Here is a 72,089-nt window from a genome sequence, read left to right on the forward strand (position 1 = left end):
GGGGCCAGTACCCTGAGCTAGGCTGGTGAAATTAGCCAGGATTAGTCAAAGGGACCTGGGGGTCCTCGTACATGAAACACAAAAAGTTAGCATGCAGGTACAACAAGTAATGGGGAGAAGGCAGGGACCGGGTACTGAATTTGGATGATCAGCCATGATCGCATTAAATGGCGGAGCAGGCTCGAGGGGCCGAATGGCCGACTCCTGCTCCTATCTTCTATGTTTCTATGTAATTAGGAAGGCAAATGGAATGTTGGCCTTTATTGCAAGGGGGATGGAGTATAAAAGTAGGGAAGTCTTGCTACAACTGTACAGGGCGCTGGTGAGACCACACCTGGAGTACTGCGTACAGTTTTGGTCTCCTTATTTAAGGGGGGATATACTTGCATTGGAGGCAGTTCAGAGAAGGTTCACGAGGTTGATTCCTGTGATAAAGGGGTTGTCTTATGAGGAAAGGTTGAGCAGGTTGGGCCTTTACTCATTGGAGTTTAGAAGAATGAGAGGGGATCTTATTGAAACATATAAGATTCTGAGGGGGATTGACAGGGTAGATGCTGAGAGGATGTTTCCCCTCGTGGGGGAATCTAGAACTAGGGGGCATAGTTTCAGAATAAGGGGTCGCCCATTTAAGACGGAGATGAGGAGGAATTTCTTCTCTCAGAGGGTCGTGAATCTTTGGAATTCTGTATCCCAGAGAGCTGTGGAGGCGGAGCCACTGAATATATTCAAGGTGGAGACAGACAGATATTTGAGCTACGGGGGAGTCGAGGGGTACGGGGAGAGCGGGAAAGTGGAGTTGAGGCCAAGATCAGATCAGCCAGGATCTCATTGAATGGCGGAGCAGGCTCGAGGGGCCGAATGGCCGACTCCTGCTCCCATTTCTTATGTTCTTATGAGGCTCCTCTGTGGTACCTTCTCCCCATACCCCGGTATTAAAGAGGGTCATTGAGTGAGGCAGCAGAGAATGTCCAGGATCTGTGGAATTGTATCTCAAGGGGAAAATCATTGGCACAAAACAAACCCGCCCCGATTCCCTGTTGCCCTCTTCGCTCTGCTAACTGTGAAGATAAGAGTATTTTTTGCAGCAAAATCAACCAAAAAGTGGCAAATGGGGAACAGACAGGCGTCAATAGGCGTACTGAGCTGCTGAGGGGAGACTGGAGAAGCTGGGATTGTCCTCCTGAGGGCAGAGAAGGTTAAGGTTGCGATTCAATGCTTCTATCGAGTCACTCACGTAAACACTGCTGACGAGCACGTGGGAACATTTTTTTGTCGGAGATTTGGCATGGTGTTGGCTGCTTTACTTCTGTCGCAGCACATAAAGGGTTAAAAACGAGCTCCGCTGACAGAGCAGAAACATGTCCTACTTTATTCCGATATACGTGTCTCAGTCACGTGTTCGCGGGCGAGAGGCGGAGAGTCAACGCACTCAATTCAGAGAGAGACACCCGCAGGGATTCCTTCCAATGTTCTGTTTGATTACCAGCTATTTTTACAATTGAACAGGCACTTATTTTAAATTGGTCCTTGTTATTTTTTGAAGCTCAAAGTATTTTTGGGCCTGGCTAATTCTCACCAGAGAATCAATCTGAAACCATCCGAGAGACCTGACACCAGGCTTAGTGAGCTCGCATCGACAGTCTGCCACCTTCCTTGTAAGAATTGAGTGGCGGTTTGTCATACTGAATAGAATCTTACAGCAGAGGAGGCCGCTCGGCCCATCGTGCCCATGCTGGCTCTTTGAAAGAGCCGTCCAATTAGTTCCATAGAAACATAGGGGGAGAAATTGGGTGAGTAGCGCCACTTGTTAGCGCCTAAAGAGGCAGGCAGTGGCTGTAGCGCCACTGGCTGCGCCTCCCGCGATATTGAGTTGGGGCGATAATGGTGGCGTTAGCCTTTTGCGCTGCGCCGCCACCGATGACGTCATCGATGTGCGCAGCGCCCCAGTCGCGCCCAGGAAGGCCTGCAGTACCGCAGCGTGCCGTGCCGCAGCGTGTGGCGCTGCGGCACGTTGCGCTGCGATATTCAGTTTCAGCGCCCTAAGAGGGACGCGGAGCGCCTCGAGCCTCGCCCCGTGTCCCTCGAGGGGCAATGGAACTGAATATCTGACGATCGCTGAAGCCTCGAACGCTGCGCTAAATCCTGCGCTCAGGCGACTTTTGCGCCACTTTGGTGCCCCAACCCAATTTCTAGGCCATAGAAACATAGAAGATAGGAGCAGGAGTAGGCCATTTGGCCCCTGGAGCCTGCTCCGCCATTCGATGAGATCATGGCTGATCATCCAAATTCAGTACCCTGTCCCTGCTTTCTCCCGATATCCCTTGATCCCTTTAGCCTTAAGAAATATATCCAACTCCTTCTTGAATATATTTAATGAATTGGCCTCAACTGCCTTCTGTGGTAGAGAATTCCACAGGTTCACCACTCTCTGGGTGAAGAAATTCCTCCTCATCTCTGTCCTAAATGGCTTACCCCTTATCCTTAGACTGTGACCCCTGGTTCTGGATTCCCCCGCCATCGGGAACATCCTTCCTGCATCTAGTCTGTCCAGTCCTGCCAGAATTTTATACTCCCCTGCTTTTTCCCCACAGCCCTGCAGATTTTTCCCCTTCAAGTATTTATCCAATTCCCTTTTGAAAGTCACTATTGAACCTGCTTCCACCGCCCTTTCAGGCAGCGCATTCCAGATCACAACAACTCGCTGAGTAACTTCTTCTCCCCTCACCCTCCTCTGATTCTTTTTTCCAATTACATTAGATCTGTGTCCTCTGGTTATCGTCCCTCATGCCACTGGAAACAGTTTCTCCTTATTTACTCGATCAAAACCCTTCATGATTTTGAACACCTCTAGTAAATCTCCTCTTAACCTTCTCTGCTCCAAGGAGAACAACCCCAGCTTCTCCAGTCTCTCCACAGAACTGAAGTCCCTCATCCCTGGAACCATTCCGGTCAATCTCCTCTGCACCCTCTCCAAGGCCCTGACATCCTTCCTAAAGTGCGGTGCCCAGAATTAGACACAATGGCCCAGAAATTCGGGTCTCCACGGGTGAGTACACACGGGGTACTCACCTGTAGGCCCAAGGGAAGTGCCGGTTTCCTGCATGCACTGGGCATGCGCGGGAAACCGGCACTTCCGTTCCCCTGAACGAAGGGGTTCAGAGGTGGAACGCGTGCGCGGGAGAGGAAGCGCGGGCGCATCGAACTTACGTTTTTTTCCCCAGGTTTTCCCGGGAGGGTAAGTCTCCAGAAGTTAGACATGTATGAAGCAGTCGCAAGGCCTGCTTATAACAAGGTAAGTGGTGAATTAATTAAAATTAAAACATTTTTTCCACAGGTTTATTATTTTTAAATACTTTAAGGAAAGGTAAGTTTCTTTACTGCCTTCGATCTAGTTTCTTTTCTTTCCAGTTTTGAAGAAGGGTTCGACCCGAAACGTCAACTCAAATTTCTCTCCACGGATGTTGCCTGACCTGCTGAGTTTTTCCAGCATTTTCTGTTGTTATTTAAGTTTATTTTTAGCCTCGTTAGAAAATGTAAGTAATTTTTTCAAAAATTTAAATTATTGTTTAAAATAGTTATTTCATGTAATTTATAGTTTATTTAAAAAATGTGATTTAAAAAAAAATGTATTTGAAGATTTAGTGATGTTTTGGGGCTTATAGTGTTTATAGGTTTGACAGGTCAAATCTATGAATAGAGATTCCCTGCTACCATTGGCTCTCCATGGCCCACGTGATCCCAGGGAACGCTTCGGACTAACTGCGCCCCTGGGATACGCAAGCACTGCGCGCCGGCAGCTGGAGGAGGCCCAGGATCGGAATCCCACACGGGCCCACAGCTCAACGGCCGGCGCGCTAGGTAATTGCAGGTCGGGGGCTTACACCCGCGGGAAGCCCCCGACCCAAATTTCTGGGCCAATACTCCAGTGGAGGTCTAACCAGTGATGTACGGCTGCATATAGTGACAGCAGAATGGAGATGATTGGGTAAATTCCTCCATCAACCATGCCTGGAGCAGCACCGCTGGAAAAGGCTGGGGCTGATTTTACGCAGGTGTTGTGTCTGCTGCGGTTCATAAGGATTATTAAATAGATTCCGTAAATGCAGTTTGTTTGCTGTAGAATCCCCTTGTTTGGCCGTAAGTCCCGCCCGACTCCAGCTCATTGGCTGGCACAGTGGTGCCAATAGACACTCCGGTGATTTACAAAGGTTTACCACAGCTTCCTTGCTTTTACCAAGAAACAAATTCCGTCGTTCACTGACCGCCCAAGACCAGCAGGATTCCGTTTGGGCTTGAAAATGGATTTCAACAATAACTTGCATTTATATAGTGCCTTCAGTGTAGTAACACATCCCAAGGCGCTTCACAGGAGCGATTATTCAAACAAAATTTGACACCGAGCCACATGAGGTAGGTTTTAAGGCAGGCCTTAAAGGAGGAAAGAGAGGTAACGAGGGGGAGAGGGTTAGGGAGGGAATTCCAGAGCGTAAGGCCCAGGCAGCTGAAGGCACGGCCACCAATCGTGGAGCGAAGAAAATCGGGGATGTTCAAGAGGCCAGAATTGGAAAAACGCAGAGAGTGTTGTGGGGTAGGAGGAGATTACAGAGATAGGGAGGGGCGAGGCCACAATGGGATTAGAGCACCAGGGTTGTATAACACTCCCTGCCCCGCGTGACGCCCCCTGTGCACCGCGTAAAGCACTCTGCGCACCGCGTAACATGCTCCGCACCCTGTAGCACGCTCTGCACCATGTTACATGCTCCGCACCCTGTAGCACACTCCGCACCGTGTTACACGCTCCGCACCGTGTTACGCGCTCCGCACTGTGTAACACGCGCCGCACCGTGTTACATGCTCCGCACCCTGTAACACGCTCCGCACCCTGTAACACGCTCCGCACCCTGTAACACGTTCCGCACCGTGTAACATGCTCCGCACCCTGCAACACGCTCCGCACCCTGTAGCACGCTCCGCACCCTGTAGCACGCTCCGCACCGTGTAACACGCTCCGCACCATGTTACACGCTCTGCACCCTGTACCGCACCCTGTAACACGCTCCGCACCCTGTAACGCGCTCCGCACTCTGTAACACGCTCCGCACCCTGTAACACGCTCTGCACGCTGTAACATGCTCTGCACCACGTAACACGTTCCGCACCCTGTAACACGCTCTGCACTCTGTAACACGCTCCGCACCGTGTAACACGCTCCGCACCCTGTAACACGCTCCGCACCGTGTAACACGCTCCGCACCGTGTAACACGCTCCGCACTCTAACACGCTCCACACCCTGTAACACGCTCCGCACCCTGTAACACGCGCCGCACCCTGTAACACGCTCTGCACTCTGTAACACGCTCCGCACCGTGTAACACGCTCCGCACCCTGTAACACGCTCCGCACCCTGTAACACGCTCCGCACCCTGTAACACGCTCCGCAACGTGTAACACGCTCCGCACCCTGTAACACGCTCCGCACAGTGTAACATGCGCCTCACGCTGTAACACGCTCCGCACCCTGTAACACGCTCCGCACCCTGTAACACGCTCCGCACACTGTAACACGCTCCGCACCCTGTACCACGCTCCGCACCCTGTACCACGCTCCGCACCGTGTAACACGCTCCGCACCCTGTAACACGCGCTGCACCCTGTAACACGCTCCGCACTCTGTAACACGCTCCGCACCCTGTAACACGCTCTGCACCCTGTAACACGCTCCGCACCCTGTAACACGCTCCGCACTCTGTAACACGCTCCGCACTCTATAACACGCTCTGCACTCTAACATGCTCTGCACTCTGTAACACGCTCTGCACTCTATAACACGCTCTGCACTCTAACATGCTCTGCACTCTGTAACATGCTCTGCACTCTATAACACGCTCTGCACTGTAACATGCTCTGCACTCTATAACATGCTCTGCACTCTATAACACGCTCTGCACTGTATAGCACTCTCTGCACTGTATAGCACACTCCGCACTCTACAACACACTCTGCACTGTGTAACACTCTCTGCACTCTGTAACACTCTCTGCACTCTATAACACTCTGCACTGTATAGCACACTCTGCACTGTATAGCACGCTGCACTCTATAACACTCTCTGCACTCTATAACAGTCGGCACTGTGTAACACTCTCTGCACTGTGTAACACTCTCTGCACTCTATAACACTCTGCACTGTATAGCACTCTCTGCACTGTATAGCACTCTCTGCACTGTATAACACTCTCTGCACTATATAGCACTCTGCACTCTATAACACTCTCTGCACTGCATAACACTCTCTGCAGCTTATTCTATAATCCTGCTCTATCTGTTTTGAGCGTTGCCTATCATTGAGCCGATTTGATGATAATAAGTTTATTTTTTAGGCTGCATTATAATGCTGGCAGAAATTCATGAATTTGAAGAATATTTCCTCTGGAGTGGAGTTTCCAGCTGTGAGGTGTGTCTCTGAGAATCTGTCGCGTTCTCTCTCCTTGCTGCTGAACAAAAGATGATGCTTCGTACTGCGAGTTCCTGACTGAGCGGACAGTGTGACATACCTGAACAGCGCTCGCACCACCCTCCGCCTCATCCTCCGAGCTCCTTTTGAACAGTGTGTAGAAGATATAGACGAGTAAGGAATAGAAAGCAAACATCGAGGAACCGCCAGCCCTGTGCTGTTCGACGATTCTTTCTCGATCTCTCCCTCTTATTCCCACTTAATTGCTTATCCTTCCTCTTCCAGCTGCTCCCTCTCTATCTCTCCCTTCTCTATCTATCTATCTATCTATCTCCCTCTTCGTCTCTCTATCTCTCCACTCTTTCACTCTCTCTATCTATCTTTCCCTCAGCCTCTTTTGGTTTCAGTCTCCATCATTCTCAGTTGATTTCTCTCTCTTTCACTCTCTCGCTCTCCTGGTCCCTCTCCCCTTTTCTCTCTCTCTCTCCTGGTCCAATCACCTGTCAAAGTGAGAATCCCCCTCCCCCACCTCTGGTCACGTTCCAAGGTAATGCTGCAGTCTCTCTCTCTCTCTCTCTCTATCTCAGGCATGCTCAGTCGGACCTCCTTTGACTGCAGTATGGGAGCTGCCTGTATAACCACAGTTGGGTCTAACACTGTGCTACCAAGCGGATAATCGATGAATGTCAGCACGTTCTCCCATCCCCCTCAGCACCTGCCCCTCCATCCGTACAGCCAGAGAGTAGCTCCTCCACACAGCCTCGAATGGGACACACTCACCACTCGGGGGAATCGCAGGAGGAACACTCAGAATGTGGAGCACCTCCACCCCCATCCTGCCCTTATCTCACCCACCTCTCCCAATCCCACCTCTCTCCAGCTTCCCCCACCCTCCGCCATCCCACCCCCTCGCCTCTCTCCCACTGCCCACCGATCCTGACCCCTCCCACCCCTCTCTCTTCCACATCCCCCTCCCCACCCCACCCCTTTCCCCATCCCATCACTTCTCCCTACTCGCCCCTCTTTTCCCCATCTGATACCCCACACCCAGTCTCTCCCATCTCCCCCACTCCCTATATCCCAATCTCTCTCCCCCCTCTCTGAGTGAGCGCCCCACTGTCGGAGGGGCAGTACTGAGGGAGCGCTGCACTGTCGGAGGGGCAGTACTGAGGGAGCACTGCACTGTCAGAGCGGCAGTACTGAGGGAGCACTGCACTGTTGGAGGGGCAGTACTGAGGGAGCGCTGCACTGTCGGAGGGGCAGTACTGAGGGAGCACTGCACTGTCGGAGGGAGCACTGCATTGTGGGAGGGTCAGTACTGAGGGAACGCTGCATTGTCGGAGGGGCAGTACTGAGGGAGCGCTGCACTGTCGGAGGGGCAGTACTGAGGGAGCGCTGCACTGTCGGAGGGGCAGTACTGAGGGAGCACTGCACTGTCGGAGGGAGCACTGCATTGTGGGAGGGTCAGTACTGAGGGAACGCTGCATTGTCGGAGGGGCAATACTGAGGGAACGCTGCACTGTCGGAGGGTCAGTACTGAGGGAGCGCTGCACTGTCGGAGGGGCAGTACTGAGGGAGCACTACTGTTGGAGGGGCAGTACTGAGGGAGCGCTGCACTGTCGGAGGGGCAGTACTGAGGGAGCGCTGCACTGTCGGAGGGGCAGTACTGAGGGAGCGCTGCACTGTCGGAGGGGCAGTACTGAGGGAGCACTGCACTGTCGGAGGGAGCACTGCATTGTGGGAGGGTCAGTACTGAGGGAACGCTGCATTGTCGGAGGGGCAATACTGAGGGAACGCTGCACTGTCGGAGGGTCAGTACTGAGGGAGCGCTGCACTGTCGGAGGGGCAGTACTGAGGGAGCACTGTACTGTTGGAGGGGCAGTACTGAGGGAGCACTGCACTGTCGGAGGGGCAGTACTGAGGGAGCGCTGCACTGTCGGAGGGGCAGTACTGAAGGAGCGCTGCACTGTCGGAGGGGCAGTACTGAGGGAGCACTGCACTGTCGGAGGGAGCACTGCATTGTGGGAGGGTCAGTACTGAGGGAACGCTGCATTGTCGGAGGGGCAATACTGAGGGAACGCTGCACTGTCGGAGGGGCAATACTGAAGGAGAGCTGCACTGTCAAAGGGGCAGTACTGAGGCAGTGCTGCACTGTCGGAGGGGCAGTACTGAGGGAGCGCCGCACTGTCGGAGGGGCAGTACTGAGGGAGCACTGCACTGTCGGAGGGGCAGTACTGAGGGAGCGCTGCACTGTCGGAGGGGCAGCACTGAGGGAGCACTGCACTGTTGGAGGGGCAGTACTGGGGGAGCACTGCACTGTCGGAGGGGCAGTACTGAGGCAGCACTGCACTGTTGGAGGGACCGTACTGAGGGAGCGCTGCACTGTCGGAGGGGCAGTACTGAGGGAGAGCTGCACTGTTGGAGGGGCAGTACTGAGGGAGAGCTGCACTGTCGGAGGGTCAGTACTGAGTGAGCGCTGCACTGTCGGAGGGGCAGTACTGAGGGAGTGCGGCATTGTCGGAGGGGCCGACTTTCGGAAGAGACGTTAAACCGAGGTCCTGTCTGCACTCTCAGGTGAATGTAAAAGATCCCATGGCACTATTTCGAAAAAGAGCAGGCGCGTTCTCCCCGGTGTCCTGGTGAATATTTATCCATCAACCAACATCACTAAAGCAGATTATCTGGTCATATCCCTCTGCTGCTTGTGGGAGCTTGCTGTGCGCAATTTGGCTGCCGCGTTTCCTACATTACAACAGTGATTAAACTTCAAGAGTATTTCATTGGCTGTAAAGCACTTTGGGACGTCCTGAGGTGCTGAAAGATGCTATAGAAACACAAGTCTTTCTTTACTCAGTCGCGGTGTGTGGTAGAGTGGCCTGACTCCCGGGACTGTGAGTGCGAATGTCCCTGATCCAAACTGTTAAGTCTGTGTGTTCTGGTTGTATTTAAGATTAATTACTGACACAGACTACAAGAATAACGTTTCAACAGGTCTTTACTAGTTGGAGGTCAGGACTATACTAACAGCAATATCACTACACAGTACTTATATACCGGTGGTCACCACCGGTATTACGTATACAGCAGCCAGAGAAAGTAGTACATCTCTTAAGGTGGAACAGGCTTAAGTTCTCTTAAGGTGGAACAGGTTACATACACCACATTCCTCCCTTTTTAGCTTAACAGTCATATCCCCATTTAACATAACATAATAACATATATACATATATAACTTCAGGTATAAACAGTTCAAAGGTTCAGTCTCTCAGGAGGCCTTCTGATTCGGGTTGGATAACGCCTTTCAGTGGTCTCTGATTCTTGTTGCTGAGGTGACTCCTCTAGTTGGTTTCCTATGTATTGGACGTCATCATCAGGTACATTTCCTGCCGAGGTAGATGCTTCAGGTTCATTAACGTCTTCCACAGTTGTCTCTGTCGCAACCATGGGTTCGACCCTTGCTCTCGATTCTACCAGTTGATCCGCATGACGCCTTATCACATTGTTACCAATATCTACTGTGTACATCAGAGGTCCTTGTCTGGCCCGAATTGTTCCGGACTGCCATTTTTCGTTTCCATAGTCCCTTGCCAACACTGGTTGTCCTACGTCGAAACTTCGAGTGGTCTTGTTATTAATATGCCGGAACTGTTTGTTTTCCACTTCCCTCCGCACATTTGGTTTTAACAAGTCCAACCTGGACCGCAACCTCCTGTTATAAAACATCATGGCAGGACTTTGGTTAGTCACTGCATGAGCGGCGTTTCGATATGCCATTAGGAAATTGTCCACCTTGTGTTGTAGCGGAATCTGATCATCGTTCATGGCCTTTATTGCCTTTTTGAATGTTTGGACAAATCTCTCGGCCAACCCGTTTGTCGCCGGACGATATGGGGCAGAGGTATAATGTTTCACCCCATTCTTCTTTAAGAATTTTTGGAATTCTTCCGACACGAACTGTGGTCCGTTGTCCGAACATATCTGTTCTGGCAATCCGTTCCTTGTGAATATTGTTCTTAACACCGCAATTGTCTTTTCTGAAGTAGTGGTATTCATCTTGATCACTTCTGGCCATTTGGAATGTGCGTCCACCGCAATTAGGAACATGGAGTCCATGAATGGACCAGCAAAGTCAATATGTACGCGTTGCCATGGGGCTGAAGGCCATTCCCATGGGTGTAGCGGTGCGATCGGAGGTGCATTTTGCACTTTTTGGCACCCAGCGCAGCTTTTCGTCAACTCCTCTATCTGTTGGTCAATACCCGGCCACCATACATAAGCCCTAGCAAGACTTTTCATCTTAACTCCCCCCAGATGACCTTCATGCAGTTCCTTTAGAACTCTTTCCCTTAACTTGGGAGGAATAATCACTCTTGTCCCGTACATCAAAGTACCATGGCAGACGGACAGCTGGTCTCGCCTTGCCGAGAATGCCGGTAACAGAGGATCACCATGTGTTGGCCATCCCTTCACTGTCACCTCGTAGACTCGGGACAGTGTCGGGTCGTTCCTGGTTTCTCTTTCAATACTTGCATTGGTGACTGGTAAACACTCGATGATGGTCGAATGAAATAACTCAACAGGGTCAACTTTCGTCGTCTCTTCTTCTTCAGGTAGTGGCAGGCGCGACAGCCCATCAGCATTGCCATGCTGCTTTGTACCTTTGAATTCTATTTGATATTGATGTGCCCCTAGGAAAAGGGACCATCTCTGGAGTTTCTGTGCTGTCATCACCGAAACACCCTTCTTAGGGTTAAAAATGGATACCAACGGCTGATGGTCTGTCAGAAGTGTGAATTTTTGGCCCTGCAGGTAATGATTAAACTTCTTCACTCCCCATACAAGGCTGAGAGCCTCCCTATCGATCTGCGCATAGTTGCGCTCAGCGGAGGTCAATGATCTGGATGCAAACGCGACTGGCCTTTCCGTGCCATTTGGCAACTTGTGTGAGAGTACTGCCCCAATACCATATGGAGAAGCATCACAAGCCAACCGAATAGGCAGTGTCGGGTTGAAGTGAGCCAACACTTCCTCTGAGGTGATCAATTCTTTGCTTTTGCGAAATGCCTTCTTACAGTTTTCGCTCCATTCCCATGGTACCCCCTTCTGTAAAAGAGCGTTCAGCGGGTGCAGTACCGTGGATAGATTCGGTAGAAACTTATGGTAATAGTTAATCAATCCTAGAAACGACCTCAACTGAGAGACATTATCCAGAGCGGGAGCCTTTATAACTGCCTCTATCTTGTCAGGAGACTTATGAAGCTCCTCTCGGTCAATGACATGACCACAGTACGAGATCCGCTTCTGAAAGAACTCACATTTCTGCCGATTAACTCGAAGTCCATACTCTTTCAGTCTGTTGAGCACCAGTTCCAAGTTTGCGAGGTGTTCTTCATCACCATCTCCTGTAATCAGAATATCGTCCAGGTAACATTGTGTGCCTGGAATTCCCTGTAATACCTGCTCCATGGCCCTCTGCCAAATTGCTGGAGCCGATGCCACTCCAAAAACCAGCCTATTATACCGGTACAAACCTCTATGCGTGTTGATCGTGAGGTACTGGCGTGACTCTTCTTCAACCTCCATCTGCAAGTACGCCTGCGCCAGGTCTATCTTGGTGAAGTGTTTCCCGCCAGACAACTGTAAAGTCTGTGGGTTGTTTAGTTAATTAATACACAGACTACCAGAGTAACTTAAAACAGGACTTTACTATTCGAAGGTCAGGGCGAATCTGCCAAATTAAATCCTGACACAGCACTTATATACCGGTGTGGTCACCGTCGGTATTACAGTATACAGAAGCCAACAAAGTAGTGCCACACCTAAAATAGTTCTCTTAAAGGTGAACGGTTACATACAATGGTTTTCTTAAAGGTAGACGGATACATACACTACAATCCTCCCTTTTTAGCTTACAACATACTTAGTCCCCCATTAAACATAACATATATTCAACTTCATGTAAAACAATTCACAGGTATAATCTATGCGGGAACAGTTTACAGATTCAGTCTCTGCGGGAACAGTTCACAGATTCAGTCTCTGGTCTTGACTCGGTCCGAACAACATCTCTGTGGTGTAGCCGGTTCACATTGCTAGCGTGACTCATCCAATAGTCTTTCCCTTGACTTAACAGCTTGAACTTCCGTCCTGCTGAACCAGCAGTGCTGACTTTTACAAACAGCTGGACTGCCTTGGTAATTTTTCCTACTTGCCAACTGATTTGGCTCCCTTCGTAGGGTCCACGTACATGATCTCGTAGAAGTGATAATGATTTAGATGGTTATCACCTTCTGCTTCGTCTTTTTCTTTTCTGCTTCTTGGAGACTCTCGGGGCTCCCTTATCAGCTGCCAGCTGTAGCGCCACCATCTCCCTATGTTCCTTAGACTTTAAGTGCTTCATCCTGATTTCTGCACTTTGGGAGTTTTCATCACAAGCTGGGCAGACCAAGTCCTCGTAATATTCCGTATCACTCAACAGGTCATGGTAATATTCGGTGTCGTCCTGAACTAGTCTAGCGAGAGGGCCTGCTACTTCTTCCTTACCCAACTGGACGTTAGCCGACTGTTGTTCCCTCCCTAGACATCTTTCCTGAAGAGACTTCTTCATGCGTTCATATTCATCCCGCTCTTCCTGGGTTTCCTGCAAATCCTTCACTAATGACCTCATTTGTGATTTCAACACTTCCCCTTCCATCGGGGATTGATTGATCGGGCTATTCAATCCTTCTACTGGAGCAGCTGTTTCAACATTCTGTTGTTCACATAGATGTGATTCAGCGTACTTTTGGCATCCCAGTAAAATCTGTGTTGCAACCTCAGCTATTTCCATAACTTTTGAGAGCTCCGAACTCCTTCCCTTTGAAGATTGAAGCTCGTGTTCAGATTGTTCCCATTGCAGAGTCTTGTCCCTCAGCATATGAAGGAGTTGGCTGACCGTTAACTCTTCCACGGGAACACTGTGGATCAGAGTCTTCTCCATTTCATCCACCTTTTCCTCCAATGCTTTCACCTTCTTTTCCTCTTGTACTTTGGCTTTCTGCGCTCGGAGAAGTTGCGCCTTGATGCTCTCTAGCTCATGTTCAGGGGCCATTCTTACAGTCTCTGTGTTTCTTACAGTTTCCTTTTCTTCCACTGAAAGGATTCCCAGTTGAATCTGTTCTTCAAGTTGTTGAACCTCGGTCATTGCCGCCTCATATTTGTCTTGGGTTTCCTTCAATATTTTTATGAGTTCTTGGACATCTTGTCTTTCATGTTCTGCCATGTCTTTCACCTCTAATTTCTCATCTATGGATGGAACTTCTACCGATGAGTCTGTCTTGGCCTTGAGCTCATCAAGAATTTCCTGCAGCCTTTGGACTTCTTGCTCATGTTCAACCTTTAGTTGCTCATATGCTTCTACTGAAACTAGCTTTTCGGAGGTTGCCAAGTTAATCCCCTCCAGGATTGTAGCCTGGGCCTGTTCATACTGTTCCTTCAACTTCTCAAACTCTGCTTGTAAGGAGTCGTAGAGAAGAACGGGAATAAAATCCTGGCTTCCTGAAGATTCCTCTTCATTTGCTCCTTCCTGCAAATATTCTAACTCCTGAACAGCATAAGGGAGATGTGATCGGTAATTGGTCACAATGGCTCTATGGTCGCTCTCTGCTTGAGCTAGCTGCTCCTGTTGTCTTTCCAGATTCTCCCATTCGGTGTCATAGAACTTTTTCATTGTTTTCATCTCTTGTTCGAGACGGTAACTCACTTGTTCTACTTGCTGTCATAATTTGAAATAAAGTTGAGTCCGAGCTCGGTGTTCGTCAGTCATGGATATGTCCGTAAACTGAACAGACTCAGAATTCTCTGTCAAACTATGTTGTCGTTGTTCAGTGGAGTTCTGTTCTGAAACTTTGTTCTTCTCTGGAGCATAAGCCTTTATGCATGCCTTCGTTCTTCCAACCTTAGTCGGCAAGTCCATTTTAGCCTTGTCTTTCATATTTGGGTTGGTCTTATCGTCATCCGTTTCAGAATCTGAGCTGATTGTCTGCACCGAGTCCTCACTCGTTATGGCTTTTAGATAGTGCCATTCCATGTCTGTTTTCTTGATCCACTCCCATCCCAGAAGTGGTGGTCCTCCCTCAGGTAGTACGTATAAGTTCATTCTTGGGTGTTCTTTACCCCCATCTCTCACCTTGACTCTTATCTTCCCCATGGGGTATACTTTATGCCCCGTGTATGTCTGCAATACGAACTTGGTATCTCTTAAGGGTATATGTGAGAATAGCCGGTGGTAATCCCTTTGATTTATGACTGATAGAGCTGATCCAGTGTCCAACTCCATTTTCACTTGGACTCCAGCTATTTTTAGCATGACCCAGATAGTTTGTAGGTCAGCTTCCTTACTCACATTGTGAATTCTCAGACTGCCCAGCTCCTGGCCGTTTGGGTCTGAGTCCGAATTCTGTTCGTCTGAACTCTTCTCAGCCACCTTGTGTACCTTGTTGTACTTTTCCTGTGATGGCTTCCTTTGGTTGTTGGTCTTCTTCCCTGACCGGCATACCTTAGCTATGTGACCCAGTGTGATAAAAATGATAACATCCGGGAAGTTATGTCATCACTTCCTGTGAACTATGAACTATGAACTATGAACTGTGTACATACCTCACTTCCTGTCATATGTCACTTCCTGTTGGACTGGTATAAATACTGGTCTGTTCAGTATTGTAAGAGGCTTCTACCAGAGGCATGGTAAAGACCTCTCTTGTGTATATAGTGTGTTTATAAGTTACTTAAAGCTTACTTTAAAGTTACTTGATGGTAAGTCTCCTTTTTCTTACATCAATTTAAATAACTTAGTATTTACACTGACAAATACTAGACCTTCAGACAAACTCGGAAGTTAAGGATCCAGGGAACCACCCATCATGGAGAAAATCCTTAGACCTATTCGTCTGGACTTGGACCCGAATACACCAGCAGCTGGCAGGGTATGGAAGCATTGGTATCGTACTTTTGAGAATTTTCTGGATGAATGTAAAGCGGATGCTCCTGCTAAATTGAAGATACTTGTCAATTATGTGACCCCAAAAGTGTTCGAATATGTTGATGACTGGGATAGTTACGAAGAGGTGATTCGGGCACTTAAGAAACTGTATGCGAAGACCCCAAATGAGGTCTATGCTAGACATCTACTGACCACAGCCCGACAAGGGCCAGGGGAATCAATTGACGAATTCCTGCAAGAACTTCGCAGGCTCAGCGTAGATTGTAACTTTCAGGCAGCCTCAGCTGAGCTGTACCGCCAAGAAATGATTCGTGATGCTTTCATCTGCGGGATTGCCTCTCCATTTATACGCCAGCGTCTACTAGAAAGTAAAACACTTGAGCTACAAAAAGCTTTTGACCTAGCTTGTTCACTGGATTTGGCAAAGAGAAATGCAGACCTCTATCAGCTGCCCAGATCTCGATCTGCTGCTGTAGCTGCAACCAGACAATTCAAGCGGTCTCAGGTGAACCCTATCATGGGGGAATCTAATTCTGATAATTCTGATGAAGAAGAGGAGGACGACCCCACTTTAGCAGCCTCTTGGCAATCTAGGAAGGAATGCTTCTTTTGTGGAGATGCTTTTCACCCTAGGAAAACCTGCCCTGCTCGCAATGCAATCTGCAGTTATTGCGGGAAAAAAGGACACTTTGCTAAAGTTTGCCTATCAAGGGCCTCTACGAGGGCCAATCCAGCTAAGGCCTACCGAACTGCCCCAATTAGGGCCTATCAAGATGCTCCAGCTAGGACCTATCAAGCTTCCTCTCGAGCTCTCTCCCGAAGAAGCACACCGAGAGTTTTAGCCACTCTCTGTGCAACGACACCAATTACAGCTGCTTGCCCACAGAACCTGTCTCAGGCAGCCACAAAAATTTCAATTAAAGGGCACACCTTAGATGCCTTAATTGACTCAGGAAGTACTGATAGTTTCATTAAGGAACAGATTGTTGCGAAATTGAAACTACATGTCTTCCCATCGGACCAGGCAATTGCGATGGCCCAGTCATCACTTAATACCAGAATCTCCGGCTTTTGTGTTGTTGATATGACACTTCATGGTCGTATGTATCCCTCCACCCGACTTTCGGTGCTCAAAGACTTATGTAGTGATCTCCTCTTAGGGCTGGACTTCCAAAAACAGCATAAGAAACTCACCATTGAGTTTGGTGGATCCAAACCCGGACTTACTATTTCTAATATACCATCTAAATTACCATTTTGTGCATTATCAGCAGCTTCACTTGATGAACCCTCATTATTTGCCAGTATTCCGCCTCAATGCCAACCGATAATAACGAAATCGCGGCGCTTTAATCAGGAAGACCAATCTTTTATTGCGGCTGAAATCTCTCGACTTCTAGCAGAGGATATCATTGAACCATGTTCGTCGCCCTGGCGGGCTCAAGTCGTCATTGTCAAGAACCCTCTAAAACCTCACAAACAGCGACTATGCATCGATTATTCGCAAACCATCAATCAATATACCGATTTGGACGCCTACCCATTGCCACGCATTGATGATATGGTTAATAAACTGGCCGAATACAAAGTGTTCTCAACTTACGATTTAAAAAGTGCCTATCATCAGTTACCCTTGAAGGTCTCAGATAAGCAGTACACAGCCTTTGAGGCTAATGGACGGCTGTACCAATTTCGTCGCCTCCCATTCGGGGTTACTAATGGAGTGGCTGTCTTTCAACGGGCAATGGATGGCCTGGTTAAGCAGGAAAACCTAAGGGACACTTTTCCCTATCTTGATAACATTACCATTGCAGGTCACGATCAACAGGAACACGACTCCAACCTCCAAAAATTTCGGGATGCCCTCCATCGCCGTAATTTGACCCTGAATGAATCCAAATCTGTTGAGTCGCAACCGACCATCAACATCCTTGGCTACTGCGTAGGCAATGGTATCATTAAGTCAGACCCAGAAAGACTTCGCCCGCTCCAAGAGCTCCCGTCACCTAAGAATCCGGCTTCTTTACGTCGGGCTCTCGGTCTGTTTGCATACTATGCTAAATGGATTCCTCATTTTTCAGACAAAATCCAACCCTTGCTGCATGCTAGATCATTTCCACTGGGAACAGCGGCTGTTGCAGCCTTTAACCTTCTCAAAAAACAGTTGGAGAAAGCGGCTCTTCACTCCATTGATGAGAATCTCCCTTTCGTGGTTGAATGTGATGCCTCGGAGGTGGCGATCTCGGCTACTCTGAATCAGGAAGGTCGTCCTGTAGCATTTATGTCCAGGACCTTACAAGGTGCCGAGCTACATTATCCTCCGGTTGAGAAAGAAGCCACAGCCATCATAGAGGCAGTACGGAAGTGGAACCATTTTCTAGCTCGCCAGCACTTTACATTGATCACGGACCAACGATCAGTCGCCTTCATGCTCGATAATCGAAAACGAACCAAAATTAAGAATAATAAAATACAACTTTGGAGGATGGAACTGGCCTCTTTTGGTTATACCATTCTCTATCGGCCTGGCAAGGAGAATGTGGCCCCGGACACCCTCACACGGGCATTCTGCTCCACTATGTCATCCTCCACTCTCATGGATGTCCACAATGGTTTGTGTCATCCTGGCGTTACGCGCATGCTACATTTCGTACGATCACGGAATCTCCCTTTTTCCATTGGAGATGTAAAGAAAATATGCTCAGAATGCCGGCTTTGTGCGGAATTAAAACCTCAGTTCTTCCGCCCCTCAGATGGTATACTCATACATGCAACCCAACCGATGCAACGACTTAGCATCGATTTTAAGGGCCCAGTGCCCTCTTCAACTCGGAACACATATTTGCTCACCATGATCGACGAATATTCACGTTTTCCGTTTGCCTTCCCCTGCTCCAATATGCTGGCGTCCACAGTAATCTGCTGCCTTGAGCAGGTATTTTCTCTCTGTGGCATGCCGGCTTATATTCACTCAGATCGGGGTCCATCCTTTATGTCAAGGGAACTCAAGGACTACCTCTCAGAACGGGGAATTGCTACAAGCAAAACAACACCATACCATCCCATCGGAAATGGGCTGGTAGAGAGGTATAACGGTATCATCTGGAATTCCGTACGTCTCGCTTTAAGATCTCGGGGCCTACCAGACCAGCAATGGGAAACAGTGCTTCCGGATGCATTGCACTCTATACGGTCCCTGCTTTCTACAGCCACAAATACTACACCTCATGAGCGGTTCTTTGGATTCCAGCGTCGCTCATCTCATGGGACATCACTCCCGTCATGGCTAACTACTCCTGGACCTGTATTACTCCGAAGATACGTTCGGACGTCTAAAAATGACCCTCTTGTAGACGAGGTCGAACTAACCGATGCCAACCCCACCTATGCAAACATACGATATTCCGACGGCCGAGAATCTACCGTATCATTACGGGATCTGGCTCCCTGCCCACCAGGACCTAGTGGGACATCGGGTGATGGCATTTCACCAGGAAACTCTTGGGACCTATCGGGTACCCCTCTCCAGGATCCTGATCGGACACCAACTAGCTTGGTGCCGGTAGAACCCCGTGCTCAAGGTTGCGACCCTCCCAGTACCGCGCATGAAAGTACTGATCCGCCACAGACCAGCTCTGCACCTCCCTCTGAACAGAGGCAGTCCGACTTTGAACCTATTGGGGCTCGTACTCGAAGCCATGATCTCCCCGACCCTTCACAGGGCAATCCAGGCCACACAGACTCTGACCAATGGCCAACCGCATGTAAGCGGACCAGCGACCCTCTACGACGGGAATCCAAACGGGTGCGACTCTTCCTTGTTCGGCGGCTGCGGACCAAAAGGTAGACCACAGCCTCCTAATCCTGCAGGAGGGAAGAATGTGATAAAAATGATAACATCCGGGAAGTTATGTCATCACTTCCTGTGAACTATGAACTATGAACTGTGTACATACCTCACTTCCTGTCATATGTCACTTCCTGTTGGACTGGTATAAATACTGGTCTGTTCAGTATTGTAAGAGGCTTCTACCAGAGGCATGGTAAAGACCTCTCTTGTGTATATAGTGTGTTTATAAGTTACTTAAAGCTTACTTTAAAGTTACTTGATGGTAAGTCTCCTTTTTCTTACATCACCCAGTTTGCCACATTTCCTACATTCCTGGTTCTTAAACCAGCATTGGTTCTGGTCGTGTGTTGTCTTCCCACAGTGATAGCATTTTGTTGTACTCGAGGTAATTTGATCCACACTGAGTGCCGCTGCCTTTAGCTGCATTGCCGCAGTTCCCTTCACTGCGGCTTCGTGCGATGCTGCAATAAGGACAGCCCTGTCAAGTGTAAGGTCGTTCTCTTCGAGTAGTCGCTTTTGCGTTCCTTCCTTTGACAACCCGCACATGAACTTGTCTCGCAATGCCTCTGTCAGATTCCCTCCAAACTGGTAGTGTTTCGCTAGTCTATGCAGTTCAACCAAGTATTCTGCGTTGCTTTCGTCTTTCCTTTGCGTTCTCGCATAGAAGTTGAATCGTTCCGCCAACATCAACGGTGTGGGGTTCAAGTGATCCTTCAGAACAGTCACAATATCATCGAAAGTCTGATCCGCCGGTTTAGCTGGTGCTAGTAGATGCTTCAAGAGCCCGTATGTCTTCGCGCCCATCGAGTTTAGCAAGGTTATAGCTTTGTCATCTTCTTCTATTTTATTGGCCTCACAATAGATCTCAATGCGTTCCACATACGTGGCCCAGTCTTCTACCTCGGAATTAAAATCGTTGATGTTACCACGCTTAGGCATCTTCCTCTCTTCCTGATAACACCACGAATTATTTCTTTAAATTTTCTTTTATTTTTTTTTCCAAGATGGCGGTTCCCGCGAAAATGGCGGTTTCCTGCGCTTATCTTCTCTCCCCGCCCACTTCAATGGCGGTTTCCCGCTTCTGTCTTCTTCCCCGCCTAATGGCGGCTTCCCGCGTTTCTTCTCTAGCGGGAGGGGTACACTTTCCCCACGGGCGACGGCCGCTGGCTTTCAGGTTCACAGCCTGCGCGTCGGCTTCAGGGCTTTCCCTTTTCTCGGCAGGGCAACCGGCGCTGGGTACACCCCGTTGACGGCGAACAGTTTCAGCCGCTGGGCTGGCTCTCGCTCGGTTCCCCTTGCTCGGGCTCTGTCTCTCTCCCGCTCGCTCGGCTCTACCGGCGCTGGGTACACCCCGTTGACGGAGAACAGTTTCAGCCGCTGGACTGGCTCTCGCTCAGTTCCCCCTTGGTCGGCTCTGCCTCTCCCGCTCACTCGGCTCCCAATCGCGCCTCCCAGCCCTCTCGCAGTCCGGTGCTTCCCTCCCCGGCTGCGGCTGAGTTTATCTCTTCCCGCGCCTACGCTCCCGGTCGCAGCGCTTCGTGGCTTTGGTCGCTGCCCAGCCTTTTTCGCCGGTCGCGGTCTAGCTGTCTCACGACGCCGTTGTGTCCCCCAGCCTGTCTGTACCGCGGCTTCCTTGCTCCACGCTGCCCCAGTCTCAGCGCCTCTGGACCCGACTTCTGTCCGGCTCCTTTCCCCCTCGACCGTGGTCGAGTGCACCGCCCTTATCCTCCGGTTATTCTTTTTACTTTCCCTTACTCACAGTCACCGTGGCCGCCTTGCTTCTCGTGCTGAACGGCTCACTCCTCACCGTGGCAGAAGGGACAGTCAGTGCCTGTTGCTGATGGAAGTCTTTGTCTCTAACTTCTTCTTCCTTTCTAGTTCTGCAGCCTCGAGTTTTCTCCCAGCAGAACGACGAGGGCGGTTGCCTCTTCTCGACGCTCGTTAACTGCTTCGGAAGTATTGTTGCCGCAGGGTACGATCGGACTCGTCGCCACTGTAAAGTCTGTGGGTTGTTTAGTTAATTAATACACAGACTACCAGAGTAACTTAAAACAGGACTTTACTATTCGAAGGTCAGGGCGAATCTGCCAAATAAATCCTGACACAGCACTTATATACCGGTGTGGTCACCGTCGGTATTACAGTATACAGAAGCCAACAAAGTAGTGCCACACCTAAAATAGTTCTCTTAAAGGTGAACGGTTACATACAATGGTTTTCTTAAAGGTAGACGGATACATACACTACAACAACGAAGCAAAAATATCCTCAATCCGCGGAAGCGGATACTGCACCGTGTGAAGCACCGGATTAACGGTGATCTTGAAGTCTCCACAGATGCGAACCTTCCCTGGTTCTCCTGGCTTGTTGCTCGAAGGACGTTTCATAACGGAAACAATGGGTGTAGCCCACTCACTCCAATCTACCTTAGACAGTACACCTGAACGTTCTAGCGCTTCCAGTTCCGCTTCTACAGCAGGTCGTATTGCATAGGGTACTGGTCTGGCTTTGAAAAATTTTGGGTGTGCATGTTCATCAATCTTGATGTTTGCCGTAATTCCTCTCAGTGTTCCCAGTCCCTGCTGGAACACCTCTTTAGCATCATCCAATATTCTGGACAATTGTTTAGGTTTGACATCTGTTTCCCCGGAATCTACCGTTAGTGCCTTTAAGGAGTGCCAGTCCATATTCATTTTCCTAATCCACTCCCGTCCCAGTAGTGGTGGACCTCCTTCAGGTAGCACATATAAGTCCATTGATATACCTATCAATTCATCCAATGTAAAGCGACGAGTTAAGAAAGTAACTATAGGTTTTTATTGGCTAAATAACAGAGCCCACCCTCGTGGGTGATCGGATACAACAAGGAGGAATGCCAGCCAGTCGACTACCTTTATACCTGGGCAGGTAGGTGGAGTCATGGGCGGAGTCAGCAGTGGTCAGCCCAGGTATAGCAGCGTGACAAGAGGCGACCTCGTATAGTGATACAACAGTGTGAACAGTGATAACCATAGAGTAACGATATAACAGTGATAACTATAGTGTAACGATAGTGAACGATAAAAGTGGTTTACCACATTCACCCCTTGTTTAGATTTGAGTCCGGCGGGGTGAAGTGTACTACCAGTTCTGGTATGTCAGTCTGTCCGGAGGCCTCGTAAGCCTTTCTGATCGTCGCAGCGGCGGTGTTGCATTATCCGGTGTTAATGCTGGTGTCTGCGTGGTCGGCGAAGGCTCATGGGGTTCCGGCATGCCGTCTACCTGGGCTGGAATTGGGGGGGTGGTGGGGGGGGGTGAAGGTGGTGTCTCCGGAGTGCCCGAGGGTGCGAGGTCTCATAAGGAGACTGTGTCCTCCCGCCCATCTGGGTATGCCACATAGGCGTACTGGGGGTTGGCGTGCAGGAGGTCCACCCTCTCGACCAGGGGGTCCGTTTTATGGGCCCTCACGTGCTTTCGCAGCAAGACGGGCCCCGGAGAGGTCAGCCAGGTTGGTAGCGTGGTTCCCGTAGTCGACTTCCTGGGGAAAGCAAACATTCGTTCATGGGGGGTGGCGTTGATGGCAGTGCAAAGTAGTGACCGGGTGGAATGCAGTGCTGCCGGGAGGACTTCCTGCCAGCGGGAGGTTGGGAGGCCCTTAGACTTTAAGGCTAAGAGGACGGCCTTCCATACCGTCGCGTTCTCTCTTTCCACCTGGCCGTTCCCTCGGGGGTTGTAGCTGGTGGTCCTGCTTGCAGCAATACCTCTCGGTAGTAGGAACTGACGGAGTTCCTCGCTCATGAAGGAGGAGCCCCGGTCACTATGTATATAGTTTGGGAACCCGAACAAGGCGAAGAGGTCATTCAGGCATTTAATGACCGTGGTACTGGTCATGTCTGGGCAGGGGAAGGCAAAGGGGAAACGGGAGTACTCATCAACAATGTTGAGGAAGTACACATTACGGTCAGAGGACGGGAGGGGCCCCTTAAAGTCGATGCTCAGGCGCTCGAAGGGGCGGGTGGCCTTGATCAGGCTTGCTCTGTCCGGCCTAAAGAAGTGCGGTTTGCACTCGGCACAGGTCTGGCAGTTCCTGGTCATGGTCCTGACCTCCTCGATGGAGTAGGGCAGGTTGCGGGCCTTAATGAAGTGGTAAAGTCTGGTGACCCCGGGGTGGCAGAGGTCGTTGTGGAGGGTCTGAAGTCTATCACTTTGCGCGCTGGCGCATGTAATTCGTGACAGAGCATCGGGGGGTTCGTTCAGCTTACCTGGCTGGTACAAGATATCATAATCATAGGTGGAGAGCTCGATTCTCCACCTCAAGATCTTGTCATTCTTGATTTTGCCCCTCAGCTTGTTATTAAACATAAAAGCGACCGAACGTTGGTCGGTAAGGAGGGTAAATCGTTTGCCTGCCAGGTAGTGCCTCCAGCATCGTACCGCCTCCACAATCGCCTGGGCCTCCTTCTCGACCGACGAGTGTCGGATCTCAGGGCCCTGTAGGGTCCTTGAGAAGAAGGCCACCGGTCTCCCCTCCTGGTTAAGGGTGGCGGCTAGGGTGAAGTCGGATGCATCGCTCTCGACTTGGAAGGGGATGGACTCATCCACTGCGTGCATTGTGGCCTTGGCAATGTCTCCCTTAATGAGGGAGAAGGCTGCGCACGCTTCCTCCGTAAGGGGGAAGGATGTGGACTTCATGAGGGGTCTGGCTTTGTCCGCATAATTGGGCACCCATTGGGCATAGTAGGCGAAGAGCCCCAGGGTTCTCTTCAGTGCCTTTGGACAGTGGGGGAGGGGTAGCTCCATGAGGGGGCGCATTCTTTCGGGGTCGGGGCCGATGACTCCGTTCTCTACTACACAGCCGAGGATGGCAAGGCGCGAGGTGTTAAACACACATTTATCCTTATTGTAGGTGAGGTTCAGCCGTTGGGCCGTATGGAGGAATCTCTCCAGATTAACATCATGGTCCTGCCGGTGTCGAAGTTTCGACTGTTCAATAAGACTCTGTGAAACAAAGTGATCGTCAAAGGCAGACTTTATTTAATCTACTTGCTAGCAAGGGGAGCTTCACATAGACAAAGGCTATCGTGACTTCTCCGAATACATGGACAAAAACACCTCTTTTTATACACAAAGATCAAAACCTTTTATCACATGGTATAGTATTGAGAGACACAATTAATAACATTAAAAAGAGATGAGTAAGGAATGTTTAAGGTCAACAAGAAGATGGCTAAAGGGTCAGCAGAGCCTTGGTGTCTTAAGATAAGGTTAGCCAATAGATAATCAAAAGTCATGATGCAGGAATACCTTTAGATAAAGTTAATTAATTTTATACAATGGAGACGGTTTGTCTCTCACTTTGGTTCTGGACATTCATATGAATGTTTACAGTACATGTCCTTCGGTTATCATTAATAGGTTCTGCTAAGCTTATCTTCTTTATGGAACTGTCTAGCCTGCAAGCTACAAAGGGGTCACATTCTCTTCCTTAAACCGCTTCCTAATATGGGCCTGCCTGTTTCCCCCTTATTTTGTACTGTGTGAAGCCATTTTGGCCTGCTGAACGTTCCAGACTCCATTTTAATATAACAGAGTATGTGTGCTTATTTTATACTAATGTGTGGATATATATATCTATGCTGATGCACTTCTACATTCCCCCATTTTGTCCTTCCTAGGACAATATAGCCCACATTAATTCTTTCAGTCCCTTTTGTCTATCCTAATTGTTAAAATTGTATCCTGTCCAATCGTATCATCTCTCTATGAAAGGGATTGTCCTGATCTCCCTCCATGCTTATTTCTTCCTGTATCATCATGCTTCTTCCGGGAATGACTGCGTTACCTAGTCTATTACAACAGCACTTAATCATTGTGACTATCAAACTAATAGACACAATTACAGCTACTACTATTGCCATTCCATGCAACAGTGTTTGTCCCATTGATCCTAGCCATCCTCCCATTATCCAGTCGAACCAATCTTGGCTTACTGGATTCTTATATTGGCTTACTGCCTCTCTTATGTGTTCAACGATGTTAGTTATATTTTCTGAACTATCTGGGATATATGTACAACATTCGCTCCCTATTACTGCACAAGTTCCTCCTTCGTTTGCTAACAGATAATCTAGTGCCATTCGATTCTGTAGTGTCATTACTCTTATCGCTATCATTTCGGCGCTCATTTCGGACAATCCTTCCTCAGTTTCGTTTGCTACCTTCTCTATTAGATTAGCTAGTTCTTCTACCTCTCCCATTAGCTTTCCTATTCCATAAGGGGCTATTAATACTCCGAAAACTCTCTCATAAGTCGCTATCTCTCTTTTAGTCCTGCTGAATTCGTAATGTTCTCCTATATCATCTAGGATGTGGATATAAGGTACTACATAACCTAACTAGCAGGATCCTACCCAATTACGCGGCAACCATGGGTAAGCTCGGTTTCCGCATATAAAATAAGTACAGTTATAGGCTGTAAAATTTCCTTCACCTCCCATCCATAGGCGGAAAGCATCGCCAACCCATAGGGACTTACTGGTTTTATTAAACACCTTGGTCCATTCTAGTAAAAACGTTCCCTGCTTGGTCAGACCAGGAATAGGTGGTTGCCACGTGACTGTTTGATTGCAAGAACTCTCTCCTATTCTCTGTCCAACCTTCCTCCCTACCTTGTTCTCCTTTTTAAGGCATAACGACCCTTGCGGTCTGCCAACTCCTGAGGTGTTAGTTAAGGAGAGGAAGGGGGCGCTCGAGTATGGTTATAATTGGGTTGATACCATCCCTGGAAGGTGGTCCGATTATAACCTGCTGATCTCCACTGAATCATATCCATGGTTCTGTCTGGGTTGCCTGAACTATTTCGCCTTATGATCCATTCTGCTGTTTCGGAAATATTAAAGGGAATAGATCTTAGTGGGATTCCTCCTGTGGTGTGAATGGGTATATGGGCGCAGACCCAGCAACTAGATCTACCACTATCTCTAGCATGCTCGTAAGACATGTACAGAAAAGTGTTAACATGTAATTCTCGTTTCTTTCAGGGTTCTTCATTGTCTCTCTGACAGTTTACGTATACCATCTCGATAAATACATACAGCGTAAACAATAATTTCATCGTCTCAAGTCCTTTTTTTTTTAAATGTCCCCGTCTGGTGCCTTCTTGCAATGGGATGCGTGTATCCAGGTCGGTCTTTCCTTGATTTTAACAGCTGTGTTCGTTGTCAGGAGTACTTGGTATGGCCCTTCAAAGCGTGGTTGTAGTCCGTTCTTTCTTTTGAAGACCTTTACGTATACGTTATCTCCTGGTTCCAAGTTATGGCACTTTCCTTCCGCTGGTTCCGTTTGCGCCTCTTTTACCTGCTGGTGAAAGCTGGAAATACATCTCGTTAATGCAATACAATAATTTAACATGTTCTCATCCATTTTATGGATGTCCATTTGCTTAACCGTAAGTGACGCTGAAAATGGCAGTCTTAGGGGTCGTCCCATAACAATCTCATGTGGCGATAGTCCGGTTGTCCTGTTAGTTGCTGCTCGCATTATCATCAATGCTAGGGGTAATAGTTCGACCCATTTAAGTCCAGTTTCATTGCAAAGTTTAGAAAGTTTATTCTTCAGTACCCCGTTGTACCTTTCTACTAATCCTGCAGATTGCGGGTGGTAGCTGCAGTGAAAATGTTGGTTGACCTGTAAAGCTTTACATAATTCCTTTATAACGGTTCCAGTAAAGTGTGATCCGTTGTCGCATGAAAGTTGCGTAGGTATTCCAAACCTTGGTATAACTTCTTTCAGTAAACATTTCGCAACCGTTACGGCATCATTTTTCCTACATGGAAAAGCTTCCACCCATCTTGAAAACATGTCTATGATTACTAATACATATTTGAATCCGAGACATACAGGTAGTTCAATAAAATCCATTTGCAAATTTTCAAAAGGGCCTGATGGATTTGGGTGGGAGGCAGCCTGTACTTTCTCTGTCTTGCCTGGATTCATTTCCTGGCAAGTGGTGCACCTTTCACTAATGGGGTAGCTCGAGATGGAGAGTGAGGAAATTGAATCAGAGACTAAGGTCCAGAACTTAAATAAAGGGAATTACGAGGGTATGAGAAGGGAATTGGGTAAGATTGATTGGGTGGTGTTTCTGGGGGGATTGACAGTGGATAGACAATGGCAAGCATTCAAAGATAGAATGGAAGAATTCCAGAACATGTTTATACCGGTTTGGCATAAAAATAAACCTAAAAAGGTGGCTCAACCGTGGATAACGAGGGAAATTAGGGACAGCATAAAATCAAAAAAAAGGGCATATCAACTGGCAAAAAAAAGCACCAGACCGGAAGATTGGGGGCAGTACAGGATACAGCAAAAGAGGACAAAGGGATTAATCAGGAAGGGGAAAATAGAATACGAAAGTAAACTTGCAGCAAACATAAAGACAGACTGCAAAAGCTTTTATCGGTATATCAGGAGGAAAAGACTGGTAAAATCCCAAGTCGGTCCCTTGCAGTCCGATTCGGGAGAATATATAATGGAGAATAAGGAAATGGCAGACCAATTAAACTCATACTTTGGTTCTGTATTCACAAAGGAGGACACAAATAACCTCCCAGGAATATCGGCAAACATAGGGACTAATGAGAGGGAGGAGCTGACAGAAATTAGTATCTCTAGGGATATGGTGTTGGGTAAGTTGAGGGGACTGAAGGCCGACAAATCCCCGGGGCCTGATAAACTACATCCTAGGGTACTTAAGGAGGTGGCCCTGGAGATAGCAGATGCTCTAAGGATCATCTTCCGGAACTCCATTGACTCGGGAACAGTACCCGTGGATTGGAGGGTAGCTAATGTTACCCCAATATTTAAAAAGGGGGGTAGAGAGAAAGCAGGGAATTATAGACCAGTAAGCCTTACATCGGTTGTGGGCAAAATGCTAGAGTCCATTATTAAGGATAAAATAGCGGAGCACTTGACAAATGGGGAAAGGATCGGACAGAGTCAACATGGATTTACAAAGGGTAAATCGTGTTTGACTAATCTGCTGGAATTTTTTGAGGAAGTAACTGGTAAAATAGATGGGGGAGAGCCAGTGGATGTGGTGTACCTTGACTTCCAGAAAGCCTTCGATAAGGTTCCACACAAAAGATTATCATGCAAAATTAAGGCTCATGGGATTGGGGGCAAAGTATTAACGTGGATAGAGAACTGGCTGGCGGATAGAAAACAGAGAGTTGGAATAAACGGCTCGTTTTCGGAGTGGCAGGCAGTGACCAGCGGGGTGCCGCAAGGATCTGTCCTGGGACCCCAGCTGTTCACAATATATATAAATGATCTGGATCAGGGAATTGGATGCAATATTTCCAAATTCGCTGACGACACTAAACTAGGAGGAGGGGTGGGCTCTGATGAGGATGTCAGGAGGCTACAGTGCGATTTGGACAGGTTGGGGGAATGGGCGGATACGTGGCAGATGCACTATAATGTGGATAAATGCGAGGTTATCCACTTTGGGGGTAAAAACAGGAGGGTAGATTATTATCTAAATGGCAATAGATTGGGAGATGGGGAAGTGCAGAGGGACCTGGGTGTTCTTGTGCACCAGTCACTGAAGGAGAGCATGCAGGTGCAACAGGCGATTAAGAAGGCAAATGGTATGTTGGCCTTCATATCAAGGGGGTTCGAGTATAGGAATAGGGATACCTTACTACAGCTGTACAAGGTGCTGGTGAGACCGCATCTGGAGTATTGTGTACAGTTTTGGTCGCCCCATCTGCGGAAGGATGTTCTTGCCATGGAAAGAGTGCAGCGGCGATTCACCAGGCTGATACCTGGAATGGCGGGAATGACCTACGAGGAGAGATTGAATAGTTTGGGCTTGTACTCACTGGAGTTTAGAAGATTGAGAGGGGATCTCATCGAAACATATAAAATTATGGCAGGCCTGGACAGGCTGAATTCAGAGAGAATGTTTCCAATGGCAGGGGAGCACAGAACCAGGGGCCACAGTCTAAAAATAGCGGGCAAATCATTTAAAACAGAGATGAGGAAGAATTTCTTCACTCAAAGAGTGGTGAGCCTGTGGAATTCCCTGCCACAGAGGGCTGTGAAGGCTAATTCAATAAATATTTTCAAGAGAGAATTGGATATATTTCTGAAGGCTAAGGGGATTAAGGGTTACGGAGAAAAGGCGGGGACGGGGTACTGAACTGGTAAGATCAGCTAAGATCTCAGACGAAGATCAGCCATGATCTCATTGAATGGCGGAGCAGGCTCGAAGGGCCGAATGGCCTACTCCTGTTCCTATCTCTATGTTTCTATGTTTCCATGAGGGGGCGCATTCTTTCGGGGTCGGGGCCGATGACTCCATTCTCTACTACACAGCCGAGGATGGCAAGGCGCGAGGTGTTAAACACACATTTATCCTTATTGTAGGTGAGGTTCAGCCGTTGGGCCGTATGGAGGAATCTCTCCAGATTAACATCATGGTCCTGCCGGTCGCGGCCGCAGATGGTGACGTTATCTAGATAGGGGAACGTGGCGTGCAGCCTGTTCTGGTCAACCATCCGGTCCATCTCCCTTTGGAAGACCGAAACCCCGTTGGTGACGCCGAAGGGAACCCTAAGGAAGTGGTAGAGGCGGCCGTTCGCCTCGAAGGCTGTATACTGGCGGTCCTCAGGGCGGATAGGGAGTTGGTGATAGGCCGACCTAAGGTCGATGGTGGAGAATACCCGGTACTGCGCAATCTGATTGACCATATCAGATATGCGGGGAAGGGGGTATGCGTCCAGCTGGGTGTACCTGTTTATGGTCCAGCTGTAGTCGATGACCAGGCGGTTTTTATTGCCAGTCTTAACGACCACGACCTGGGCACGCCAGGGGCTGGTGCTCCCCTCGATGATGCCCTCCTTCAGGAGACGCTGCACCTCAGAGCGAATGAAAGCTCTGTCCCCGGCGCTGTACCGCCTGCTCTTGGTAGCGACGGGTTTGCAGTCGGGGGTGAGGTTAGCGAACAGGGAAGGTGGCGGGACCTTGAGGGTGGATAGGCCGCAGGTGTTACGCAGTGGGCGGTTTAAAATCTGCTGGTTGTCGACTGTGAGTGGGGGGAGGGGTCCGCCGTATGCTAGCGTGACGCTTTGGAGGTGGGATTGGAAGTCTAGGCCTAGTAGGACGGCAGCGCATAGCTGGGGCAGGACGAGGAGTTTAAAATTTTTATACTCCGTACCCTTAACCGACAGGGCCACAACACAGTAGCCGCTGATGTCTGTGGCGTGTGACCTCGATGCCATCGAGATCCGGTTGCGCGTTGGCAGGACAGGGAGGGAGTAGTGGCTCACCGTGTCTGGGTGGATGAAGCTCTCCGTGCTTCCGCTGTCGAACAGGCAGGTCGTGGCGTGGCCGTTTACTTTGATGTCCATCATCGACTTGGACAGGTGATGCGGGCGGGCCTGGTCCAGTGTGACGGAGGCTAGTGTATAGCTGAGCGAGTTGTTGTAGTCTGCGGTTGAGGCGGTAGTCGGGTCTAGAGGCACGGTGGCGGTCGGGCGTGGTGGGTAAAATGGCGTCTCCCATGAGGTTGGACAAAATGGCGGAGAAGATGGCTGCCCCCATAACTCACATGAGGCACTGCTGGTGTCGGTTGCCTGTATCAAAGATGGCCGCCCCCATGACTCACATGTGGGGATGCTGGCCTCTGTTGCCTTGAAGGAAGATGGCTGCCCCCACAGCTCGCATGAGGCACTGCTGGCCTCTGATGATCCACCTCTGCAGGCCTTAGCGAAGTGGCCTTTCTTCATGCAGTTTGAGCAGGTAGAGTTCCTGGCTGGGCAGCGCGACCTCGGGTGTTTCGCCTGGCCGCAGAAGAAGCAGCCGGCGGCCCGATCGCGGGGGTCCGATGTCGGAGCCGGTACCGGGGGTGGCGGTCTCGATCGGGTCCGGGACGCCGACGCTGAGGTAGGTCCCAGGGGGGTTGCTGCGGGGGGTATCGCGGTCGGGGTCGGTCCCAAGTCCCAGGGTCGCGAGTTACAGTACCTTGACTATGCCTCGAGGTCCCGATGGGCCACCTCTAGAGAGAGAGCGAGGGCTGCAGCTTTGTCCAGGTTGAGGTCCCTTGCTTCCAGCAGTCTTTGCCGTGAGTAGTCGGACCGCAGGCCTTTCACGAAGGCATCGCGGACATTGTCTTCAGTATTTTCTGCCGCCGTTACCGCTTTAAAGTTACAGTCTCTGCCGAGTGCTTGTAGCACCCGTAAAAATTCCTCCACGGGCTCTCCTGGCTGTTGCGGGCGGGATCTTAGGAGGTGTCTGGCATACATGGAATTTACCGGGGTTTGGTACTGTCTTTTCAGCCGGTTGATGGCGTCCTCGTATGTTTTAAGGTCCCGGATGAGTGCGAATACTTTAGGGCTCACTTGGGCATTCAGAACTCTTAGCATGGATTTCTGAGGCACGCCGGATTCTCCCAGGTAGGCTTCGAAGCAGCTCAGCCAGTGTTCGAAGTCGAGGGCTGAGTTTGCTGCATGTGGGTTTAGGTCCAGGTACGGTGGTCTGAGGGCTCGCAGCCAGGCCGGCTGCTGTGGCTGTTGTAGCTGGGCGTCTGGCTGGTCGCTTGGCTGGTCGTTTGGCTGGTCGTTTGACTGCTCAAGTGTCGACATTTTGAAATTTAGCCAATAATGTTGATATACCTATCAATTCATCCAATGAAAAGCGATGAGTTAAGAAAGTAACTATAGGTTTTTATTGGCTAAATAACAGAGCCCACCCTCGTGGGTGATCGGATACAACAAGGAGGAATGCCAGCCAGTCGACTACCTTTATACCTGGGCAGGTAGGTGGAGTCATGGGCGGAGTCAGCAGTGGTCAGCCCAGGTATAGCAGCGTGACAAGAGGCGACCTCGTATAGTGATACAACAGTGTGAACAGTGATAACCATAGAGTAACGATATAACAGTGATAACTATAGTGTAACGATAGTGAACGATAAAAGTGGTTTACCACATCCATTACTTGGCTTTCTTTGCCCTTGTGGACCACTTTTACCTCTATCTTTCCGATGGGGTACAATCTTTGCCCCGTGTATGTTTTCAATATAATCTCCGTATCCCATAGGGGAATATGTTGGAATAACCTTTTGTAATCTTTCTTATTCATGACCGTCAATGCCGATCCAGTGTCCAATTCCATCTTTACTTGGACTCCTGCTATCTGAAGAGTGACCCAAATTGTCTGGAGATCTGCATCCTTACCAACGTTGTGTACTCTTAAGCTACCCAGTTCATTACTGCTGGCGTCTGAATCTGACTTCTGTTCGTTCGAACTGTTCTTTGTCACCTTGTGTACCTTTATGTATTTTCCTTGCGGTGACTTTTTGTTGCTGGTCTTCTTTCCTGACCGGCATACTTTAGCTATGTGGCCAAGCCTGCCACACGTTCTGCATTCTTGGTTTTTAAACCAACACTGGTTCTGATCGTGCGTTGTCTTTCCACAACGATAACATTTTACAGTACTCAAAACCAATTGATTTGTACTGAGTTCCGGTGACCGCAGCTGCATTACTGCCGTGCCTCTCGCTGCGGCTTCGTGTGATGCTGCCATAGTGACCGCTTTCTCAAGCGTCAGCTCATTCTCCTCGAGCAGTCGCTTTTGTGTATCTTCTTTTAATAATCCACACACAAATTTATCTCTTAGCGCATCTGTTAGTCCCGTTCCAAACTGACAGTACTTTGCTAGCTTACGCAATTCCATTAAATATTCAGCATTGCTTTCATCTTTCAGCTGCTTTCTGCTGTAAAATTTAAATCGTTCCGCTAGCATCAGCGGCGTGGGGTTTAGATGATTTCTCAGGACAGTAACAATCTCCTCGAACGTCTTCTCCGCCGGTTCATCTGGTGATAAAAGGTGTTTCAATTGCCCGTATGTCTTCGTACCCATTAAGTTTAATAAAGTTAGTGCTTTCTCATCATCTGGGATTTTATTTGCTTTACAATAATTTTGTATGCGTTCTACATACGTGGCCCAATCTTCGATGTCGCTATCAAAGGTATTAATGTTCCCATGTTTAGGCATCGTTGCAATTTTTTTTTTTTTTAGTGATTTCCCTTTTTCCAAGATGGCGGCTTCCCGCTCTTGTCTTCGTCCTCCGCCTACAAAATGGCGGTTTCCCGCGCTTGGCGGTCTTTCCCGCGCTCGCCTTCTTCACCCGCTGGCTGCAATGGTGTTTGGCGTGCCGCTGCTGCTCCCCTTTCCCAGCGGTTAGTAACTCCCCCGACGCTGTCTCCGCTTCACCGCGGCTCCCTCGGGCATTCGCGCTTCCCCGATGTCGCGCCTCGCAGCCCTTCTTGCAGCCCGGTTATTAGCATCGGCTGCGTTCGCCTTCACCGCGGCTCTCGCGCCTTCAGTCGCCCCAGACGCTGCGCCTTTTTGGCCCGAATGTGGCCCGGCCCTTATCACCAGCCGCGATCGATGTCCCCGCGCTGCGCCTTTTGGCCCGAATGCGGCCCGGCCCTTATCTCCGGTCGCGATCGATCTCACCGCCCTTATTCCTCCGTCTTCCCTCCCCGTCTGTACAGCCAACGCGGCCGACTTTCTGCTCGCGTCGCTGACCGGCTTACCCACCACCGAGGTAGAAGGAAGATAGCTGACTGCCGCTGATGGAGGCTTTGAGTTCAGGATATCTTCTGCACTCCGGGTTCTCGATGCCTGCCGCGCGACGTGTCTTCCAGCAGGGTGATGAGGGTGGATGCCTCTCTTCGACGCCCGTTCTGTGGACGAAGCCGCCGTGGATATAAACTGCCGCAGGGTAAGAATCGGACTCGTCGCCACTGTTAAGTCTGTGTGTTCTAGTTGTATTTAAGATTAATTACTGACACAGACTACAAGAATAAAGTTTCAACAGGTCTTTACTAGTTGGAGGTCAGGGCTATACTAACAGCAATATCACTACACAGTACTTATATACCGGTGGTCACCACCGGTATTACGTATACAGCAGCCAGAGAAAGTAGTACATCCCTTAAGGTGGAACAGGCTTAAGTTCTCTTAAGGTGGAACAGGTTACATACACCACACAAACACCACTGGTTTACTGATCCAGCCCTGCCCCTTCCTCACCAGATTTCTTTAATTAAATACTTCCAGCTCTGAATGTCACCTTCAAGGGGTTGAATTTTTCCCGAGGGAAAGGCCAAGCGTGTAAATCCACTCCCTGGCCTAGGTGTTCGGGCCTAGGGCGCATTTTACCTTCTGGGCCTCATGTAATATTTTCAGCCCCATTCTCCCCCATCGAAAGCGACCTCACCATCCTTCATGCCAGGCTGGAGCCGCTGGGGCCCGGCCACAAGGCCCTCAGGGTCCTTCTGGGGTATCAGGTCCCCGCAGGTCGCCATCGGAGTAAGTGGGATGGAGTCGGGCTCACAGCGGGTAAATAGCCTGCTTGTTCTAAATCCCAACCTGATGGCAAGGGTGAAAGTCCAACCCCTTAATCTGGGATTCTGCGGTTTAGAGTCCCTGTAAAAATGTAGGTCACTGCGGCACTCAGAAGAGAAGAATCATCCATTCTTAAAACTGCCTCACCCTCTGTTGTCAACTTGTTTGATGGGACAGTGTCGAGGGAGATTTACTCTGTATCTAACCCGTGCTGTACTTGCCCTGGGAGTGTTTGATGGGACAGTGTAGAGGGAGCTTTACTCTGTATCTAACCCGTGCTGTGCCTGCCCTGGGAGTGTTTGATGGGACAGTGTAGAGGGAGCTTTACTCTGTATCTAACCCGTGCTGTACTTGCCCTGGGAGTGTTTGATGGGACAGTGTAGAGGGAGCTTTACTCTGTCTCTAACCCGTGCTGTACCTGCCCTGGGAGTGTTTGATGGACAGTGTAGAGGGAGCTTTACTCTGTATCTAACCCGTGCTGTGCCTGCCCTGGGAGTGTTTGATGGGACAGTGCAGAGGGAGCTTTACTCTGTCTCTAACCCGTGCTGTACCTGCCCTGGGAGTGTTTGATGGACAGTGTAGAGGGAGCTTTACTCTGTATCTAACCCGTGCTGTACCTGCCCTGGGAGTGTTTGATGGGACAGTGTTGAGGGAGCTTTAATCTGTATCTAACCCATGCTGTACCTGCCCTGGGAGTGTTTGATGGGACGGTGTAGTGGGAGCTTTACTCTGTATCTAACCCGTGCTGTACCTGCCCTGGGAATGTTTGATGGGACTGTGTAGACGGAGCTTTAGTCTGTATCTAACCTGTGCTGCACCTGCCCTGGGAGTGTTTGATGGGACAGTGTAGAGGGAGCTTTACTCTGTATCTAACCCGTGCTGTACCTGCCCTGGGAGTGTATGATGGGACAGTGCAGAGGGACATTTACTCTGTATCTAACCCTTACTTTACATGCCCTGGGAGTGTTTGATGGGACAGTGTAGAGGGAGCTTTACTCTGTATCTAACCCGTGCTGTACCTGCCCTGGGAGTGTTTGATGGGACAGTGTAGAGGGAGCTTTACTCTGCATCTAACCCATGCTGTACCTGCCCTGGGAGTGTTTGATGGGACAGTGCAGAGGGAGCTTTACTCTGTATCTAACCCGTGCTGAACCTGTACTGGGGGTGTTTGATGGGAAAGTGTAGAGGGAGCTTTACTCTGTTTTTAACCCGTGCTGTACCTGCCCTGGGGGTGTTTGATGGGACAGTGTAGAGGGAGCTTTACTCTGTATCTAACCCGTGCTGTATCTGCCCTGGAAGTGTTTGATGGGTCAGTGTAGAGGGAGCTTTACTCTGTATCTAACCCGTGGTTGTACCTGCCCTGGGAGTGTTTGCTGGGACAGTGTAGAGGGAGCTTTACTCTGTATCTAACCCGTGCTGTACCTGTACTGGGAGTGTTTGATGGGAAAGTGTAGAGGGAGCTCTACTGTGTATCTAACCGGTGCCGCACCTGCCCTGGGAGTGTATGATGGGACAGTGTAGAGGGAGCTTTATTCTGTATCTAACCCATGCTGTACCTGCCCTGGGAGTGTTTGATGGGACAGTGTAGATGCAGCTTTACTCTGTATCTAGCCCGTGCTGTACCTGCCCTTGGAGCGTTTGATGGGTCAGTGTAAAGGGAGTATTACTCTGTATGTAACCCATGCTGTACCTGCCCTGGGAGTGTTTGATGGGAGAGTGTAGAGGGACCTTTACTCTGTATCGACCCTGTGCTGTACCTGCCCTGCGAGTGTTTGACAGGACAGTGTACATAAGAACATAAGAACATAAGAAATAGGAGCAGGAGTAGGCCAATCGGCCCCTCGAGCCTGCTCCGCCATTCAATAAGATCATGGCTGATCTGATCCTAACCGCCAATCCACTATCACAGAACCATCTCCTGAATCTAACAGAATTAGACACACGAAATAGGAGCAGGATCAGGCTACACGGCCCCTGGGCCCGCTCCGCTACCCACAGGGCCATGACCGATCCGAACCTAGACTCTTGTCCAAATTCCTGCCCGCTCCCCGTAACCCTTAATTCCCTTTACTTCTAGGAAACTGTCTATTTCTGTTTTAAATTTATGTAATGATGTAGCTTCTACAGCTTTTTGGGGCAGCATATTCCATGGACCTACCACCCTCTGAGTGAAGTAGTTCCTCCTCATCTCAGTTTTGAAAGAGCAGCCCCTTATTCTAAGACTATGCCCCCTAGTTCTAGTTTCACCCATCATCGGGAACATCTTCCCCGCATCCACCCGATCCAACCACTTCACAATCTTATATGTTTCAATAAGATCGCCTCTCATTCTTCTGAACTCCAATGAGTAGAGTCCCAATCTACTCAACCTCTCCTCATATGACCACCCCCTCATCCCCGGGATTAACCGAGTGAACCTTCTTTGTACTGACTCGAGAGCAAGTATGTCCTTTCTTAAGTATGGACACCAAAACTGTACGCAGTATTCCAGGTGCGGTCTCACCAATACCTTGTACAACTGAAGCAATACCTCCCTATTTTTATATTCTATCCACCTAGCAATGAAAGCCAACATTCCATTGGCCTTCTTAATCACTTGCTGCACCTGCATACTAACCTTTTGAGTTTCGTGCACCAGGACCCCCAGATCCCTTTGTACTTCAGTACTTTCCAGTTTCTTGCCATTAAGATAATAACTTGCTCTACGATTTTTCCTGCCAAAGTGCATAACCTCACACTTTCCAGTATTGTATTCCATCTGCCAAATCTCTGCCAACTTACTTAGCCTGTCGATGTCCCCTTGCAGGTTTTTTATGTCCTCCTCACTCACTACTTTCCCTCCCATCTTAGTATCATCTGCAAACTTTGATATGTTACACTCGGTCCCCTCCTCCAAATCGTTAATATAGATTGTAAAGAGTTGGGGACCCAGCACTGACCCCTGCGGAACACCACTAGTTACTGATGGCACTTTACTCTGTATCTAACCCGTGCTGTACCTGCCCTAGAAGTGGTGATGTGTCAGTGTAGAGGGAGCTTTACTCTGTATCTAACCCATGCTGTACCTGCCCTGGGAGTGTTTGATGGGACAGTGTAGAGGGATCTTTACTCTGTATCTAACCCGTGCTGTACCTGTCCTGGGAGTGTTTGATGGGACAGTGTAGAGGGAGCTTTACTCTGTATCTAACTCGTGCTGCATCTGCCCTGGGAGTGTTTGATGGGACAGTGCAGAGGGATCTTTACTTTTTATCTAATCCGTGCTGTACCTGTCCTGGGAGTGTTTGATGGGGACAATGTAGAGGGAGTTTTACTCTGTATCTAACCCGTGCTGCACCTGCCCTGGGAATGTTTGATGGGACAGTGTAGACAGAGCTTTACTCTGCATGTAAACCGTGCTGTACCTGCCCTAGGAGTGTTTGATTGGTCAGTTTAGAGGGAGCTTTACTCTGTATCTAACCCATGCTGTACCTGCCCTGGGAGTGTTTGATGGGACAGTGTAGCGGGAGCTTTACTCTCTATCTAACCCGTGCTTTACCTGCCCTGGGAGTGTTTGATGGGACAGTGTAGAGGGGGCTTTACTCTGTATCTAACTGGTGCTGTACCTGTCCTGGGAGTGTTTGGTGGGACAATGTAGAGGGAGCTTTACTCTGTATCTAACCCGTGCTGTACCTGCCCTTGGAATGTTTGATGGGAAAGTGTAGATTGAGCTTTACTCTGTATCTAACCCATGCTGTACCTGCCCTGGGAGTGTTTGATGGGAGTGTGTAGAGGGAACTTTACTCTGTATCTAGCCTCTGCTGTACCTGCCCTGCGAGTGTTTGACAGGACAGTGTAGAGGGAGCTTTACTCTGTATGTAATCCATGCTGTACCTGCCCTGGAAGTGTTTGATGGCTCAGTGTAGATGGAGCTTTACTCCGTATCTAACCCATGCTGTACCTGCCCTGGGAGTGTTTGATTGGTCATTGTAGAGGGAGCTTTACTCTGTATCTAACTCGTGTTGCACCTGCCCTGGGAGTGTTTGATAGGACAGTGTAGAGGGAGCTTTACTCTGTATTTAAGCCGTGCTGTGCCTGCCCTGGGAGTGTTTGATGGGACAGTTTCGAGGGAGCTTTACTCAAATTCAAATGCTTTATTGGCATGAAAGTTTACAGAAAACCATATTGCCAAAGCTTACATAGCAAAAGGTACATTTTCAAACATTCTGTAGGTGTCAATCGGTTTGACATTTGTTGGGTACATACAATATTACTTTTAAACAATATTAATTTTAAACAGTCTTTGTACTTCATTTGGTACGTTCAATATTAATTTTAAACAGTATTAATTTTAAACAGTCCTCAGGTTGTGACATGTTGTTACATATTTGGCCCCAAGGTATGGTCTGTCTCCTTCTCCTAGGACTAATCTCAATTTTGACAGGTCATCTAATTCCTTGAAATCTGGGGTTGTTTGGCTTAGCTTGTTGAATAATATGTTTCTTGATGTGTTGAATTTTTCGCATTTTAGGAGGAAATGCATTTCTGTTTCAACCTCGCCGGCCAGACATTGATCGCATATTCTATTCTCTCTAGGCTGCCAGGATTTCTTGTATCTGCCTTTTTCAATTTCCAGTTGGTGGTCGCTTAGTCTGTACCTGGTGAGGGTCTGTCTCTGTTTTGTGTCTCTGATGGTCGTGAGGTAGTCTGCCAGTTTATATTCTCTTTTTAGGGCCTGGTAACATTCTAATCTGCTTTGGCTTTCGGTTATTTTGTTCCAATGTTCCAGGTAGGTTTCTTTGCATTGTTTAATGATTTGGTTCACTCGGATTGGTGTTTGGACGGCTGTGTTGGTCTGGGGCTGGTCAGGGTCCGGCTGAGTACTTAGTTTCAGTAGCAGCTGACTCAGGGGACTCTTTTCTGGGTTTAGCTCTTGGGTCTGAAAGGCTTTGAAATGAAGGGTGTCTGGGGAGCTAGATTTGAGGTGATTTAGGAAGTTTAGTGCTCGTTTTTGGATGTTTATTATCAGTGGGTATCTGCCTAGTTCGGCTCTGCATGCATTTGTTGGCGTTTTTCTTTGGATGCGAAGGATGCTTCGGCAGAATTCTGCATGTAGGGCTTCTATTGTGTGTTTCTCCCATTTAGTGTAGCTTTGGTGATTTAGCGGGCCCCATACTTCACTACCGTACAGTGCAATGGGCAGGATTATGCTGTCAAATATTTTGAGCCAGATTTTGATTGGGATTTGGATGTTGTAGAATTTTCTTTTTATTGCATATAGGGCTCTTCGGGCTTTTTCTTTTAGTGCATTCACTGCTATGTTGAAGCTCCCTGATGCTGTAATAGTTAGACCAAGGTAGGTGTAGCTCATAGTGTGTCCTATAGTGGTATCACTGAGGGTAAACTGGTATTTGTTTTCCTGACATCTGGGCCTTTTTTGAAAAATCATGATGTTGGTTTTTTTTAGATTTACTGTTAGAGCCCAATTTTGGCAGTATTTGTCGAGTAGGTCTAGTTGTTGCTGTAATCCCTGTTCTGTGGGAGACAGCAGAACCAGGTCGTCCGCATAGAACAGGGATTTCACTTCTCCATCCAGGAGACGGAGACCTGGTGACTCGCTTTGCTCCAGCATGTCTGCTAATTCATTTATGTATATGTTGAACAGGGTCGGGCTCAAATTGCAGCCCTGCCGGACGCCTCTTCTCTCGGTGAAGAAATCGGTGCGTCTGTGCCTAACCCGTGCTAAACCTGCCCTGGGAGTGTTTGATGGGTCATTGTAGAGGGAGCTTTACTCTGTATCTAATCCGTGCAGTACCTGCCCTGGGAGTATTTGATGGGACAGTGTAGAGGGAGCTTTACTCTGTATCTAACCCGTGCTGTACCTGCCTTGGGAGTGTTTGATGGGACAATGTAGAGGGAGCTTTACTCTGTATCTAACGCGTGCTGCAACTGCCCCGGGAATGTTTGATGGGACAGTGTAGATGGAGCTTTGCTCTGTATGTAAACCGTGCTGTACCTGCCCTGGAGCGTCTGATTGGCCAGTTTAGAGGGAGCTTTACTCTGTATCTAACCCATGCTGTACCTGCCGTGGCAGTGTTTGATGGGACAGTGTAGAAGGAGCTTTACTCTGTATCTAACCCATGCTGTACCTGTACTGGGAGTGTTTGATTTGAAAGTTTAGAGGGAGCTCTACTCTGTATCTAACCGGTGCTGTTCCTGCCCTGGGAGTGTATGATGGGACAGTGTAGAGGGAGCTTTATTCTGTATCTAACCCGTGCTGTACCTGCCCTGGGAGTGTTTGATGGGACAGTGCAGAGGGAGCTTTACTCTGTATCTAACCCGTGCTGTACCTACCCTGGGAGTGTTTGATGGGACAGTGTAGAGGGAGCTTTACTCTGTATCTAACCCGTGCTGTACCTGCCCTGGGAGTGTTTGATGGGACAGTGTAGAGGGAGCTTTACTCTGTATCTAACCTGTGCTGTACCTGCCCTAGGAGTGTTTGATGGACAGTGTAGAGGGAGCTTTACTCTGTATCTAACCCGTGCTGTACCTGCCCTGGGAGTGTTTGATGGGACAGTGTTGAGGGAGCTTTAATCTGTATCTAACCCATGCTGTACCTGCCCTGGGAGTGTTTGATGGGACGGTGTAGTGGGAGCTTTACTCTGTATCTAACCCGTGCTGTACCTGCCCTGGGAGTGTTTGATGGGACAGTGTAGAGGGAGCTTTATACTGTATCTAACCCGTGCTGTACCTGCCCTGGGAGTGTTTGATGGGACAGTGTAGAGGGAGCTTTACTCTGTATCTAACCCGTGCTGTACCTGCCCTGGGAGTGTTTGACGGGACAGTGCAGAGGGAGATTTACTCTGTATCTAACCCTTGCTTTACATGCCCTGGGAGTGTTTGATGGGACAGTGCAGAGGGAGCTTTACTCTGTATCTAACCCGTGCTGTACCTGCCCTGGGAGTGTTTGATGGGACAGTGTAGAGGGAGCTTTACTCTGTATCTTACCCGTGCTGAACCTATACTGGGAGTGTTTGATGGGAAAGTGTAGAGGGAGCTTTACTCTGTATCTAACCCGTGCTGTACCTGCCCTGGGGGTGTTTGATGGGACAGTGTAGAGGGAGCTTTACTCTGTATCTAACCCGTTCTGTATCTGCCCTGGAAGTGTTTGATGGGTCAGTGTAGAGGGAGCTTTACTCTGTATCTAACCCGTGGTTGTACCTGCTTTGGGAGTGTTTGCTGGGACAGTGTAGAGGGAGCTTTACTCTGTATCTAACCCGTGCTGTACCTGTACTGGGAGTGTTTGATGGGATAGTGTAGAGGGAGCTTTACTCTGTACCTAACCCATGCTGTACCTGTACTGGGAGTGTTTGATTTGAAAGTTTAGAGGGAGCTCTACTCTGTATCTAACCGGTGCTGTTCCTGCCCTGGGAGTGTATGATGGGACAGTTTAGAGGGAGCTTTATTCTGTATCTAACCCGTGCTGTACCTGCCCTGGGAGTGTTTGATGGGACAGTGTAGAGGGAGCTTTACTCTGTATCTAACCCGTGCTGCACCTGCCCTGGGAGTGTTTGATGGGACAGTGTAGAGGGAGCTTTACTCTGTATCTAACCCGTGCTGTACCTGCCCTGGGAGTGTTTGATGGGACAGTGTAGAGGGAGCTTTACTCTGTATCTAACCTGTGCTGTACCTGCCCTGGGAGTGTTTGATGGGACAGTGTAGAGGGAGCTTTACTCTGTATCTAACCCGTGCTGTACCTGCCCTGTGAGTGTTTGATGGGACAGTGTAGAGGGAGCTTTACTCTGTATCTAACCCGTGCTGTACCTGCCGGTGGAGTGTTTGATGGGAGAGTGTAGAGGGAAATTTACTCTGTATCGAGCCTGTGCTGTACCTGCCCTGCGAGTGTTTGACAGGACAGTTTAGAGGGCACTTTACTCTGTATCTCACCCGTGATGTACGTGTCCTGGGAGCGTTTGATGGGACAGTGTAGAGGGTGCTTTAAGCTTTACTCTGTATGTAAACCGTGCTGTACCTGCCCTGGAAGTGTTTGATGGGTCAGTGTAGAGGGAGCTTTACTCTGTATCTAACCCGTGCTGTACCTGCCCTGGGAGTGTTTGATGGGACAGTGTGGAGGGAGCTTTACTCTGTATCTAACTCGTGCTGTTCCTGCCCTGGGAGTGTTTGATGGGACAGTGCAGAGAGAGCTTTACTCTTTATCTAACCCGTGCTGGACCTGCCCTGGGAGTGTTTGATGGGACAGTGTAGAGGGAGCTTTACTCTGTATCTAACCTGTGCTGCACCTGCCCTGGGAGTGTTTGATGGGACAGTGTAGAGGGAGCTATATTCTGTATCTAACCCATGCTGTACCTGCCCTGGGAGTGTTTGATGGGACAGTGTAGAGGGAGCTTTACTCTGTATCTAACATGTGCTGTACCTGTACTGGGAGTGTTTGATGGGACATGTAAAGTATGTGACTATACTTAATACAATAATGAGGAGACAGCTTGGAAGGTTCAACTTAGGTCTTTACTTCATACCAACAGGCGGGAACTGAGGGGAGATCAGTACCCACAGTACTATTTATACCCCTATGGCCAGGAGTGGTCCTACGGTATCACTACGCCCTACAAAGTAGTGCTGCCCTGGCCATAGGTTTAAAGTAACATACCTATTACATACACAACATTCCTCCCCTTTTAATTAAAACGTACCCGTGCAATTAAGTCAACAGATGCACCATAATTAGGGCTAATAACATTTGGTAACACAACATACATAACATATTTACATCAGAGTTGTCTACCTATATATTTATATATAAAAAGAAACATGTTATAGATTCAGTCTCTGAGGAGACCTCCTGTCTCGACTAGGATAACGTCTTTCTCTCGTCGGTCTCGGTGTAGGCGGCGGTACTTCCGTCACCACTTCATCGCTGGAGTCGTCGGTGTCTGATGGCACATCCTGTGCCGTGGAGCTCACTGGAGTGATGAACTCCTCGCAATCCTGAGACTTCTGTAGCGACGAGCTGGGCCGTGATTCCGCTGGAACAATGTGCTGAGACGTTTGAGGTAGTGAATCAGTTGGGTTTCTGGACTCCACAAGTTGATCAGCATGTCGTCTGATTATGCCGTCCCCAGTATCCACTGTGTACATCGAAGGTCCCTGGTGGGCCTTTATCGTACCAGACCGCCACTTTTCATTTCTATAATCACGGGCCAACACTTGCTGCCCCACCTCGAAGCTCCGTGTCTGTCTGTCAGGAGCCCTACGAAATACTCGGTTTTCCACATCTCTCCGGATGTTTGGTCTGAGCAATTCGAGGCGAGACCTTAACCTTCTATTAAAGAACATGATGGCGGGGGCCTGGTTGGTCACCGTATGTGCAGCATTACGGTACGCGAATAGGAAATTGTCCACCTTGTGTTGTAGTGGCAACCTTTCCTCCCCCATCGCCTTGATGGCCTTTTTAAAAGTCTGTACAAATCGAGCTGCCAGCCCATTTGTAGCCGGATGATATGGTGCGGACGTATAATGTCGCACTCCATTCCTTTTTAGGAATGCTTGAAATTCTTCTGCCACAAATTGTGGCCCATTGTCCGAACAGACTTGCTCGGGCACCCCGTTTCGGGCAAAAATGGTCCTTAAGGCTGCGACCGTCTTTTTGGCTGTCGTTGATGACATCTTTATGACCTCCGGCCATTTTGAGTGGGCGTCCACTACAATAAGGAACATCGCATCCATGAAGGGCCCAGCGAAGTCCACGTGGATCCTTTGCCACGGCGTTGAGGGCCACTCCCACGGATGTAGTGGGGCTTGGGGTGGTACGTTCTGTACCATCTGGCACCCTTGGCATGCTTTTGCTACTTCCTCGATGTCCCTGTCAATGCCGGGCCACCAGACGTAGGCTCTGGCGAGGCTTTTCATTTTGACACCCCCCAGATGACCTTCGTGTAAGTCCCGCAACACTTTATGTTGTAATTTTTGAGGGACCACCACCCTGGCTCCGCACATCAATGTGCCCCGGCAGACGGACAACTGGTCCTTCCTTGCCGAAAACACCGGCAATGATGCGTCACCCTGCGCCGGCCAGCCTTTCACGGTCAATTCGTAAACCCTTGCCAGTGTCGGGTCGTTCTGTGTTTCCCGCTCGATACATTGGCTGGTGATGGGCAAGTGTTCCATAACCGCCGTATGATATATTTCCACGGGGTCCTGTACTATCTCTTCGATCTCGGCAGGCAATGGTAGCCGTGACAGGCCATCCGCATTGCCATGCTGTTTGGTACCCTTATATCCGATAAGGTACTGGTGTGCTCCTAAGAACAGTGACCATCTCTGTAGCCTTTGGGCCGTCATCAGGGGCACCCCTTTTGTTGGATTAAATATGGACACCAACGGTTGATGATCCGTCAGTAGTGTGAAACGTTGCCCATGTAGGTAGTGGTGGAATTTTTTTACACCCCACACCAGACTGAGGGCCTCCCTGTCGATTTGCGCGTAGTTTCTTTCGGCTGTAGTTAACGACCTTGAGGCAAATGCTATTGGCCTCTCCGTCCCATTGGGAAATTTGTGTGACAACACTGCCCCTATACCATACGGGGAGGCGTCACATGCCAACCTCATTGGCATTTTTGGGTCAAAGTGTGCGAGCACTTCCTTTGATGTAATGAGTTGTTTACCCTTTTTAAAAGCAGCCTCACACGCTTCGTCCCAATTCCAGGAGACTCCCTTTTGCAGCAAGGAATTTAGTGGATGTAAAATGGACGATAAGTTCGGGAGGAACTTATGGTAATAGTTTATAAGGCCTAAGAATGATCGTAACTGAGATACATTCTCAGGGGGCGGGGCCTTCACTACTGCCTCGATCTTTTCCGGGGACTTATGCAGGCCTTCCTTATCTATAATGTGACCACAGTATGAGATACGTTCCTGGAAAAACTCACATTTCTGCTTGTTCGCCCTGAGTCCGTATTGTTGCAACCGCAGAAGTACTCGCTCCAGGTTAGCGAGGTGGTCGTTATCCGTTTGTCCCGTCACCAGGATGTCATCCAGGTAGCACTGCGTTCCTGGAATGCCCTGTAGGACCTGTTCCATGGTCCTCTGCCATATGGCTGGGGTGGACGCCACACCAAATACCAGGCGATTGTACTGGTACAATCCCTTGTGTGTGTTAATCGTTAGGAGCTTTTTCGAGTCCTGCTCCACCTCCATCTGTCACCAGTGTAAAGTATGTGACTATACTTAATACAATAATGAGGAGACAGATTGGAAGGTTCAACTTAGGTCTTTACTTCATACCAACAGGCGGGAACTGAGGGGAGATCAGTACCCACAGTACTATTTATACCCCTATGGCCAGGAGTGGTACTACGGTATCACTACGCCCGACAAAGTAGTGCTGCCCTGGCCATAGGTTTAAAGTAACATACATATTACATACACAACAGGACAGTGTACAGGGAGCTTTACTCTGTATCTAACCTGTGCTGTACCTGCCCTGGGAGTGTTTGATGGGACAGTGTAGAGGGAGCTTTACTCTGTATCTAACCCATGCTGTACCTGCCCTGGGAGTGTTTGATGGGACAGTGTGGAGGGAGTATTACTCTGTATTTAACCCATGCTGTACCTGCTCTGGGAGTGTTTGATGGGAGAGTGTAGAGGGAACTTTACTCTGTATGTAAACCGTGCTGTACCTGCCCTGGAAGTGTTTGATGGGTCAGTGTAGAGGGAGCTTTACTCTGTATTCAACCCGTGCTGTGCCTGACCTGGGTGTGTTTGATGGGACAGTGTAGAGGGAGCTTTACTCTGTATCTAACCCGTGCTGTACCTGCCCTGCGAGTGTTTGATGGGACAGTGCAGAGGGAGATTTACTCTGTATCTAATCAGTGCTGTACCTGCCCTGGGAGTGTTTGATGGGACAGTGTAGAGGGAGCTTTACTCTGTATCTAACCCGTGCTGCACCTGCCCTGGGAGTGTTTGATGGGACAGTGTAGAGGGAGCTTTATTCTGTATCTAACCCTTGCTGTACCTGCCCTGGGAGTGTTTGATTGGACAGTGTAGAGGGAGATTTACTCCATAGCTAACCCGTGCTGTACCTGTACTGGGAGTGTTTGATGGGATAGTGTAGAGGGAGCTTTACTCTGTATCTAACCCATGCTGTACCTGTACTGGGAGTGTTTGATGGGGAAGTGTAGAGGGAGCTTTACTCTGTATCTAACCCGTGCTGTTCCTGCCCTGGGAGTGTTTGATGGGACAGTGTAGATGCAGCTTTACTCTGTATCTAACCCGTGCTGTACCTGCCCTTGGAGTGTTTGATGGGACAGTGTAGAGGGAGTATTACTCTGTATGTAACCCATGCTGCACCTGCCCTGGGAGTGTTTGATGGGAGAGTGTAGAGGGAAATTTACTCTGTATCGAGCCAGTGCTGTACCTGCCCAGCGAGTGTTTGACAGGACAGTGTAGAGGGCACTTTACTCTGTATCTAACCCGTGCTGTACGTGTCCTGGGAGTGATTGATGGGACAGTGTAGAGGGTGCTTTAAGCTTTACTCTGCATGTAAACCGTGCTGTACCTGCCCTGGAAGTGTTTGATGGGTCAGTGTAGAGGGAGCTTTACTCTGTATCTAACCCGTGCTGCACCTGCCCTGGGAGTGTTTGATGGGACAGTGTAGAGGGAGCTTTACTCTGTATCTAACTCGTGCTGTACCTGCCCTGGGAGTGTTTGATGGGACAGTGCAGAGGGAGCTTTACTCAATTCAATTCAATTCAATTCAAATGCTTTATTGGCATGAAAGTTTACAGGGAACCATATTGCCAAAGCTTACATAACAAAAAGTACGATTTTCCAACATTCTGTAGGTGTCAAACAATTCTGACCTTCGTTGGTTACATACAATATTACTTTAAACAATATTAATTTAAACAGTCTTTGTACATCAGTGGGTACATTCAGTATTAATTTTAAACAGTCCTCAGGTTGTGACATGTTGTTACATATTTGGCACCAAGGTATGGCCTGTCTCCTTCTCCCAGGACTAATCTTAATTTTGACAGGTCATCCAATTCCTTGAAATCTGGGGTTGTTTGGCTGAGCTTGTCAAATAATATGTTTCTTGATGTGTTGAATTTTTCGCATTTTAGGAGGAAATGCATCTCTGTCTCAACCTCGCCGGCCAGACATTGATCACATATTCTATTCTCTCTAGGCTGCCAGGATTTCTTGTATCTTCCTTTTTCAATTGCCAGTTGGTGGTCGCTTAGTCTGTACCTGGTGAGGGTCTGTCTCTGTTTTGTGTCTCTGATGGTCGAGAGATAGTCTGCCAGTTTATATTCTCTTTTTAGGGCCCGGTAACATTCTAATCTGCTTTGGTTTTTGGTTATTTTGTTCCAATGTTCCAGGTAGGTTTCTTTGCTTTGTTTAATGATTTGGTTCACTCGGATTGGTGTTTGGACGGCAGTGTTGGTCTGGGACTGGTCAGGGTCCGGCTGAGTAGGAGTACTTAGTTTCAGTAGCAGCTGACTCAGGGGACTCTTTTCTGGGTTTAGCTCTTGGGTCTGGAAGGCTTTAAAATGAAGGGTGTCTGGGGAGCTAGATTTGAGGTGATTTAGGAAGTTTAGTGCTCGTTTTTGGATGTTTATTATCAGTGGGTATCTGCCTAGTTCGGCTCTGCATGCATTTGTTGGTGTTTTCCTTTGGGTGCGAAGGATGCTTCGGCAAAATTCTGCATGTAGGGCTTCTATTGTGTGTTTTTCCCATTTAGTGTAGCTATGGTGATTGAGCGGGCCCCATACTTCACTACCGTACAGCGCAATCGGCAGGATTACGCTGTCAAATATTTTTAGCCAGATTTTGATTGGGATTTGGATGTTGTAGAATTTTCTTTTTATTGCATATAGGGCTCTTCGGGCTTTTTCTTTTAGTGCATTCACTGCTATGCTGAAGCTCCCTGAAGCTGTAATGGTTAGACCAAGGTAAGTGTAGCTCATAGTGTGTCCTATGATGGTATCACTGAGAGTAAACTGGTATTTGTTTTCCTGACACTTGGGCCTTTTTTGAAAAATCATGATGTTGGTTTTCTTTAGATTTACTGTTAGGGCCCAATTTTGGCAGTATTTGTCGAGTAGGTCTAGTTGTTGCTGTAATCCCTCTTCTGTGGGAGACAGCAGAACCAGGTCGTCCGCATAGAACAGGGATTTCACTTCTCCATTCAAGAGACATAGACCCGGTGACTCGCTTTGCTCCAGCATGTCTGCTAGTTCATTTATGTATATGTTGAACAGGGTCGGGCTCAAATTGCAGCCCTGCCGGATGCCTCTTCTCTGGGTGAAGAAACAGGTGCGTTTGTCTCCAATTTTGACACCGCATTTATTTTTCAGATACATCGATTTAATAAGGTCATAGACTTTGCCCCCTATTCCACACTGAAGAAGTTTGTAATAGAGCCCTTCGTGCCAGATAGAGTCAAAGGCTTTCTTGAAGTCAATGAAACAAGCGAATATTTCCCCATTTTTTGTTTGGTGTACATGCTTTTCAATGAGAGTGTGAAGGGTATAGATATGGTCGGTGGTGCGGTGTTTTGGAAGAAAGCCAATTTGATTTTTTCTAAGGATCTTATGTTTGTTAAGAAAACCCAGTAATCTACTATTTAGAATACTGCAGAATAACTTCCCTAGACAACTGTATCTAACCCGTGCTGTACCTGCCCTGGGAGTGTTTGATGGGACAGTGTAGAGGGAGCTTTACTGTGTATCTAACCCATGCTGCACCTGCCCTGGGAGTGTTTGATGGGAAAGTGTAGAGGGAGCTATATTCTGTATCGAACCCGTGCTGTACCTGCCCTGGGAGTGTTTGATGGGACAGTGTAGAGGGAGCTTTACTCTGTATCTAACATGTGCTGTACCTGTACTGGGAGTGTTTGATGGGACAGTGTAGAGGGAGCTTTATTCTGTATCTAATCCGTGCTGTAACTGCCCTGGGAGTGTTTGATGGGACAGTGTAGAGGGAGTATTACTCTGCATCTAACCCATGCTGTACCTGCCGTTGGAGTGTTTGATGGGACAGTGTGGAGGGAGTATTACTCTGTATCTAACCCATGCTGTACCTGCCGTTGGAGTGTTTGATGGGACAGTGTAGAGGGAGTATTACTCTGTATCTAACCCATGCTGTACCTGCCGTTGGAGTGTTTGATGGGACAGTGTAGAGGGAGCTTTACTCTGTATCTAACCCATGCTGGAGCTGCCCTGGGAGTGTCTGATGGGAGAGTGTAGAGGGAACTTTACTCCGTATGTAAAGCGTGCTGTACCTGCCCTGGAAGTGTTTGATGGGTCAGTGTAGAGGGAGCTTTACTCTGTATTCAACCCGTTCTGTGCCTGACCTGGGAGTGTTTGATGGGACAGTGTAGATGGAGCTTTATTCTGTATCTAACCCGTGCTGTATCTGCCCTGGGATTGTTTGAAGAGTCAGTGTAGAGGGATCTTTACTTTGTATCTAATCCGTGCCGTACCTGCCCTGGGAGTGTTTGATGGGGACAAGGTAGAGGGAGCTTTACTCTGTATCTAACCTGTGCTGTACCTGCCCTGAGAATGTTTGATGGGACAGTGTAGACAGAGCTTTACTCTGCATGTAAACCGTGCTGTACCTGCCCTGGGAGTGTTTGATTGGTCAGTTTAGAGGGAGCTTTACTCTGTTTCTAACCCATGCTGTACCTGCCCTGGGTGTGTTTGATGGGACAGTGTAGAGAGAGCTTTACTCTCTATCTAACCCGTGCTTTACCTGCCCTGGGAGTGTTTGATGGGACAGTGTAGAGGGGGCTTTACTCTGTATCTAACCCGTGGTGTACCTGCCCTGGGAGTGTTTGATGGGTCATTGTAGAGGGAGCTTTACTCTGTATCTAACTCGTGTTGCACCTGCCCTGGGAGTGTTTGATGGGGCAGTGTAGAGGGAGTTTTACTCTGTATTTAACCCGTGCTGTGCCTGCCCTGGGAGTGTTTGATGGGACAGTGTAGAGGGAGCTTTACTCTGTACCTAACCCGTGCTAAACATGCCCTGGGCGTGTTTGATGGGTCATTGTAGAGGGAGCTTTACTCTGTATGTAATCCGTGCAGTACCTGCCCTCGGAGTGTTTGACGGGACAGTGTAGATGGAGATTTATTCTGTATCTAACCTGTGCTGTTCCTACCCTGGGAGTATTTGATGGGACAGTGTAGAGGGAGCTTTACTCTGTATCTAACCCATGCTGTACCTGCCTTGGGAATGTTTGATGGGACAATGTCGGGGGAGCTTTACTCTGTATGTAAACCGTGCTGTACCTGCCCTGGAGCGTTTGATTGGTCCGTTTAGAGGGAGCTTTACTCTGTATCTAACTCGTGCTGTACCTGCCCTGGGAGTGTTTGATGGGACAGTGTAGAGGGAGCTTCACTCTCTATCTAACCCGTGCTGTACCTGCCCTGGGAATGTTTGATGGGACAGTGTAGAGGGAGCTTCACTCTCTATCTAACCCATGCCGTACCTGCCCTGGGAGTGTTTGATGGGGCATTGTAGACAGAGCTTTACTCTGTATCTAACTCGTGCTGTAACTGCCCTGGGAGATTTTGATGGGAGAGTGTAGAGGGCACATTACTCTGTATCTAACTGGTGCCGTACCTGTCCTGCGAGTGTTTGGTGGGACAAGGTAGAGGGAGCTTTACTCTGTATCTAACCTGTGCTGCACCTGCCCTGGGAGTGTTTGATGGGGCAGTGTAGAGGGAGCTATATTCTGTATCTAACCCGTGCTGTACCTGCCCTGGGAGTGTTTGATGGGACAGTGTAGTGGGAGCTTTACTCTGTATCTAACATGTGCTGTACCTGTATTGGGAGTATTTGATGGGACAGTGTAGAGGGAGCTTTACTCTGTATCTAACCCGTGCTGCACCTGCCCTGGGAGTGTTTGATGGGACAGTGTAGAGGGAGCTTTCCTCTGTATCTAACCCATGCTGTACCTGCCCTTGGAGTGTTTGATGGGACAGTGTAGAGGGAGCTTTCCTCTGTATCTAACCCATGCTGTACCTGCCCTGGGAGTGTTTGATCGGAGAGTGTAGAGGGAACTTTACTCTGTATGTAAACCGTGCTGTACCTGCCCTGGAAGTGTTTGATGGGTCAGTGTAGAGGGAGCTTTACTCTGTATTCAACCCGTGCTGTGCCTGACCTGGGAGTGTTTGATGGGACAGTGTAGATGGAGCTTTATTCTCTATCTGACCCGTGGTGTATCTGCCCTGGGACTGTTTGAAGAGTCAGTGTAGTGGGATCTTTACTTTTTATCTCATCCGTGCCGTACATGCCCTGGGAGTGTTTGATGGGACAGTGTAGAGGGAGCTTTACTCTGAATCTAACCCGTGCTGTACCTGCCCTGGGAGTGTTTGATGGGGCAGTGCAGAGGGAGCTTTACTCTGTATCTAACCCGTGCTGTACCTGCCCTGGGAGTGTTTGATGGGGCAGTGCAGAGGGAGCTTTACTCTGTATCTAACCCGTGCTGCACCTGCCCTGGGAGTGTTTGATGGGACAGTGTTGAGGGAACTTTATTCTGTATCTAACCCTTGCTGTACCTGCCCTGGGAGTGTTTGATCGGACAGTATAGAGGGAACTTTACTGTGTATCTAACCCGTGCTGTACCTGTACTGGGAGTGTTTGATGGGATAGTGTAGAGGGAGCTTTACTCTGTACCTAACACATGCTGTACCTGTACTGGGAGTGTTTGATGGGAAAGTGTAGAGGGAGCTGTACTCTGTATCTAACCGGTGCTGTACCTGCCCTGGGAGTGTATGATGGGACAGTGTAGAGGAAGCTTTATTCTGTATCTATCCCGTGCTGTACCTGCCCTGGTAGTCTTTGCTGAGATAGTGTAGATGGAGCTTCAATCTGTATCTAACCCGTGCTGTACCTGCCCTGTGAGTGTTTGATGGGACAGTGTAGAGGGAGCTTTACTCTGTATCTAACCCGTGCTGCTCCTGCCCTTGGAGTGTTTGATGGGACAGTGTAGAGGGAGTATTACTCTGTATCTAACCCATGCTGTTCCTGCCCTGGGAGTGTTTGATGGGACAGTGTAGAGGGAGCTTTACTCTGTATCTAACATGTGCTGTACCTGTGCTGGGAGTGTTTGAAGGGGCAGTGTAGATGCAGCTTTACTCTGTATCTAACCCGTGCTGCACCTGCCCTGGGAGTGTTTGATGGGAGAGGGTAGAGTGAACCTTACTCTGTATCGAGCCTGTGCTGTACCTGCCCTGCGAGTGTTTGACAGGACAGTGTAGAGGGCACTTTACTCTGTATCTAACCCGTGCTGTACGTGTCCTTGGAGTGTTTGATGGGACAGTGTAGAGGGTGCTTTAAGCTTTTCTCTGTATGTAAACCGTGCTGTAACTGCCCTGGAAGTGTTTGATGGGTCAGTGTAGAGCGAGCTTTTCTCTGAATCTAACCCATGCTGTACCTGCCCTGGGAGTGTTTGATAGGACAGTGTAGAGGGAGCTTTACTCTGTATCTAACGCGTGCTGTACCTGCCCATGGAATGTTTGATGGGACAGTGCAGAGGGAGCTTTACTTTGTATCTAACCCGTGCTGCACCTGCCCTGGGAGTGTTTGATGGGACAGTGTAGAGGGAGCTTTACTCTGTACCTAACCCGTGCTGCACCTGCCCTGGGAGTGTTTGATGGGACAGTGTAGCGGGAGCTTTATTCTGTGTCTAACCCGTGCTGTACCTGCCCAGGGAGTGTTTGATGGGACAGTGTCGAGGGAGCTTTACTCTGTATCTAACATGTACTGTACCTGTACTGGGAGTGATTGATGGGGCAGTGTAGAGGGAGCTTTAGTCTGTATCTAACCCGTGCTGTACCTGCCCTGGGAGTGTTTGATGGGACAGTGTAGAGGGAGCTTTACTCTGTATCTAACCCAAGCTGTACCTGCCCTTGGAGTGTTTGATGGGACAGTGTGGAGGGAGTATTACTCTGTATCTAACCCAAGCTGTACCTGCCCTGGGAGTGTTTGATGGGAGAGTGTAGAGGGAACTTTACTCTGTATGTAAACCGTGCTGTACCTGCCCTGGAAGTGTTTGATGGTTCAGTGTAGAGGGAGCTTTACTCTGTTTTCAACCCGTGCTGTGCCTGACCTGGGAGTGTTTGATGGGACAGTGTAGATGGAGCTTTATTCTGTATCTAACCCGTGCTGTACCTGCCCTGGGATTGTTTGAAGAGTCAGTGTAGAGGGATCTTTACTTTGTATCTAATCCGTGCCGTACCTGCCCTGGGTGTGTTTGATGCGGAGACAATGTAGAGGGAGCTTAACTCTGTATCTAACCCGTGCTGTGCCTGCCCTGGGTATGTTTGATGGGACAGTGTAGAGGGAGCTTTACTCTGAATGTAAACCGTGCTGTACCTGCCCTGGGAGTGTTTGATTGGTCAGTTTAGAGGGTGCTTTACTCTGTATCTAATCCATACTGTACCTGCCCTGGGAGTGTTTGATGGGACAGTGCAGAGGGAGCTTTACTCTGTATCGAACCCGTGCTTTACCTGCCCTGGGAGTGTTTGATGGGACAGTGTAGAGGGAGCTTTACTCTGTATCTAACCGGTGCTGTACCTGTCCTGGGAGTGTTTGGTGGTGTAAGGGGTCGTTTTAACGAGCTTATGGTGTGCTAAATCGGTTTTGATTTTCGCACTACTCGTGAACGGTTTCGAAGCGCTCCCCCCTCACAGTTCTAGACACTGGACTTATTGCCAGACAACCTTTGTGTGTTGGCCCAACTCGTGACTCGGAAGACAAATGGTCAGATGAGACAGATTGAGTTTTAAATCAAAACGATCTTTATTTTTGAAAGAGAATGTACACAGAGAAAAATGGCAAGAATAAATGCAGACGAAAAATAACGTTTCTCACAGGGGACTAAATTATACACTGAGAAAAATAACTTTAAAGCAGATAAACAGTTCTAAAATAGCGATAACCTAAAAGCGGGGGTGAGGGAAGCGCACGGACACATCGAGGGATCAATCACACTCCTGACTTACAAATACCCTTAACGTTACAAACCCTCCCGTTACTGAATATACCTCAATTATGTCAGTTAGGTAGAGTTGGGCCTTTATGCTCACCAGAATTTCAAAACCCTTCTGGACCTTGGTACTTCATGTTACATCTGGAATTTCCGATCTTCCTTATGGGACCGGCTCCTGGACCCTGTTACTTGGTGTAGTCCGGGACCTACGACCTTCCTTATGGGACCGGCTCCTGGACTCGCTCTCCTGTACAAACTTTGGAAGTCCTCCGAAATCCTCGAGCCGTTTTCTGTTCCGCACGGTCCTCAAACTCCTGATGGTAACTGGGACTTGGACTTCACGGTGTGAACCGTCTCCGGAGGAGTCTTCCTTACTCTGGTCGAATCTTAGACTGGCTTGCTGACGATTTACCTGAACGGTTATACTCTTTTCTGGCCCTAATCTTGGTGCCCAATCAACCGTTTTCCTTTGTTAAGGTTGCTTTAACAAAAGCAAGCACATTAATTTTAACTGCTCGCAAATCGAACTAATGGGAATCCGATTAGTATCCCTTCGTTTGTGTGTGCTCAGCAGTTTCTGAGGTCGGTTACCGCTCTGCCAGCGATTAGCGCACCTCCAGGTGCTAATAGTTTTGTTTACTGCTGTAACCACATTACAATGTCGAAAACAGTAAGGTTCTGGATTCTTCTAATCGATGATGACTCAGACTGCTGTTAGGTACTGTGTGTGTGCTTTTGAACTGGGCCACGAGAACTGCCAACTCCATTCTGTGTTCTCACAATGTGGCCACTTCAGGGGCTCTACCCGTATACTGTATTTCATGGATTTTTGCGAATCCTACAGTCCCCCCTGTGATACAATGAGCATCTTCAATCGTCTTTGTATCATAAAATGTCTTTGGGTGAGCACAAATCCGTTCCCTCCCCAACTGACCTTCCCCGTAATTTACCTTGCTAAGGAGTGTACCTCGCCCGCACTTTCCTCATTCCGAACAACGAAGTTTGAGAAAACATTTCCTATTGGAAACAAACCTTTAAACAATATACAGACTCACCTAGAGTCATAACAGAATAATCATAATACAATATAATGCAAAATCCAACAAGGTACAGAACAATCCAAAATATTACAAAACCATCCAATGTACAAAACAATCCAATGGAATACCTTATACATTCATTCTAAAATAACAATAACTAAACCTTATTCTCCAAAACTATATATATATCTATGTACATCTGCCGCCCGTCTCCGGACGGCCAGCTTATAATCTGCGGGGACTGTCGCAGGCCTCCCCCTGCGGCGTTCCCACATCAGTCTCAGCTGCTAGTCCCAGGCAGCCCGTGGCTGCTGGCTGTGGACTGTTTAAACTTCCCGCAGCTTTCTTACGGGGGTTTCCTTTTGTGAAAACCGGCGACCAGACCTTCTTCGGTTGCGATTTTCTATCTGACCGTCTGACCGTCACCACATATGAGGTTTCCTCATTGGTCGGACCCTTGGCTGGAGTTTTGGCCCTGGCTGCAGTTCGTGGCTTCCCCACGACTGCCGGCTGTGGGCTTCCTCCCGCAGGCTCCGCCTCCCTAGGCTCTGGGTCAGCGGCAGGCACCTCTTTGCTACCTGGGACTCCAGGTTGAGAGTCCCCGCCCCCAGACACCACCTCTCTAATGCTACACTGAGGGGCAAGACCTAAAACCTCCGGCTCCTCCCCTTCGCTGCAGTCGGGGGCGGGACCTTCGTCCTCCGACTCGGCTTCATTATGACCAGGGGCAGGACCTGGGACCTCCGGCTCCTCCCCTTCTGGGCGATCGGGGACAGGACCTGGGACCTCCGGCTCCTCCCCTTCTGGGCGATCGGGGACAGGACGTGGGACCTCCGGCTCCTCCCCTTCTGGGTCCCAGAACAATGGGGGAGTCTCCTGTTTAGATGAGACCACTCCTCCCCTCACGCAGGCTGCACGTCCAGCCTGTGTGACCTGTGGCTGCAGCTCCCCTACAGCGTTTAACTCTTTACTGGCCTTTTCAGCCCCTGCTGTCTGTTTCCCTGCCTCCGGCTTAAACAGCTTACACTGTTTAATATACCTGGCAGCTAGCCAGTAATCTAGTTTTACCTCCTCTTCCCTACCCACTCCTGTACTGGGGGCAGGTATCCCCTCACCACCCGCTGCTGGTGGCTGAAAATCTTCATGAACCATCTTAAAAACCTTTAGCTGACCCTCTAAACTGCCAGCCCTCGCTGTTAACCTAGTGTTCTCCTCCCTTAAAACCTGCTCAACTAACTTAGCCTCTGCAACCTGGCACCGCAGGTATTCCTCCATTTTACTGGAGGTCTTTTCCTGTGCATGTCTTTCTGGGGGACACAGGTCGACAGGCTGCGCTGGCTCTAGTCATTGTGGGGGGGCAGAGGTGGGGGAGGGAACTACAGCAGCTGTACTTCCCTGGCCAGTCAGAAGAGACCGCATGGCCTCTAAAAATAACTCGATCCCAGCGGGAGCAATTTCTGTCTCTGCCTTTTGGACTGGGGCTGAGGGAACCTTTTCCCTTGTGTCCTTCCAGGGATTCTTACAGTCCCTGCGCCAATGCCCCTCCTTCCCGCAACCGTAGCACGTTTGCCTGCTTTGGTTGGGACGGCTCCCTTCCTGGCGCCACTCTTTACAGGGCTGGTCACCAGGCCTGACCTCACAAACCTTCCCTTTTTGCTGGGGTGTCTCACTATCCCTCCCGTTTCTAAAGGTGACAGTGAGTTGGCGGATTACCGTCGCCTCCGTGGTCAGAGGGTTTCGGGGGTCGAACCAGGCCACTGCCTGCATTCGAACGCGGGGCAGGGAGTTGTTCATAAGGCACCTTAGCCAGTGAACTAACTGTTCCCCGTTCAGGCACGCTCGCGCTGGCATTCCCGGGCACGCATCCTGATAGACTGGCCACAGCCTGTCCGCGAACGCCTGCGGGAATTCCCCGGGGAGCTGGACTGTTTTCTCTACCCGGGAGAACGGACTCCCCTCGTTCATCCCCATGGCCTCCAGGATCTCTTCCTTGAGCTTGCCATAATTCTCCTGACCCCTCTTACACTCATCGGGTAACGTCTGGAGGAGATCGCTACCCAGGGAGAACAGCATCATTTTGGCCTTTTCTGCCTCATCGCAGTCATTCACACAGGCCGCCTGCTCTATCTCTCTAAAGTGCAGAGAAGGGTCCCCTTCTTGTTGAGCTTGGGGATGTAGCTCACCATGGAATGCAATTGTTGCATACGGTGTGGAATCTGGAATTGGTTCTGGATGTCCCCAGTTTCCCCGTCGTTACTGGGTGGTCCGTACCTCCGCTGTATAACGGGGTACACCGGTCCCGGTCCCTGACTCTCTCTTGGGCTAGCCTGGTCTACCTGGGGTTCTTCATCCCCCACCTGCTCCTGTTCCCAGACCTCTGGAAAACTAGGGGCTAGGGGTGGTGGCTGTGCAACCTCAGGTTCCCTAACCCATTTAGTTCTAGGGGCTGCCTGTGGGACTGCCCTGACTGGGTTGCCGTTAAATTCGGCCTGGCCGATTTTTGGGCTAATGAGACATATCATTCCCTTTGCTTTGACCAACTCCATACGTAGGCTTTCAATTTCCTGCCTAGAGGGGCCGTGGTCTGCTTCCTCAAACCCCTGAGCGCAAGCCACCTTATAGGCTGCTTTTAGCTCGGCTACTTTCTCCTCCTGTGCCTTAAGTTCCCCCGTGAGACTGCTAATTTCCGCCTTTAACTTCCTTTCTCTTTCCCTAGATTCTCTTGCTTGGTACTCAACATGTTCTCCCCTAAAACTAGCACTCCCCTCTAACTCAGCTATCTTGCCCTTTAGCCTTTCTACCCTGGCTTGGTGCTCACGCTGTACTTCAGTGGCCTGGCTTTCCATGTGCTCTACTTTCCCCCGATGATCCCGGACCATCGCTGCCCTCTCTTGGCTTATTGCTTCCAGGGCCACTAGCACTTTCCCTTCTGCTGCAACCTTTTCCTGCAGCTCTTGGGACAAATGCCTAATCTTAGATTCTTTACTGGCCACCGTGTGGTCCAGTACCAGAACCTGCTTTTTGTAACACATGAGCCATACCGCTTTCTCAATGCCCTTGCGGTGCTTTTTACTAGCCGTCCACTGAGCGGCTGCCTTTAGGGGACGCTCGGCTCCTAACATGTCATACACCCATTTTTTCGCTACATTGACTTTCCCACACACGTAGGAAGCTAACTTATCTTCCATCACAGCTGTCTCACCCGAGTCTTTGTCCACCACACAAGGTTTCTGTAGCCAGTGTCCTGCCGCAGTCGCCATTCTGTAAGGGGTCGTTTTAACGAACTTATGGTGTGCTAAATCGGTTTTGATTTTCGCACTACTCGTGAGCGGTTTCGAAGCGCTCCCCCCTCACAGTTCTAGACACTGGGCTTATTGCCAGACAACCTTTGTGTGTTGGCCCAACTCGTGACTCGGAAGACAAATGGTCAGATTAGACAGATTGAGTTTTAAATCAAAACAATCTTTATTTTTGAAAGAGAATGTACACAGAGAAAAATGGCAAGAATAAATGCAGACGAAAAATAACGTTTCTCACAGAGGACTAAATTATACACTGAGAAAAATAACTTCAAAGCATATAAACAGTTCTAAAATAGCGATAAGCTAAAAGCGGGGGTGAGGGAAGCGCACGGACACATCGAGGGATAAATCACACTCCTGACTTACAAATACCCTTAACGTTACAAACCCTCCCGTTACTGAATATACCTCAATTATGTCAGTTAGGTAGAGTTGGGCCTTTATGCTCACCAGAATTTCAAAACCCTTCTGGACCTTGGTACTTCATGTTACATCTGGAATTTCCGATCTTCCTTATGGGACCGGCTCCTGGACCCTGTTACTTGGTGTCATCCGGGACCTCCGACCTTCCTTATGGGACTGACTCCTGGACTCGCTCTCCTGTACAAACTTTGGAAGTCCTCCGAAATCCTCGAGCCGTTTTCTGTTCCGCACGGTCCTCGAACTCCTGATGGTAACTGGACTTGGACTTCACGGTGTGAACCGTCTCCGGAGGAGTCTTCCTTACTCTGGTCGAATCTTAGACTGGCTTGCTGACGATTTACCTGAACGGTTATACTCTTTTCTGGCCCTAATCTTGGTGCCAAATCAACCGTTTTCCTTTGTTAAGGTTGCTTTAACAAAAGCAAGCACATTAATTTTAACTGCTCGCAAATCGAACTGATGGGAATCCGATTAGTGTCCCTCCGTTTGTGTGTGCTCAGCGGTTTCTGAGATCGGTTACCGCTCTGCCAGCGATTAGCGCACCTCCAGGTGCAAATAGTTTTGTTTACTGCTGTAACCACGTTACAATGTCAAAAACAGTAAGGTTCTGGATTCTTCTAATCGATGATGACTCAGACTGCTGTTAGGTACTGTGTGTGTGTCCTTTTGAACTGGGCCATGAGAACTGCTAACTCCATTCTGTGTTCTCACAATGTGGCCACTTCAGGGGCCCTACCCGTATACTGTATTTCATGGATTTTTGCGAATCCTACAGTGGGATAATGTAGAGGGTGCTTTACTCTGTATCTAACCCATGCTGTACCTGCCCTTGGAGTGTTTGATGGGAAAGTGTAGAGGGAGCTTTACTCTGTATCTAGCCTGTGCTGTACCTGCCCTGGGAGTGTTTGATGGGACAGTGTAGAGGGAGCTTTACTCTGTATCGAGCCTGTGCTGTACCTGCCCTGCGAGTGTTTGACAGGATAGTGCAGAGGGCACTTTACTCTGTATCTAACCCGTGCTGTACGTGTCCTGGGAGTGTTTGATGGGACAGTGTAGAGGGAACTTTACTCTGTATGTAAACCGTGCTGTACCTGCCCTGGAAGTGTTTGATGGTTCAGTGTAGAGGGAGATTTACTCTGCATCTAACCCATGCTGCACCTGCCCTGGGAGTGTTTCATGGGTCATTGTAGAGGGAGCTTTACTCTGTATCTAACTCGTGCTGCACCTGCCTTGGGAGTGTTTGATGGGACAATGTAGATGGAGCTTTACTCTGTATTTAACCCGTGCTGTGCCTGCCCTGGGAGTGTTTGATCGGACAGTGTAGAGGGAGCTTTACTCTGTACCTAATCCGTGCTAAACCTGCCCTGGGAGTGTTTGATTGATCATTACAGAGGGAGCTTTACTCTGTATCTAATCCATGCTGTACCTGCCCTCGGAGTGTTTGATGGGACAATGTAGAGGGAGCTTTATTCTGTGTCTAACCTGTGCTGTTCCTGCCCTGCGAGTATTTGATGGGACAGTGTAGAGGGAGCTTTAATCTGTATCTAACCCGTGCTGTACCTGCCTTGGGAGTGTTTGATGGGACAATGTAGAGGGAGCTTTACTCTGTATCTAACGCGTGCTGTAACTGCCCTGGGAGTGTTTGATGGGACAGTGTAGAGGGCACATTACTCTGTATCTAACCGGTGCTGTACCTCTCCTGGGAGTGTTTGATGGGACAGTGTAGAGGGAGCTTTACTCTGTATTTAACCCTTGCTGTACCTGCCCCGGGAATGTTTGATGGGACAGTGTAGATGGAGCTTTACTCTGTATGTGAACCGTGCTGTACCTGCCCTGGGGCGTTTGATTGGTCAGTTTAGAGGGAGCTTTACTCTGTATCTAACCCATGCTGCACCTGCCCTGGCAGTGTTTGATGGGACAGTGTAGAGGGAGCTTTACTCTGTATCTAAACCATGCTGTACCTGCCCTGGCAGTGTTTGATGGGGCATTGTAGAGGGAGCTTTACTCTGTATCTAACCCGTGCTGTACCTGCCTTGGGAATGTTTGATGGGAGAGTGTAGAGGGAACTTTACTCTGTATGTAAACTGTGCTGAACCTGCCCTGGAAGTGTTTGATGGGTCAGTGTAGAGGGAGCTTTACTCTGTATTCAACCTGTGCTGTGCCTGACCTGGGAGTGTTTGATGGGACAGTGTAGATGGAGCTTTATTCTGTATCTAACCCATGCTGTATCTGCCCTGGGATTGCTTGAAGAGTCAGTGTAGAGGGAGATTTACTCTGTATCTAATCCGTGCCGTACCTGCCCTGGGAGTGTTTGTTTGGTCAGTTTAGAGGGAGCTTTACTCTGTATATAACCCATGCTGTACCTGACCTGGGAGTGTTTGATGGGACAGTGTAGAGGGAGCTTTACTCTGTATCTAACCCGTGCTGCACCTACCCTGGTAATGTTTGATGGGACAATGTAGAGGGAGCTTTACTCTGTTTCTAACCCGTGCTGTACCTGCCCTGGGAGTGTTTGATGGGATAGTGTAGAGGGAACTTTACTCTGTATCTAGCCTGTGCTGTACCTGCCCTGCGAGTGTTTGACAGGACAGTGTAGAGGGCACTTTACTCTGTATCTATCACGTGCTGTACGTGTCCTGGGAGTGTTTGATGGGATAGTGTAGAGGGAGCTTTACTCTGTATGTAAACCGTGCTGTACCTGCCCTGGAAGTATTTGATGGTTCAGTGTAGAGGGAGTTTTACTCTGTATCTAACCCATGCTGTACCTGTCCTGGGAGTGTTGATGGGTCATTGTAGAGGGAGCTTTACTCTGTATCTAACTCGTGTTGCACCTGCCCTGGGAGTGTTTGATGGGACAGTGTAGAGGGAGCTTTACTCTGTATTTAACCTGTGCTGTGCCTGCCCTGGGAGTGTTTGATGGGACAGTGTAGAGGCAGCTTTACTCTGCACCTAACCCGTGCTAAACCTGCCCTGGGAGTGTTTGATGTGTCATTGTAGAGGGAGCTTTGCTCTGTATCTAATTCGTGCTGAACCTGCCCTCGGACTGTTTGATGGGACAGTGTAGATGGAGCTTTATTCTGCATCTAACCTGTGCTGTTCCTGCCCTGGGAGTATTTGATGGGACAGTGTAGAGGGAGCTTTACTCTGTATCTAAACCGTGCTGTACCTGCTTTGGGAGTGTTTGATGGGACAGTGTAGAGGGAGCTTTACTCTGTATCTAATGCATGCTGTAACTGCCCTGGGAGTGTTTGATGGGACAGGGAAGAGGGCGCATTACTCTGTATCTAACCGGTGCTGTACCTCTTCTGGGAGTGTTTGATTGGACAGTATAGAGGGAGCTTTACTCTGTATTTAACCCGTACTGTACCTGCCCCGGAAATGTTTGATGGGACAGTGTAGATGGAGCTTTACTCTGTATGTAAACCATTCTGTACCTGCCCTGGAGTGTTTGATTGGTCAGTTTAGAGGGAGCTTTACTCTGTATCTAACCCATGCTGTACCTGCCCTGGCAGTGTTTGATGGGACAGTGTAGAGGGAGCTTTACTCTGTATCGAACTCGTGGTGTAACTGCCCTGGGAATGTTTGATGGGAGAGTGTAGAGGGCACATTACTCTGTATCTAACCGGTGCTGGACCTGCCCTGGGAGAGTTTGATGGGAGAGTGTAGAGGGAACTTTATTCTTTTTCTAGCCTGTGCTGCACCTGCCCTGTGAGTGTTTGTGAGGACAGTGTAGAGGGAGCTTTACTCTGTATCTAACCCGTGCTGTACCTGCCCTGGGAGTGTTTGATGGGACAGTGTAGAGGGAGTTTACTCTGTATATATCACGTGCTGCACCTGTACTGGGAGTGCTTGTTGGGGCAGTGTAGAGGGAGCTTTACTCTGTATCTAACCCGTGCTGTACCTGTACTGGGAGTGTTTGAAGGGAAAGTGTAGACGGAGCTTTACTCTGTATCTAACCCGTGCTGTACCTGCCCTGGGAGTGTACGATGGGACAGTGTAGAGGGAGCTTTATGCTGTATCTAACCCGTGCTGTACCTGCCCTGGGAGTCTTTGATGGGACAGTGTAGAGGGAGCTTTACTCTGTATCTAACCGGTGCTGTACCTGCACTGGGAGTGTTTGATGGTATAGTGTAGACTGAGTTTTACTCTGTATCTAACCCATGCTGTACCTGCCCTGGGAGTGTTTGATGGGACAGTGTAGAGGGAGCATTACTCTGTATCTAACCCGTGCTGTACCTGCCCTGCGAGTGTTTGACAGGACAGTGTAGAGGGTACTTTACTCTATATCTAACCCGTGCTGTACGTGTCCTGGGAGTGTTTGATGGGACAGTGTAAAGGGAGCTTTACTCTGTATGTAAACTGTACTGTACCAGCCCTGGAAGTGTTTGATGGATCAGTGTACAGGGAGCTTTACTCTGTATCTAACCCATGCTGTACCTGCCCTGGGAGTGTTTGATGGGAATGTGCAGAGGGAGTTTTATTCTGTATCTAACCCGTGCCGTACCTGCCCTGGCAGTGTTTGATGGGACAGTGTAGGGGGTGCTTTACTCTGTATTTAACCCGTGCTGTGCCTGCCCTGGGAGTGTTTGATGGGACAGTGTAGAGGGATCTTTACTCTGTATCTAATCCGTGCTGTACCTGCCCTCGGAGTGTTTGATGGGACATTGTAGATGGAGCTTTATTCTGTATCTAACATGTGCTGTTCCTGCCCTGTTAGTATTTGAAGGGACAGTGTAGAGGGAGCTTTACTCTGTATCTAACCCGTGCTGTACCTGCCCTGGGAGTGTTTGATGGGACAGTGTAGAGGGCACATTACTCTGTATCTAACCGGTGCTGTACCTCTCCTGGGAGTGTTTGATGGGACAGTGTAGATGGAGCTTTACTCTGTATGTAAACCGTGCTGTACCTGCCCTGGAGTGTTTGATGGGACAGTGTAGAGGGGGCTTTACTCTGTATCGAACCCGTGCTGTACCTGCCCTTGGAGTGTTTGATGGGACAGTGTAAAGGGAATATTACTGTGTATCTAACCCATGCTGTACCTGCCCTGGGAGTGTTTGATGGGAGAGTGTCGAGGGAGATTTACTCTTTATCTAACCCGTGCTGTACCTGTCCTGGGAATGTTTGATGAGACAGTGTAGAGGGAGCTTTACTCTGTATCTAACCCGTGCTGTATCTGCCCTGGGAGTGTTTGATGGGACAGTGTAGAGGGAGCTTTACTCTGTATCTAACCCGTGCTGTACCTGCCTTGGGAGTGTTTGATGGGACAGTGTAGAGGGAGCTTTACTCTGTATCTAATGTGTGCTGTAACTGCCCTGGGAGTGTTTGATTGGACAGTGTAGAGGGCACATTACTCTGTATCTAACCGGTGCTGTACCTCTCCTGGGAGTGTTTGATGGGACAGTGTAGATGGAGCTTTACTCTGTATTTAAACCGTGCTGTACCTGCCCTGGAGTGTTTGATGGGACAGTGTAGAGGGGGCTTTACTCTGTATCTAGCCTGTGCTGTAGCTGCCCTGCGAGTGTTTGACAGGACAGTGTAGAGGGAGCTTTACTCTGTATTCAACCTGTGCTGTGCCTGACCTGGGAGTGTTTGATGGGACAGTGTAGAGGGAGATTTACTCTGTATCTCATCCGTGCCGTACCTGCCCTGGGAGTGTTTGATGGGGACAATGTAGAGAGCGCTTTGCTCTGCATCTAACCCGTGCTGTACCTGCCCTGGGAATGTTTGATGGGACAGTGTAGACAGAGCTTTACTCTGCATGTAAACCGTGCTGTCCCTGCCCTGGGAGTGTTTGTTTGGTCAGTTTAGAGGGAGCTTTACTCTGTATATAACCCATGCTGTACCTGACCTGGGAGTGTTTGATGGGACAGTGTAGAGGGAGCTTTACTCTGTATCTAACCCGTGCTGCACCTACCCTGGTAATGTTTGATGGGACAATGTAGAGGGCGCTTTACTCTGTTTCAAACCCGTGCTGTACCTGCCCTGGGAGTATTTGATGGGACAGTGTAGAGGGAATTTTACTCTGTATCTAACCCATGCTGTACCTGCCCTGTGAGTGTTTGATGGGATAGTGTAGAGGGAACTTTACTCTGTATCTAACACGTGCTGTACGTGTCCTGGGAGTGTTTGATGGGATAGTGTAGAGGGAGCTTTACTCTGTATGTAAACCGTGCTGTACCTGCCCTGGAAGTATTTGATGGTTCAGTGTAGAGGGAGTTTTACTCTGTATCTAACCCATGCTGTACCTGTCCTGGGAGTGTTGATGGGTCATTGTAGAGGGAGCTTTACTCTGTATCTAACTCGTGTTGCACCTGCCCTGGGAGTGTTTGATGGGACAGTGCAGAGGGAGCTTTACTCTGTATTTAACCTGTGCTGTGCCTGCCCTGGGAGTGTTTGATGTGTCATTGTAGAGGGAGCTTTACTCTGTATCTAATTCGTGCTGAACCTGCCCTCGGACTGTTTGATGGGACAGTGTAGATGGAGCTTTATTCTGCATCTAACCTGTGCTGTTCCTGCCCTGGGAGTATTTGATGGGACAGTGTAGAGGGAGCTTTACTCTGTATCTAAACCGTGCTGTACCTGCTTTGGGAGTGTTTGATGGGACAGTGTAGAGGCAGCTTTACTCTGTCTCTAATGCATGCTGTAACTGCCCTGGGAGTGTTTGATGGGACAGGGAAGAGGGCGCATTACTCTGTATCTAACCGGTGCTGTACCTCTTCTGGGAGTGTTTGATTGGACAGTATAGAGGGAGCTTTACTCTGTATTTAACCCGTACTGTACCTGCCCCGGAAATGTTTGATGGGACAGTGTAGATGGAGCTTTACTCTGTATGTAAACCATTCTGTACCTGCCCTGGAGTGTTTGATTGGTCAGTTTAGAGGGAGCTTTACTCTGTATCTAACTCGTGCTGTAACTGCCCTGGGAATGTTTGATGGGAGAGTGTAGAGGGCACATTACTCTGCATCTAACCGGTGCTGGACCTGTCCTGGGAGTGTTTGGTGGGACAATGTAGAGGGAGTTTTACTTCCTATCTAACCCGTGCTGTACCTGCCCTGGGAGTGTTTGATGGGACAGTGTAGGGGGAGATTTTCTCTCTATCTAACCCATGCTGTACCTGCCCTTGGAGTGTTTGATGGGACAGTGTAGAGGGAGTATTACTCTGTATCTAACCCATGCTGTACCTGCCCTGGGAGAGTTTGATGGGAGAGTGTAGAGGGAACTTTATTCTTTTTCTAGCCTGTGCTGCACCTGCCCTGTGAGTGTTTGAGAGGACAGTGTAGAGGGAGCTTTACTCTGTATCTAACCCGTGCTGTACCTGCCCTCGGAGTGTTTGATGGGACAGTGTAGAGGGAGTTTACTCTGTATATAACACGTGCTGCACCTGTACTGGGAGTGCTTGTTGGGGCAGTGTAGAGGGAGCTTTACTCTGTATCTAACCCGTGCTGTACCTGTACTGGGAGTGTTTGAAGGGAAAGTGTAGACGGAGCTTTACTCTGTATCTAACCCGTGCTGTACCTGCCCTGGGAGTGTATGATGGGACAGTGTAGAGGGAGCTTTATGCTGTATCTAACCCGTGCTGTACCTGCCCTGGGAGTCTTTGATGGGACAGTGTAGAGGGAGCTTTACTCTGTATCTAACCGGTGCTGTACCTGCACTGGGAGTGTTTGATGGTATAGTGTAGACTGAGTTTTACTCTGTATCTAACCCATGCTGTACCTGCCCTGGGAGTGTTTGATGGGACAGTGTAGAGGGAGCATTACTCTGTATCTAACCCGTGCTGTACCTGCCCTGCGAGTGTTTGACAGGACAGTGTAGAGGGCACTTTACTCTGTATCTAACCCGTGCTGTACGTGTCCTGGGAGTGTTTGATGGGACAGTGTAAAGGGAGCTTTACTCTGTATGTAAACCGTACTGTACCAGCCCTGGAAGTGTTTGATGGATCAGTGTACAGGGAGCTTTACTCTGTATCTAACCCATGCTGTACCTGCCCTGGGAGTGTTTGATGGGAATGTGCAGAGGGAGTTTTATTCTGCATCTAACCCGTGCCGTACCTGCCCTGGCAGTGTTTGATGGGACAGTGTAGGGGGTGCTTTACTCTGTATTTAACCCGTGCTGTGCCTGCCCTGGGAGTGTTTGATGGGACAGTGTAGAGGGAGCTTTACTCTGTACCTAACCCGTGCTAAACCTGCCCTGGGATTGTTTGAAGGGTCAGTGTAGAGGGATCTTTACTCTGTATCTAATCCGTGCTGTACCTGCCCTCGGAGTGTTTGATGGGACATTGTAGATGGAGCTTTATTCTGTATCTAACATGTGCTGTTCCTGCCCTGTTAGTATTTGAAGGGACAGTGTAGAGGGAGCTTTACTCTGTATCTAACCCGTGCTGTACCTGCCTTGGGAGTGTTTGATGGGACAGTGTAGAGGGAGCTTTACTCTATATCTAATGTGTGCTGTAACTGCCCTGGGAGTGTTTGATGGGACAGTGTAGAGGGCACATTACTCTGTATCTAACCGGTGCTGTACCTCTCCTGGGAGTGTTTGATGGGACAGTGTAGATGGAGCTTTACTCTGTATGTAAACCGTGCTGTACCTGCCCTGGAGTGTTTGATGGGACAGTGTAGAGGGGGCTTTACTCTGTATCGAACCCGTGCTGTACCTGCCCTTGGAGTGTTTGATGGGACAGTGTAAAGGGAATATTACTGTGTATCTAACCCATGCTGTACCTGCCCTGGGAGTGTTTGATGGGAGAGTGTAGAGGGAGCTTTACTCTTTATCTAACCCGTGCTGTATCTGTCCTGGGAGTGTTTGATGAGACAGTGTAGAGGGAGCTTTACTCTGTATCTAACCCGTGCTGTATCTGCCCTGGGAGTGTTTGATGGGACAGTGTAGAGGGAGCTTTACTCTGTATCTAACCCGTGCTGTACCTGCCTTGGGAGTGTTTGATGGGACAGTGTAGAGGGAGCTTTACTCTGTATCTAATGTGTGCTGTAACTGCCCTGGGAGTGTTTGATTGGACAGTGTAGAGGGCACATTACTCTGTATCTAACCGGTGCTGTACCTCTCCTGGGAGTGTTTGATGGGACAGTGTAGATGGAGCTTTACTCTGTATTTAAACCGTGCTGTACCTGCCCTGGAGTGTTTGATGGGACAGTGTAGAGGGGGCTTTACTCTGTATCTAGCCTGTGCTGTAGCTGCCCTGCGAGTGTTTGACAGGACAGTGTAGAGGGAGCTTTACTCTGTATCTAACCCGTGCTGTACCTTCCCTGGGAGTGTTTGATGGGACATTGTAGAGGGAGCTTTACTCTGTATCTAACCCGTGCTGCACCTGCCCTGGGAGTGTTTGATGGGACAGTGTAGAGGGAGCTTTATTCTGTATCTAACCCGTGCTGTGTCTGCCCTGGGACTGTTTGATGGGACAGTGTAGAGTGAGCTTTACTCTGTATGTAAACCGTGCTGTACCTGCCCTGGAAGTGTTTGATGGGACAGTGTAGAGGGAACTTTACTCTGTATGTAAACCGTGCTGTACCTGCCCTGGAAGTGTTTGATGGGACAGTGTAGAGGGAACTTTACTCTGTATGTAAACCGTGCTGTACCTGCCCTGGAAGTGTTTGATGGGTCAGTGTAGAGGGAGCTTTACTCTGTATTCAACCCGTGCTGTGCCTGACCTGGGAGTGTTTGATGGGACAGTGTAGATGGAGCTTTATTCTGTATCTAACCCGTGCTGTATCTGCCCTGGGATTGTTTGAAGAATCAGTGTCGAGGGATCTTTACTTTCTATCTAATCCGTGCCGTACCTGCCCTGGGAGTGTTTGATGGGGACAATGTAGAGGGAGCTTTACTCTGTATGTAACCCGTGCTGTACCTGCCCTGGGAATGTTTGATGGGACAGTGTAGACAGAGCTTTACTCTGCATGTAAACCGTGCTGTACCTGCCCTGGGAGTGTTTGATTGGTCAATTTAGAGGGAGCTTTACTCTGTATCTAACCCATGCTGTACATGCCCTGGGATTGTTGGATGGGACAGTGTAGAGGGAGCTTTACTCTGTATCTAACCCGTGCTGTACCTGCCCTGGGAGTGTTTGATGGGACAGTGTAGAGGGTGCTTTACTCTGTATCTAACCCGTGCTGTACCTGCCCTGGGAGTGTTTGATGGGACAGTGTAGAGGGTGCTTTACTCTGTATCTAACCCGTGCTGTACCTGCCCTGGGAGTGTTTGATGGGACAGTGTAGAGGGAGCTTTACTCTGTATCTAACCCATGCTGTACATGCCCTGGGATTGTTGGATGGGACAGTGTAGAGGGTGCTTTACTCTGTATCTAACCGGTGCTGTACCTGTCCTGGGAGTGTTTGGTGGGACAATGTAGAGGGAGCATTACTCTGTGTCTAACCCGTGCTGTAACTGCCCTTGGAGTGTTTGATGGGAGAGTGTAGAGGGAGCTTTACTTTGTATCTAACCCATGCTGTAACTGCCCTGGGAGTGTTTGATGGGACAGTGCAGAGGCAGCTTTACTCTGAGCCTAACCCGTGCTAAATCTGACCTGGGAATGTTTGATGGGTCATTGGAGAGGGAGCTTTACTCTGTATCTTATCCGTGCTGAAGCTGCCCTCGGAGTGTTTGATGGGACAGTGTAGATGGAGCTTTATTCTGTATCTAACCTGTGCTGTTCCTGCCCTGGGAGTATTTGATGGGACAGTGTAGAGGGAGCTTTACTCTGTATCTAACCCGAGTTGTACCTGCCTTGGGAGTGTTTGATGGGACAGTTTAGAGGGAGCTTTACTCTGTATCTAACCCGAGTTGTACCTGCCTTGGGAGTGTTTGATGGGACAGTTTAGAGGGAGCTTTACTCTGTATCTAATGCATGCTGTAACTGCCCCGGGAATGTTTGATGGGACAGTGTAGAGGGCACATTACTCTGTATCTAACCGGTGCTGTACCTCTCCTGGGAGTGTTTGATGGGACAGTGTAGAGGGAGCTTTACTCTGTATTTAACCCATACTGTATCAGCCCCAGAAATGTTTGATGGGTCAGTGTAGATGGAGCTTTACTCTGTATGTAAACCATGCTGTACCTGCCCTGGAGTGTTTGATTGGTCAGTTTAGAGGGAGCTTTACTCTGTATCTAACCCATGCTGTACCTGCCCTGGCAGTGTTTGATGGGACAGTGTAGAGGGAGCTTTACTCTGTACCTAACTCGTGCTGTAACTGCCCTGGGAGTGTTTGATGGGAGAGTGTAGAGGGCACATTACTCTGTATCTAACCGGTGCTGTACCTGTCCTGGGAGTGTTTGGTGGGACAATGTAGATTGAGCTTTACTCTGTATGTAAACCGTGCTGTACCTGCCCTGGAGTGTTTGATTGGTCAGTTTAGAGGGAGCTTTACTCTGTATCTAACCCATGCTGTACCTGCCCTGGCAGTGTTTGATGGGACAGTGTAGAGGGAGCTTTACTCTGTATCTAACTCGTGCTGTAACTGCCCTGGGAGTGTTTGATGGGAGAGTGTAGAGGGCACATTACTCTGTATCTAACCGGTGCTGTAGCTGTCCTGGGAGTGTTTGGTGAGACAATGTAGATTGAGCTTTACTCTGTATCTAACTCGTGCTGTACCTGCCCTGGGAGTGTTTGATGGGACAGTGTAGGGGGAGATTTACTCTCTATCTAACCCGTGCTGTACCTGCCCTTGGAGTGTTTGATGGGACAGTGTAGAGGGACTATTAATCTGTATCTCACCCATGCTGTACCTGCCCTGGGAGTGTTTGATGGGAGAGTGTAGAGGGAACTTTACTCTGTATCTAGCCTGTGCTGCACCTGCCCTGCGAATGTTTGACAGGACAGTGTAGAGGGAGCTTTACTCTGTATCTAACCCGTGCTGTACCTGCCCTGGGAGTGTTTGTTGGGACAGTGTAGAGGGAGCTTTACTCTGTATATAACCCGTGCTGTACCTGCCCTGGGAATGTTTGATGGGACAGTGTAGACAGAGCTTTACTCTGCATGTAAACCGTGCTGTACCTGCCCTGGGAGTGTTTGTTTGGTCAGTTTAGAGGGAGCTTTACTCTGTATATAACCCATGCTGTACCTGACCTGGGAGTGTTTGATGGGACAGTGTAGAGGGAGCTTTACTCTGTATCTAACCCGTGCTGCACCTACCCTGGTAATGTTTGATGGGACAATGTAGAGGGAGCTTTACTCTGTTTCTAACCCGTGCTGTACCTGCCCTGGGAGTGTTTGATGGGATAGTGTAGAGGGAACTTTACTCTGTATCTAGCCTGTGCTGTACCTGCCCTGCGAGTGTTTGACAGGACAGTGTCGAGGGCACTTTACTCTGTATCTAACACGTGCTGTACGTGTCCTGGGAGTGTTTGATGGGATAGTGTAGAGGGAGCTTTACTCTGTATGTAAACCGTGCTGTACCTGCCCTGGAAGTATTTGATGGTTCAGTGTAGAGGGAGTTTTACTCTGTATCTAACCCATGCTGTACCTGTCCTGGGAGTGTTGATGGGTCATTGTAGAGGGAGCTTTACTCTGTATCTAACTCGTGTTGCACCTGCCCTGGGAGTGTTTGATGGGACAGTGTAGAGGGAGCTTTACTCTGTATTTAACCTGTGCTGTGCCTGCCCTGGGAGTGTTTGATGGGACAGTGTAGAGGCAGCTTTACTCT

This window comes from Somniosus microcephalus, chromosome 5, assembly GCF_052327205.1.
Source record: "Somniosus microcephalus isolate GS21.2 chromosome 5, FLI_Smic_1.0, whole genome shotgun sequence".
Classification (NCBI taxonomy): domain Eukaryota; kingdom Metazoa; phylum Chordata; class Chondrichthyes; order Squaliformes; family Somniosidae; genus Somniosus; species Somniosus microcephalus.